The 72,089-nt window shown below is 36.0% G+C and overlaps 7 protein-coding genes and 2 pseudogenes across 12 annotated transcripts; 5 read left to right on the top strand and 4 right to left on the bottom strand.

Annotated features, from left to right (window-relative positions):
- Positions 1 to 865: 865 nt before the first annotated feature.
- Positions 866 to 2,310, top strand: LOC116110443 (RING-H2 finger protein ATL3-like). Its single transcript, XM_031396654.1, has one exon. It carries the CDS (start codon positions 1,116 to 1,118, stop codon positions 2,046 to 2,048), a length of 933 nt encoding a protein of 310 aa, XP_031252514.1. The 5' UTR covers positions 866 to 1,115; the 3' UTR covers positions 2,049 to 2,310.
- Positions 2,311 to 2,586: 276 nt separating this feature from the next.
- LOC116110444 lies at positions 2,587 to 4,874 on the bottom strand. 5 transcript variants are annotated; one of them, XM_031396656.1, is made up of 4 exons: positions 4,629 to 4,874; positions 4,419 to 4,503; positions 3,956 to 4,074; positions 2,587 to 3,729 (listed from the first exon to the last, which is right to left on the bottom strand). In XM_031396656.1, the coding sequence occupies exons 3-4, from the start codon at positions 4,037 to 4,039 to the stop codon at positions 3,331 to 3,333; spliced, it is 483 nt and encodes a 160-aa protein (XP_031252516.1). In that variant the 5' UTR covers positions 4,040 to 4,074; positions 4,419 to 4,503; positions 4,629 to 4,874; the 3' UTR covers positions 2,587 to 3,330. The 5 variants fall into 5 exon arrangements, with proteins under 5 accessions (XP_031252516.1, XP_031252519.1, XP_031252517.1 ...); XM_031396659.1 differs by lacking the exon at positions 4,419 to 4,503; XM_031396657.1 differs by lacking the exon at positions 4,629 to 4,874 and having other exon boundaries at positions 3,956 to 4,065; positions 4,419 to 4,614.
- Positions 4,875 to 5,605: 731 nt separating this feature from the next.
- On the bottom strand, positions 5,606 to 10,484 carry LOC116110459 (ubiquitin-conjugating enzyme E2 34-like). Of its 2 annotated transcripts, none has more exons than XM_031396673.1 (10): positions 10,329 to 10,484; positions 8,972 to 9,107; positions 8,690 to 8,744; positions 8,070 to 8,108; positions 7,897 to 7,960; positions 7,710 to 7,771; positions 7,548 to 7,587; positions 7,278 to 7,305; positions 6,704 to 6,795; positions 5,606 to 6,228 (listed from the first exon to the last, which is right to left on the bottom strand). In XM_031396673.1, exons 2-10 carry the CDS (start codon positions 9,026 to 9,028, stop codon positions 5,952 to 5,954), a joined length of 714 nt encoding a protein of 237 aa, XP_031252533.1. In that variant the 5' UTR covers positions 9,029 to 9,107; positions 10,329 to 10,484; the 3' UTR covers positions 5,606 to 5,951. The 2 variants fall into 2 exon arrangements, with proteins under 2 accessions (XP_031252533.1, XP_031252534.1); XM_031396674.1 differs by having other exon boundaries at positions 5,952 to 6,228; positions 8,972 to 9,099; positions 10,329 to 10,471.
- A 2,385-nt stretch (positions 10,485 to 12,869) lies between these two features.
- On the bottom strand, positions 12,870 to 17,964 carry LOC116110451 (annotated as a pseudogene).
- A 4,399-nt stretch (positions 17,965 to 22,363) lies between these two features.
- Positions 22,364 to 25,716, top strand: LOC116110447 (pectinesterase-like). The gene is made up of 2 exons (XM_031396661.1): positions 22,364 to 23,470; positions 24,883 to 25,716. Exons 1-2 carry the CDS (start codon positions 22,423 to 22,425, stop codon positions 25,572 to 25,574), a joined length of 1,740 nt encoding a protein of 579 aa, XP_031252521.1. The 5' UTR covers positions 22,364 to 22,422; the 3' UTR covers positions 25,575 to 25,716.
- Positions 25,717 to 31,868: 6,152 nt separating this feature from the next.
- Positions 31,869 to 33,985, bottom strand: LOC116110452 (annotated as a pseudogene).
- A 3,092-nt stretch (positions 33,986 to 37,077) lies between these two features.
- Positions 37,078 to 37,896, top strand: LOC116110448 (pectinesterase-like). The gene is given in 1 exon segment (XM_031396662.1): positions 37,078 to 37,896. A coding segment is annotated over 1 exon segment (705 nt). The 5' UTR covers positions 37,078 to 37,114; the 3' UTR covers positions 37,820 to 37,896.
- Positions 37,897 to 39,750: 1,854 nt separating this feature from the next.
- On the top strand, positions 39,751 to 41,649 carry LOC116110453 (pectinesterase 3-like). Its single transcript, XM_031396666.1, is given in 4 exon segments — positions 39,751 to 39,760; positions 39,970 to 40,417; positions 40,420 to 40,466; positions 40,884 to 41,649. Coding segments are annotated over 4 exon segments (1,188 nt in total). The 3' UTR covers positions 41,567 to 41,649.
- A 729-nt stretch (positions 41,650 to 42,378) lies between these two features.
- LOC116110454 lies at positions 42,379 to 45,582 on the top strand. The gene is made up of 3 exons (XM_031396667.1): positions 42,379 to 42,475; positions 42,819 to 43,384; positions 45,253 to 45,582. The coding sequence occupies exons 1-3, from the start codon at positions 42,379 to 42,381 to the stop codon at positions 45,580 to 45,582; spliced, it is 993 nt and encodes a 330-aa protein (XP_031252527.1).
- The last annotated feature ends 26,507 nt before the right edge of the window (positions 45,583 to 72,089 follow it).

Here is a 72,089-nt window from a genome sequence, read left to right on the forward strand (position 1 = left end):
GGCTTACGTTTCAGAATTTGCAATGAAATAACGAGAGTTTTTCTTCTGTAATTAATTGTTGAGGCTGCATCACCTAAAATATGAAGGAATTCACATGAATCTTCATAACTAATACATTTCTCTGCTTCATGTTTTCTGGTCAACAAGGCACAACTGGGTCAACCTCTTTTAAGTCATTATCAAACGCGGCTTGAACCACATGCCTAAATTGGTTCGGTGGGTCGCCCCTATAGATTCTTTTGAAATGGTCTTCTCCAGTCATATAATCAATATATGGTTTGCTTCTTTTGTGTAGGATTTAGTAGGAATTCTAATTTCAGGATAAGGCAATTGCTAGTGAAGGGGTTTGCAATTTGTTAATCGGTATGTAACCCAAATGATTTGGACGAATTAAAAATAATACGGATAGATATACAATCTCATATTCGAGTTTCCGTGCAATTGTATTTAAATTTAAGATAAAGGAAAAAAGCTGCCACTAGTATTATATTATGCATCTTGCTTTTTAAATCATCGTTTAATTACTATATAAAACCTTAAAAGTAATGATACGAGTAGATTACACCTAAGGTTAAAAAAAATAAAAAAATAAAAAAATGAAGTTGGTCAATGATTAACCTAATACTTTTATGATGGCTATGTTTGTATTAATTAATTATTAGTTTTAAAATATAAAAATGAATTAATTAAGTAATAAAAACAAAAATAAAATTTAACTCTAAAGTCTTCCAATTCAATCCCTGCCCTTACGCCAAGAGTCATAGACATGGTAGAAGTCAAGAGAAGCAGCACAACACAAACACAAACACAAACACAATAGAAAAAGAAGAAACGTAACGAAATCACACAGATTTGGAATTGGATTTGGACCCAAATATCGTCATCTTCTTCTCTTCTTCCTTCCAAGAAAGTCCAAGTCTTTGATCTTTCATTTATTCTCTTCGAATGCTTGAGTTGAACCATTCTTCTTCAATGCTTGAATGATAACTCTTTCTAAAACCTCCATTTCCCACCTGCTTTTCTCTTCTTAAAACTCACCAAAAACTCAACTTTTCTTTCAGAATATACACTACAAACACAATCCTCAATTGGGTTTGCTTTGGTTGGAAAGAAAGATGGACGGCTCTAGCTCTAGCGATCGTGATACCTTCAACAGCTCACCTTCAGTGGAAATAACAGGCGAAATAATGGTGGTGGCAATTATAGTTCTTTTTGTGGTAGTAGTGTTTGTTCTTTTTCTTCATCTCTACGCCAAATGGTTCTGGTGGCGCATTGAACAACCACCTGCTCCGCCTTATTCACATCGCCAGCGTCGTCGTTTTGTCTTTGCTCCTGGCCAAGACCCTGCTTTCACTCTCCGAACTGGCCTTGACGCTGCCGTGCTCCATTCCATTCCTATGGTTACTTTCACTCCACAAGACTTTAAAGATGGACTTGAATGTGCTGTTTGTTTGTCTGAGCTTGTTGAAGGAGAGAAAGCTAGGCTGCTTCCTAAATGTAACCATGGCTTTCATGTTGAGTGTATTGATATGTGGTTCCAATCTCATTCTACTTGCCCGCTTTGTAGGAATCCTGTTGATCTTCAATGCTACAATTCCAGGGAAATGGCAGAGGTAATTGATAGTCAGTTTCCACAAGAAAATTCGGTTTCTGGGTCCTCAACAGAATCTCCAAATTTTCCTACTAATGTATTGTTTTGGGGAAATGAAACTCAAGTTAGTACTGGTGGTGCTTCTTTAGAAGAGGGTACTTCTTCTTCTTCTTCTTCTACTTCTTCTGAATCTTCATCATCTTCATCTTCATCTTCCTCTTCAACGTTGAATACAAGCAGGCGAGGTGAAATGTTAGTAATTGATATTCCTGTGACTATGAGTGAACATTTATCATCGTCTCCAATAAGATCTCCCGAGGAGGAGTTAAAGTCGCCCATGACAACAAGATTGAGGTCATTGAAGAGGCTTTTGAGTAGGGAGAAGAGGGTAAGTCCCAGTTGTAGTGGTGGTACTTCTAGTAGTTCTTGTGACATTGAACAGGTTAGGAAAGGATAGAATTTCAAAAGCAACTTGCTATTGAAGCATGCCTGAAGATATGATTGTATCTCGGCATAAATTTCTCAATTAAGAAAAGTGAAGAGTTTGCTGTCTATCCTTTGAAAATCAGAAAATGAGAGAGGAAGCAATTCATCTTCTTCAGAAGAATCATTTTGTAAAATTCTTTGTTTAAGTGTAAAGCCATTAAACCATGTGCTAAAAAAATTTAGCTCCTCATCAAGCTATGTAATTTACTTGTTCTGCATTTTATTCTTTGCAATGAATTCTTTTGTTGATTCCAAAACTTGTACAGTAAACAAGCTTGAAATGAAATGATAGTGTAACCTTTTCATGTAAAAATCGATAAGGTTTAAACCAATCCCTCCCCTGTTGTTGAGGAGCCTTTGAGGTTTCCATATGCATCACATTTCCAGATTTCCAAATTCTAGAGTCCAATTTCTTTGCAGGCTATCTGGATTCAATTAAAGAAAGGTGAAGAGGTCAGCAGCAGATTAATAGTCTATGGTTTACATAATCAATTATTTGGTATCTAGTGCACTATGTATAGACATATACCATCTATAACTATGGTGTTTGGACAGGCATGAACTCATCTCTTGAGTTATATTTCCATGAAACTTCATAACCTGAGGTTAAAATCTTGTAGACTTGAAGATAGTAAAAGTAATTGGTATACGGCTTTGTGAAAGCAAGTCTTAACTTCCTTCACAATACTTTGGTTTCTCTTTATGCAAATCAAGCTGCAAGGGCAAACATAAGGAGTCTTCATTATGTAAGTTAATGCTTCCTAAAACTGAAGCAAGAAACATTCCTTCTGATTTTATTCTTCATTCTTTTTCCTGTCTACCTTTTCTCCTGTTTCTTTTTTGACTAGCTATTGTGAGATACGGCTTTGACAGTCCAGGCTAAATATATTAGCAGGTTAAGAAGCAGTTTCCATGACTGGTTTTCTCAAGTTAATAAGAATAAACAAAAAGAAATTTCTCCATGACATGGGGATTAAACATCTGAGATCATTCAAAAATTGTGGAACAATTCTTGGAAAATTGAAAAAGAAAAATGCACTAGAGAAGCAAGGAATTAAGAACTACTTGCAATAGTTTAAGAAACTTTAAACAAAGACAACTTCAGTTTCAAGTCTTTTCCTATCAGATAATCCAACTGTATAACATTATCCAGTTTTAGGTATCAGTTGCTTTCTCCAACAACCAACATAAACTATGCTGACAAAATGCAGAAACTCCACCGTTGCAAGGTTTTGTCTTAGAGAAAAGATAAACTAAGTAACCAAATAAACAGGTCCATAGGACTTAACATGATGAGAGTCATTAAGCTGATCAAGACACATATAAGGTATCTCATTCTCCACTCTCTTGATGGGTTTGAAGAAGCTAGTGATTGGCCCTGATGTTGGACGCCTCATGTCATCTCCCCTACCACTGCCATATATTGGACCAGAAACATGACCCTTTCTCGGCTTTGAAATGTGAGAAGTATTTGCAGGTTCAGTGCAGGGTTTGCTCTTTTTCTCCACTTTTAACCATCGAAACAGAGAATTCTTCCATGATTTTTTGATCTTTTTCTCTTCTCCTATTTTTCCCTTCCTAGTTTCTTCAAAACATGTTGATGAGGCCTTAAATTTCATTTCTCTTGCATGTTGTTTTGCTTCTTCCAGGAACTGATGAAAGATACAACAAAAAGAAATTAAATTTCTAACCTGGTAGAAGAAATAGAAGAAACTCCAAATAAGTGAAATTTCTCTATGACTACAAATAGAGAACAACGTATGTCACAGATATACAATTTAACAATACTGAAATTATCCAAGTCTAAACGGCAAATCATAAAATTTAGTTTTACAGATCAATCTGCAACATCAAAAACTAAAAGAACAGATTGTTTACCTGTGAGAAATCAATCTGTGGATCAAACTCGTGGACACCATAATCACTTGTCTCATAGTCCAAGTGTATTGGAGAGTTCTTCATCGCTGCCTAAAAACTAGAAAACCTGACTACAAAAACTAAAACAAAGATGAAACAGTAAATAAAGAATCAGAAATAGAAAAACAACCAAGTTATAAGACCATCTTTAATGAGCTTGATAATGGCAATGCTCCAAGTTAAAAGAACAAGTAGCTGCTTAGAGAATTGGTGATATAAAAATACTAGAAGATGATCATGTGAAATTCGCAATTGTCTACCTTGAGTTTCTTCTTTAGTAAACAGAAAATACCGTGAAATGAAAATTATAATACTAACCATGCCAAAGATTCCATCAACTAGACCAAAAAAGGTAAAGGCCAACTACCAAACTGAAACCCGTTCAAAATTGTAAACTAAAGATTATAGTATCGAAAATAGATACCTTTTGGTAGCTGATATGGAGTGTAAGCTTTACTTAAGGTGTTCTTCAGCAAAGATAGTGGGGTTAAGAGGTAGGTGTATTCAAGCTGTTTTAATAGTTCAGTTGTTAGCTCATACAAGAAGCGATACTCAAAATCAGCAGAAATCTAGACAGCTAACAAAACTTTGAGAAAAGAATAAAGATAAATGGAATATAATCATGATGTCCTACCTCTCAATTATAAGTCTTGCTCATTAAGGCAGAAGAAACAATAAAGAATGAACAAAGGATATTGTGTTTGTTAGTAGCTATCATACTTTGTGTAGTATATAGAAAACCAGTACTCAACCTAACAAAGAGGACTCTGAAACCAGTTATGCTTAGGTATAGATATGAGTTTAAACAGACACAAAGGTCATATAATAGAGGAGAGAAAGACGGTATACTGGGGAAGGAATGTAAATGATGAAAGGTAGAGAAAACCTTTTAACTAAATGGATTAAACAATGACAATAAGAAGACAATGTATCATCATTAATATAATAATTGTGCCAACAAAAGGAATTAGAAAATGAAGCTTTATGAAGTTACGGGGATTAGGAATTGAATCCTTGCTCCATTTCAGGCGCATGTTTGGGACAATTGAGGCTTACTTTATTGAGTTTGGGAGAAAATTGCCAGCACAACTTGGTATGCATCTGTTTAAACTTGCGGGAGAAAAGGGAGGGAAAGATAGAGAAAGGAAAACTTGTTCTCGGGTAATCTTGTTTTGTACATTTAGTCGTTTTGATACATGTCATTGACTTAGTACCATAAAGGCAGAAGGCAATATCATTCTTTTTGCAGGAAATCATGTCAGGTTTTAAAGTCTAGAGACAATGGAACATGGTGACCCATATGATAATGTTTTCGAGGAAAGTGGAGAATTAACAAATCTTTCACTTATCAAGAATTGATTGAATCCTTTGTCCTGACATATTTCTGGGTAAGAGGAAAGCTAAAGTACATACTAGTCAGACGCCCCATCTCCTAAGATAAACTTGCACAAAATGACGTCAGATTGAGATTATGGCAATGTCATACACAGCATGACATGTTTCTTTACTGCTTCATCTGACATAGGACTCCATTAAGATTTACATTAGCTTCCGCGAAAAACACATCAAAATGAATCTAATAGTAATGCTCCCAGAGGAACAGATTACAACTTAACAAACTACATTGTTTGCATTCTAAATTCTGTGTCAAAAGAGAGAGTGTGAGAGAGATCACAAGTGCCAATCCACACACCAACGGAAAATTTGACCAAAAATATAGAATAACATCAGCAAACATGTTATGTTGGAACATTGATTTAACTACCAACATCAACATTAAAGGAGAAGCAACAGACCAGGGATCCAACTGGGCCTCTCCTTGGTGAAAATCGCTATACAGAAGTTATGCTTAAGTACATCACAAAACTAAGAAGCACAAAGGATTTTTTTTTTAGACTAGCAAAAGCCTGTATGTCCACTACCCACTATAGACTTATCAATTTTTGATCTAGATATATCAAAGTTGAAGTAGAGGCAATGCCATTACAACGCCAAAGATGGAAACCAGCAGCAACATCATCCAGGTTGGGAATGGCTGCTTATTGTTTCTTGTGGTGTCCTTCAGGGTATCTACAGTTTTCACGTCCTCCAAATTACCAACTTTTTCAACCTTGGGTTTGGAATTTTCTTCTTGTGGCACATCTGGCGACACCTGGTCCAAAACCTGCTGCTCTGCAAGCCGCTGCTGGTTATACTTCTCCACGTACTCTGGAAACATTTTCCTGAATGCCGCACTGTCAAGAAAGAAAACATTAGATTGAATTGCAATTAAAAAGTAGACTCCCATAAAAAATTCAGAAAGAATAATTTCATGCAGCATTTCACTTATCATAATCAAAAACTTATTTAAATGAACAAATTGGCAGGATTATTAAGCAAGCAACAACCAAGCTAAGGTTACAGGAAAATGCTACTCTATTCACTCTGTTATGAATCAAGTCAGATCCAGAGACAACTAGTTTAAACGCTAAATATAGATAGAACCCATATTTAGGCAGCAGTACGTAAAGAAATACAAGGGATATATTTTATCAGTGACCAGCCCTTACATGAAGAAATTTAAAATCAAAGTACGTTTACTCATCTCACTCCTAAGACACGTGCCTTAATCCCCAATCATAGGTGCATAGAATGTAGAAAAACAACTGAGGCAGTTCTATATCGTCTGAACCAGGAAGGCAAACAAAGTCCTTGGAACAATACACTTACTTCTTACAATTGAAAGCAAGAGATGCTTTGGCTAGACGCCGCTTCTCAGCAGGGGTCGAATTCACGCTGCCAGTGGTAGGACTAGTATCCATCTGCATAAGAAAAAGATAAAGCAACCCTACATTAAGAAACTTCACGAAATCCAGAAAAACGTCAGATATGCTTCTACAAAAAAAGTTCTTATAAAAGAGATTTCAGTTAAATTTGATTGAGATGCGCCAGCTTAGGCTTCAATTTGACAAAGGGAGGACTAAGAGATTTCCATTTTCAGTGCAAACAGAATCAAGTCCTAGTTAGCAGCCCAAATAAAGTTATTAATCTGTACAAGTGAAAGAACATAGTGTAGTTCAAAGCATTTCCTAGAAACAACCCTGTAAAATCATTCATTTTAAAGGTTCAAGCATGCCATCATGGTGTAAAAATGAGGCAGAAATAGCCTTCCAGTGACTGAAACTCACTACCAGAACAGACTATGCTTACCCCAGAACATTAATAATTAATTGAAACCTCAAGATGGAGGACAAAGGCAAGTAAGACATATAGCAACTAAGAGTCAAGTTACCAAAGAGCTTACCATGAACGAGAGAAGCCCCGTAAGTATGCTGCATTTGGAGAATATGAAGAGCGTCAGTCAAACAGGCGAAAAATGATATGATCTACGCAACTTAATATAAGAAATTTTATATGAGCACAAATAATAACAGTATCAGAAAAGAACATCACAAAAAGATCACATACAACTATTCTGTTTATTAGAACTTCCATACAGGCAACAGAGAAAGCAGGATCAAGATAATGGAAAAATATCACAACAATAAGTTACAGAACAACTCAAATTGCTTACCTTGATACAGACCACATAGGGTTCCAACTCTCTGGATGAACTGCAAAAGGTCAAAATCAGGCAAACGCAAAATTAACGTATTACAGATTCAGTTAACACTAATCCTCTATGGATAATTCAGTTAACACTAATCCTCGATGGATAATTCTCCAATATACTTACAGTCACTCATAGATAAGCAGATTTTCTTTTGTGTCATGAACCTTCCACTGGGAGTGATCATGCTACAGGGGAAGAAAAATGTTGTTTAATATTTAAACGAAATATTACCTAAGGGAGAAAGAAAATAAAAGACTCTAACAAGAATCAAAATATTTTTCCAAAAGTCAAGTAGCAAAAAAGAACATACGTGATTCCAGGAGGTTTATATGGATATTCCGGGGGAAATTTGATCTTTCCATAGTAGTATCCACCTTATTGCCAGAGGCAGAAGAATTTCCAATGTCAAAATTAGAATAATGGTCTCAGAGACTAGAAAGGGCAGCATATCATCATAAAAAGACAATTTTTGAAAAAACCAACCTGCAAAAGGTGTCCCTTCACTTCCCTCCAAGACATAATCTGGAATATCAAAATCTCAGTAATTTTACAAGTGTTGAAGACTTCCAACTCAACAAAGAAAATGAAGCAAAAGAGACCACAGAAGGAAACAGTTGCATGAAGAGAAATGGAAAATCACATAAAATCGTAACCAAATATATATATATATATATATATATGACAACCTCCATCCACTCTAAAAGCTAAACAAAACATAGAATCATCAGTGGCCATACAAATGATATCGAAATATTAAGCCATGAAACCTCACAACAGAACAATGAATTCAAAAGTAACAAAAATCCAGTAATAAACCAGCCTAATTATTAGCACTGAGTTAACCTATATATGAACTTTTTAACTTGATACCTAATCCTTCAGAGCCAATTCTTGATGATCAACTAGCAAGAATATACCTAAATTCACATTCTTTCCAGTTTTAGTGTCAGCTTATAGATGTACATAACATAAAATCAGTAGCTTGAGAAAGACAAAAAGACAAGGATTATAGCACCACTCAGAAGGGTTGAAGAAAATGATTCCACTAGATAAATTCAACACCTATCTGAACAACAAAATGGAGGAATTAAGAATAAACTTACGCCACTCAAGAATGTCATTTGGGGATGGACGTGCAACAACATGGGAGACTGGTTCCTACAAGTTAACAAGAGAAGATTTAAAAACAGGACAATTTTCTAGCATAGCAAATAAAGCAATGAATGTCTTAGGCCATTAGAAATGTTATCTTAAAAGAATACAGTCGAAAATGTAAAACAAAAGCAAAAATAAAAGTATACAAAACTAAACATCCACTACAAAGGATGCATATATTATTAATTCTCAATAAATATACAGAATTTCAGAAAGGTGGGGGCTCATACTTTACAGAGTGCTCTATATTCTTTCTGAAGACGCTTAACACATGCTTTCTCTGCCATCTCACAACTTCAAACTTATAGTAAAATAAAGTCAAGACCTTAGCTTCTCTTTTGTTTTGAGAACCTCCAATCTGTTGGCCTATATAAAAAGAGTGAAACAAGAAATAAATTGATTAGGCAGTTGCTAGACCATATAAACACCCAAAATAAATTCATCAAAAACTCTCCATTACATGGAAAGCCACTATTTATCAAACAAACAGGATTGGAGTGGAAAAAGACCATAAACTCTGATCCAGGTAAAGAATGTGCAACACAACTTCCACATAATAAGAACAAGATACCAAACCAATCCAAAGAAAAATAAAGATGAATAATCAAATATGCCATGGAAAAAAGTTGTGTAAGTCCACACAAGTGTTGTATTCAACACCGGCAAGGAGGGCAGGGCTACAAATGCATATCAATGAGTGTTTGCACACTTATGATATTGAACACATATACTAAACTATAAGTGTGGGTTTGTTTGCTTGTGGAAGAACTTTCTAAGGTGGAAGAACTAGTGATTACATGTAGGTGGAACTTATATAGCAAAATATTATTATAGCAACCGCAGCATGTTACACATACTTTTAGCATATGAAATTGCGTTCTCCCATAATTTTCTACGAAATTGCAACAAGGGTTTCATGTTCTCAAGTCTTTGGCACAGCATATTTCCCCAATTCAAATTTCCAACAGGAGCAATGTCCTGCAAGTCATAGTAAAAAAATCTCCTCCTTTCTTTAAGTAGCCAATTCCTACAACACTCAACCTTCCAATCCAGATCCTCATAAATCTACAATGCTACTCAACCGCACAACAAGGGTTCTAATAACTAAGTGATAATTCAGGAAAAAGCAAAAACACTAAGAACAGGTTCCTCTTTAGTTACATTACTCCATACCCAATCCTCAACAAATCCTAAATTTTTACCTTTTTTTCTTCTTCTTTCAATCTTCTATTTTCTACCCACAAATCCATAATAAACATAATCCAAAACCCATTTTGCACAAACAAAAACTCATCTTTGTATATATTTCTCTGTAAAAAATTAATCCCACAAAGAGGAGAAACCAACCCATCTGAGCAAAAAACCATTAGCACGAAGCATCCCTTTTTCAAATCACAACCCATTAGCATCAAGATCAAACATGGAAATCAATAAAAAAAATCAAACAAACCCATGATCCACAGCAACAAAAAACAAAAACAATTAAAAAAAGCAAACAGAGATCCATCTCAAACAACAATCGAGAACCCATCTGAAGCCAACAAAAGGGTGACAATCTAACAAAATAAAAGGGTGCCAGAAGCATACCAGGAGATTGTAGAAAAAGGGTTTAATGGGGCTTCAAATTTAGGGATGACATAACAGAGATGCTTTAGAGAAGCTCCGTAGACGGCTTTCGACGAAGACTCCTTAATGGAGAGTCAATTAATTAAAAAAAGCTTCAGTTTATTTCGTTTTATTTTCCGTATGAAAAGACCGTGCTAGCCCTGCATTTCTTCTTCCGTTCTTATGCCTTGCGTGGAGGATAGAATCATAGAACCGCCCTAGGTAAGGGTAAATTGGGGAAAGTGTTATTTTATTACTCTGAAAATCACTTTAAAAAAAAGCACTTTTTGTAGTCCAATTTATTATGATTTTATGAGGATTTTATCATGTTTAATGTGCTGGGACGTAAATGGATACCTACCTATTTAATAACTTTGGTTTTTCTTTCAACCATAAAATTCATATAATGATTTACTCTATTTTTCGTTGAAATATGAAATTGATGAAATTTGGGTTTCAAACTTGTTCATTTTCTTTGCTAAAGTTCATAACATTTAGTCTCACGTTCCCATCTTCATTAATTATCGGGGGAGACTAATACAATAATTCACCATTACGACCTTTTATTTAGATTGTGCGTTTATTCATATTATTTTCAATTCGTTTTAATCATTTGGACTATCTACATATGGTTAGTACTAAACCTTTATTAACGTTATTGATAGAAAAGTAATAGATCCAAATGGTTGGATCAAATTCTTTAACTTGTTACTTGTAAACACAGCTGCCTAAGACAATTTTATCATAAAGGGAACCAAATTAGAATGCGAAGATAGCAAGCAGTTTTGAGTGGTAAGTTCAATATGGTAGAGGGTGTTTCTACTTTCTAGAACATTTTACTTATTTTAATGCTTAAAACTTATATGACAAATAATTTGTCAAGTGTGGAGATAGCAATGGGTCTGATATTTTCAGGTACCCGACCCGGCCCGTCTTGAAAAAGTCGGGCTTTACCCGATGTTCGCGGGCTTAGGCTTGGGCTTGAGCCTGATTTTAAGGCCCGACCTCAAGTATGGGCTGGGCCTGAGTATGTCTTCAGGTTCGACCCGACAATTTTAGTATTAATTATACTAAATTACTCTTATACTATATATTTAATTACAATATTATCCTACATATATATACTCATTTTTCCCAAACCCTACATGGATGGATGGATGCACTTTGTGAAAAGTTATTAATATATTTGGTAAGTATTAAAAAATAAATTAATATTTAAAAATTGTTTCTAGAATTAAAAACATAAAAAGATTAATATTTATTAATATTTAAAAATTCACATTATAAAAATAGGTGAACTTGGGTCAGGCCTAAGATTACAAAAAAACCCGTCGGACCAAACTTGGGCTTTACCTATCATATCCTTGACAGGCTCGGGCCAAATCTAGACCTTTGTTATGAGGTTAGGCTTGGGTCTGGGCCAAGGGGTACTCGATCCCGGCACGGTCCATTGGCATCACTAGTAAAGTTTCAGCTGAAGCTTATGATGACAATTGACAAACAAGAGACTAAAATACAAAAAGCTGCTCAGTCTTCAAATGACAAACAAGGTCTCTGATTCTGCGGTCATCATATTCATATACATGTTCAAAACTTAGCTTCTTTTAATACATTTAAAAAGGGCAGGAGGCCTGCATGCATTTACACCAGAGAGAAAGTGAAATTAGGCACAAGGATAAGGATCACCAGCTGTTGGGTTAGCTACAGGTTTTGGACTTGTGGATCCAACACTGACCTCGGAACCCCTGATTTTTCACATTATCTTATTAACCTTTTTAAGTTCCCCAAAAAGTATTATCACGTGCCTCATCACATGACATTTCTTAAATATTTCCCCATTTACCAAAAATCTTATGGTCAGAGTTGGAACATGTAACAGTCAAACCTTAAGCACATGATCCCACTGGCTTTAGATCCCAATTAGATTTTTCAAGGTTATAAGTAACTTATCAAAACTGTTTCATACACATCTCCATGTTTCATCACTACACTAACCAGCAACTTTCCAACTTACACTTTCAGTTTTCAGTCTCAAGACTCAGTCAGCACAAAATACAACACACACCTTACCACAATGAAGCCTTACTCAATAGCAATGGCTTTTGTTCTTCTACTGCTTTCACTAATTCTATCTACTTGGCTTAGCAGAGCTCAAGCAGAGGGTCGTCCTATAGCAAAAGTGTCAACCATGGCTACATCTTCTCAAGCTCTCAAGGATCTGCAGGCAGAAAAGAAACATCCTTTCAAGAAGGTAGACTCCAGCTTTAGAAGAATTCCACCAAGCACATCAAATCCAACTCAGAACAAGTAATAAACTTCTCACACCAAAAGTTTCATGCCTCAGCAGCTTTTCCATTATTGACTTAGAGAGTGTGTTATTATGCCACGTCCAAACCCTCCATTAGATGGTGAAGGAAGTAGAAAACAGCAGTAACAAGATCTTTACAACATTCAATGTTCTTTATTTATTTGTTGTTACAGTAGTCCATTGAATAGTATTTCAGTTACCACAGGGGTCACATGTATTGCACTATGTAATGTATTTGACAGTTTTTGCTTCCACAACATGTTTAGTTTTGCTGTTAAATGTAAATTGTACAATTTTAGATGTTTGGAGAAAGAAAATTTCCAATTTTGTTAGAAAGGATTCTTACATACCAACCAAAACAAAATTTCAATCCGAGAAAAACTCTTTTCAACTAAAAAGAAAAGAGCATACACAACCATTTTTCTTTTGCCGCTCAATGAATCTCTCCAACTAAGTTACATTTATAACTCTATGCGATAGTCCTATGAGAATAGAGGCAAACCTTCAAGCTTTTAACTTCTTTGAGGACTTCAATGGCCTATCCTTTCTGCGTCGTTTCTTTACTGATCTGTCTTCAGAAAGAAATGGTTTTTCTGCACTTTCTGCTCCTTTACCAGATGCACCAGTATGCTCTGAAGCAACTAAATTCTTTTTCTTCTTCTTGTTTTTGCCTCTTGAGATGTCATCAGCCATGGCATGTTTGGCATGTTTCCCAGTTTGCTGCTCTTCTTTCTCTGGGTGCCGCTTCATGCCTGCCTTGGCCAAAGATGGCACAGCAGAATCGAGGGAATGATCAATCTCTTTCCTCATGTTTTTTATATCTAGGGAGTGAGACGTGTGCTTGGAAGGATCAGCAACGAAAGCTCCCTTTTTGAATGATTTAGTTTCACTTGAGCCAAATGTTGCATAAAATTCTTTATAAGTTGATTGCTTAGAGCTTTGTTTCAACTTCCACTGATCAGGCCGTGCAGCAAATCTGTTGTAATAAGAAAAGAGAACAAGCAAACATCAAAAACAACAATGGACCATAAGAAATTAAGCCCAAACAAACAGCACTTAATATTTCCATGTATTAACTATAGTTTAAGGTGTGTGGGGACTTACATATGGGTATAGACTAGGCATTGTTCATCATAATTATTATGAAGTCAAGAGATAGACCAAGTTATTCAAAAACAAACATGTAATAGGTCAGTGTGATAACCAGTATACAAGGTATAATATCTCACCCGTCAATGTCAAGTTTCCTAAGAGATAAGGGCTTGTTTTGTCTTGGATAACTCAGTTCGAACCGCTAATAACTCAGAGCTATGGACTCTCTTAATGACAAACTACCAGCTGTAAAGCACCTTTCCACGGTAAATGAACCAGATGAATGCGTTGAAAGCTCTCCAAAGTGTCCCGTAGCCTAAACAATGACAAATTGGAATTAAATTAGAATTGCTTCTAAATAGGAGTTCTACATTGAAGTCCACTAGAAAGAGGTGGTCTGGAGATAACAACAAGAAGAGTATAGCATTTCACATCAGAGCACGAAATATTTTCATCAACAATTGTGCTTCTAAGAATTCCATAATAAAAAAAGCATAGGTAAGAACTTCTTAAAGAAACAGAATAACCAAATAAAGTAGCATTACATACTTCAGAATTAATCTGTGCTTTGTTTCCAGAAGCATTTGAACCTAAAAAGGTTCAATAACTCGTGCTCCCCCTGCATCTTTTGCTGCTTCAAAGACATGATCAGCTTCCATGGATGTGATACTAGTGATGTAGGCTGTAAAATTCCTGCGAAACAGAAACACAAAACATGGCATTTTAAAACAAGAAATCATGTAGCAAACTGAGACTAGTTCAAGCTTTGATAATAAGCTCCAGAAGATACATGTCCAATGCTCATCTTTAAAGCAAGTCTCAGAGTCCTAAGCATCTGTTCTTTTACCATCATGCGAATTGCCAGCATATTTTGTACAAATGAGGCACACTTCACCATACTGTGTATGTGACACATGCATTTTTTTTCAAAATTTTCCACACATAATGTAAATCTACCTCTTATTGCACCATTATTATGTAAATGCCTTAATCTGTAGGCAACATATAACTGATTTTGTTACCTCTCCTTTGAGGTGTCATGTAAACAACATATCTATTAAGTAAAAAGTTCCTTTACACATATTAACCTCAGATGGACAAACTAATATTTATAGCAACAATTAAAAAACCAACGTAAATTCAATCAAGGAAAAGGAAAGGGGGGGGGGGGGGAGAAGAACTGAATAGGAACGGCTGCATACACTTCGAAATTAAAAACTGCTTGCAGAATCAGAGAACCAATGGCATGGATCTAAAACCATTTGGCCAATTCCAATTTGACTTGTCTTCACAGCTAAGGTAACTTCAAGAAACAGTATACGCGGAACGATGGATCTTGGGGGCTATTCGTCGAACCTACAGCAGCAGCAAACCCTGACAACACTGCCAAACAGGGAAAAAAAACATAATCATGGTTAAAATTAAGATTTGAATTTACACATCAAGAGAAGGTTCATGGGTTACTAATTTCCATTAATCTCTTAAATTGCACATCCTAGAAGACATTAAATATAGTAACTATAAGTTTATGCCAGGTTGATTAACATCAGAAGTTCAAATATACAGGCATACAAACCTAGAAAAGATGAAATGAATGGAACAATATTAAACCTTTGCTCATGAGTATGGAGTCTTTGACATGCGGCAATAAGAGCAGCAATAACCCCTGACCTCCCATTTCAAGAAGTTCCCTAAATTTTGCACAAGTTCCTCCAGATCAACTCCATCTAGTAGTCAAAAGGAGGGAAAAAAGAAAAAAAATTGTAGAAACTCAATCCACAAAGGTTGACCACATATAAAATGTAAAGGTAGCTGAGAAATAGGAAAATAAGTAGTACAAGAATTGTTGTAATTAGTTTAAGAAAATAAAAGAACTACTACTATGAAGACAAGTATAGCCACGATGTTATGGAAAACATACTTGATCTTGATCTCTTGCATGGGAAATCAATGCTTGAACAACAAAGTTTGCACACTGATGTGATGAAAGATGGAACAACGAATTTCTGAAAACTTTTGTGAACATTTCATATATATGGTTTCGGGAGCACTTCCAAAATACTGCAAATTTTTTGGAATTTTAGCAAACAAAAAATAAGAAACTGGTACATGTTCACAAACAGATGAAGAAATTATGATGGTAAGCATTCAGTTGCTGTTATATCTATATGATAAGTCTCATAACCATTTATGCCATCAATATAAAAAACAAGGAAGAGGATTCAAAATTTTATCAGTTAAATGAAGATGTTCTTTGAAAAGATGGACTTTCTCAAAGCGGTGGTGTACGTTTCGAGCTAATAGAGTTTATCACATAACAGACATGATCAATAGAAGCATATTCAAGGGAATTAACTGTAGCATCAGGACAAACAACACATCTCAATGAAAATTGAAGCAGTCTAATTTGGTTGTGATTACAGCTATAAAAAGCATACTGTCATATGACTTTCTTCTCTTTGCTGATGGATTACTTATTTCATCGATTCAAATCATATGTGGGGACAATACACACACATACAGACAAATGATACATGAAATTAATAAAAGGCAAAAACAAACATAACAATACCAGGACAGGTTGCTTACCTCCATTAAATGGCTATATGCAGTTTTTCATCAAGTCTACAATGGTACTACAAACAGACATATCTATGAAGTTCTTCTGCTATATTCTCTTTCTTGCAGCCAAGAAGTACAGGAATTATCTTAAGCAACTCCTCATCATGCCCAATATAGCTTCAAAGCTGTTTGCCAAGAGAAAAAAAAAATGTCACTGGCATTATAAATTCAGAAGTACTATAATTCCCAAATTAAAATATTATTAGAAGAAATGACGGGTATGGAATAAAGAAATGACAAGATACGGAATGAGAATTTACAAACAGAAAACAAAATTGTAGCACAGACCTTATCGTATAAAGAACAAGTTATTGTGTAAAGAACATTAAAGAAGAGCATTTAACATGTATTGTATAAAGAACAATAAAGAACAGAATTTATTAACCAAAAAAACTAAACCAGGAGAAGTTTATTTTCAAACTGAATCATTGTTCCCATCCTTGATAAACTATCACAAACTTTATCTATAAAGAATATTAAGAGAGAATTTAACATGTTAAAACAATAAAAGAAACAAAATATTGCTTAAACATATTTCCATTTCAGAAAATTAGTTGGATACCGAACAGAAAATTTAAGGACTCAGAAACAGGTCCCAGAATCATATACTCAATTCGAAGTTCTAGATTCTCATATATCTTCACATCTAGATAAAACATCTCAAGGCTCATTTGATCATGCTAGTCAAGTATGGTAAAAATGGACATTTGATTCAAAATTACAACAGCTTACTTATTCATTATATGTTTTAACAATGAAAATAATCAAACCAGAGTAAATGTCAACATGCCTGCAAAACCAAACTGCTGTACTGATCAGTTTGCCGTGTTTATGTCTTTCTTGGAACATTTTAATACCCTGATATAAGGAGCTTCAATAAATCTGGAAATAATGGGTGGGGATGTGGGAAATCATTTCCAGATGATTGAAAGGCATTCAAATTTAACCGCTCTGCAAGAACAGCTGACGGCTTTGCCCGATGAATCTGAGGAATTAATGGTACTCCTTTACAAAGACAAAAAAGACTCCGAAGGACATGAGATCCATAGCAATTACACATCACATCGACAGCATTGCTAACAATCACCTAGCAAGATGAAAAGAAGAAATAAACAAAAATGATAAGCAGAAATCTATTCCTAAAGTGCATATGTCAATTGACAGTAAAGACTGCAGCAAAACTAAAATTCATAACCTTATCTTGACATGAAAAACATCAGATACCTTGCATATCATAGTTTGAGTCTCTTCGACAACAGAATAGTTCTGTTATCTTGAATATGCACAGCTAAAGACTTGAGAGCTGTCTCATACATGAGATCCAGATCTATCCATAGCAATAGCAGGAAGACCTTTGCACAGCCTCGGAGGAAACCACAAAGGTGGTCCACATCACAGCCTTCAAGGAGTGTCTGCAAAGTGACTTATGATGTAATCAGTTGCAAGTTCAAACTCTTTCTCTAGTTTCCTCAAGGGCATACGACTAAAACTGATGCTCCTCCAAATCAGCCTCATTACTTTCAAAAAGATTTGCAATCTCGAAAAGTATTTTGCTAAATCAGGGTCAACCTGCCTACAAAGATAATCAATTTGCATACGTGATTACATCGGCCACCATCCAAATTGATTATTAACAATGGTTAAAAACACATGACATGAGTACATTATATCAATCTCAAAACCCAAATGATGTAGAGCAAAAACTACGAAAATCATCATTAATTTAAGTAAACAAGTAGCAATACCTAAAAACCGATGTTTGTGGCTGCGAAGTATGATGTTCCAAGATTTGTGGGACTTTGCTGTTCCATCATAGCCATGCCCAGATACATTTTTCTTAGAAGTACAGCATCAAAACCGAAACTTCCTTTCTGGCCTTCCTGTTCAAGTTCTTTTTCTTCCAACCATGTTTATATGATTTATCATCCTCACCCATCAAGCTGTCCTCCACTGAATTATGGATTCTAGGTCTCTTTGATGGTAAAGCTTTTGAGCCAACAGAAACCATCCACACCCTGACACAAAAAACTTCCTTAGTAATAACCCCTACAGATAATTTAACCAGGTTAGTCATAAGTAAGAGTATGACGCAAAGTATAACACTAAACAATGTGAGCAGAGTTTCGCTTATCTCCTTTTTTATTTGGACAGAAACAATCAACAAGTTTTGCTTTTAGAAATTATGATGAAATCAAAACTCAAAACCATGGCAGAGTATAACTTTACAAACTACTATAACAGATACGAAAACTCCAATATAACAATACCTCTAGTGGGAATCATTAAATAGTTAATGCTACAATTTAACTCAAGTTACAACAAGCTACCTCAACACCAACTCGAATAAGATTATATTAAAACAAATAATTATTGCTCACCAAGACCAAATTTTCAATTAACAAAAAGCTCAAAGTAAATAATTTTCGGCTTTTCTCATTGATTTTAATCCTCTTCCCCCCCGTCTACTTGATAAGGTCTTTCTAATAGAACGAAGATAGGTTATGCAACTTAACACTTTGAAAGCCACTACCTCGCTATAAAATTTGTTAAAGAAAACAGAAAATTAACACAAACCCAAATGAAACTATAGTAATCTAAGTTTCTTCATTCACCTTTAAATTGGAAGCATAAAAAGCAGCCAATCTTGTAGCTGTTTCAGTTCACAAAACCTAAGCGCGCAAAGGGATGAGTCAGAAGACCGAGTTAGAAGGAAATCTTTCTGAGTCTGCTAGCAAGCAGCGAGCGAGAACGCTTTCTGAAATAGAAAGACGACTAAAGTGTATATGTTTACTTCTTTTCGCCAGCTTTCATTCGAGATTGGATGATGGAAAACTAAGCTTCGCCTTATTTCTTTTTTCTTTCGAGTAAGCAAGTGCAGTGAGAAAACAAGAGCAAACTGGAGCGTGGCTGAACTCTGTTGCTAGGTAAGGCTTCATAGTGGGCTGGATTCAGGCCCATTTTTATACAACAAGCCCAATTAATAGGAAGGCCCATTTGAGAGAATTAAACCCAATAAGAACATGTAATTACCTCTCAAGCCCAATACTTGCATTTCTTTGTCATTATTATATAAATTATAATTAAATATTAAATGCTTGTTTCTTTTGAGGAAGTTCATCATTATTTGCTTTTAACAACTTTGACGAAATTAAATTATTAAATAAAGGGAAACACAAAACGTGGTGGAAACATTATTAAGCCCTTTTCTTCTCTCTTTTTATTATGTATCTTTTTTTTATATATATAATTATAGATGGGGTCTGTGTATCACCCAAGGGGTAAAGAGGTCAACTTGGATGTCGGTAGTCAGAAGGCATGGTGGTGTTAGGAACTTAGGATTCTCACATTGAAAGGGAGAGAGATGGACATGTGGTTTATAAATGGGTTGGACACCCTCCTTTGACAAATCGGTTTTCTAAGGTAAGATTTACCCAACCACCTAGGCATGGTTTATAAATGGGTTAGACACCCTCTCTTCACAAAACAGGTTTTTCAAGAAAAGTTCTACTCAACCACCTAAGCCTTTGACATAAAGTTTATACTCATTCCTATCAATTGATATCAAAACACGTGACAACCAATTGACCTTAGGTTTAGGCTACCACCTCAACGAAATCTTGTGCCCACATGACAACGTCTACGTGGAAAGCTAACCGATTGACCTTGGGCCCGGGCTACTACCCCAATGAAAGGCTCATTGCCCATTTTTAAAAGTTAGTTTAAGGAAGGGACAATGAGTATTCTACTCAAACCTTGAAAGACTTAGTGCTTATTCCTAAAAACTAGTTTAAGGGAGGAAGGATATTATTAGTAGTAGTAGTAGTAGTAGTAGTAGCAGTATGCAATATATGAAAGCGAAGCAAAAAATAATGGGTAGGTATGTGAATATGTGAATAATTGCAATTAATATCATAAGGTTTTAATTTAAGTAATATGTTATTATTATAGGACAAAAGAATACAATAAGAGAGAAGATAAAAGAGTAATGGAACGTTATATATATAGGAATCATATGAGTAGGTCAATAAAGATAAAAGCTTAATAAATAAGAGTATATGCATTGTTTGGAATAATCAACAACCGAGATTGGCGGCATAGAAAACAAATTAAGTTATTGAATTAAGATTTAAGAATACAGACACCGACCAATAATTGATGTTTATTTGGGTTTGATTATTGACTCAAGAACACAATTTTCGCAGGCAGATCAGTTGAGTAATTAGCGTCTGAAATCAACAAGATCTTACACGTTTGTCGTTTCGGTGGTGGCTACCTGTCTACCTGAATATTATAGAATGTGTAAACTTCCAATACGACAACGCAAGAGAAGACAAACATATTAACAATCCCATAGTTTTCAAGTTAATTACTGTGAGCAGTTTTATTTTTTCATACCATACATCATGCATGCTAGCTCTACTTCCATGCAAATTCCACTACTGTTTTAGTACACTGACGCTGTTCAGTGTTACTGACTATGAAAAACCTCTCGATGGAAGCTACACCGTCGGAGAGCTCTACAACACCGCGCTAGTATCAGAGTAAACTAAAATGATTTGTCCAACGCAGAATTGTAAGAGGTTTGATTTCTACACTGCTCGAAACCTGTAATATGACACAGTTAATACTCCTTTTATCAGTAAACTTCTCTCTTGGAGATGACTTTATGTATTTGTGTAATCATATATAATATTTCATGTTATGTGTACAATGTATTTAGAGCTGAGTATAATACATGTTGGTAAGCAGAAGAAAGCTGGAATATATGAAAGGAGGGAGGCTTAACTTGGTATCGATTCTGAAAGCTTGTTTGTCGGCAATGATGATTGTATATGTTACCCCAATTAGTTTACTTATCTAATCTACTTTAAGAAACTTTACTATATATAACTAGCTACTTGCTCCTTTTTCTCTATCTTGTTGTATAATTTATATATATGCTGGGGGCGCATGCCAGATTTAAACACGTTGATTAAAATAATTAATTGAGGATAGGAAAGGAGGTGATGATAGCTGGACATCATGTCTCTAGCCAGCCATATATTGAGTACCACTCCCACACTTGACCCCAGTGAGCCACTTTTTGTTTTGTTTTTTATCACCCATATGCATTTCAAAATTGTGCAGCAATGGAACCTGTGGTGGCTAATTGCTTCTGAAGCTGGAGGTGGAGGGCCATATAGGCGGCTTAAAGCTTTAATTATCAGACCAAGCCTCTACTTTATTTGAAACATATAAAGTAGAGGGTGATTACCTTGCCCAACTCATATGGATTATATCATTTTAGGTTGCATCAGCATCTCAAGCTTTGGTATCCAATGCTTCATGAAAAGAAAAAGATTGGTCTAAAGAAGCCACATTAATTGTTGCATTTCTGCGAAGCCATGATATATTACTTAAAATATCGAAAAGCTATCAAGAAAATACTCCAATATTCATTCATTGGTTGATTGCCATAAATAATACAATCAAAGACCTCAATTAAAGAACCCTCATCAGAGATAAAATCCCACTTGAAATGAATGGAATAATAATGTTTTATAAATGAGGGAAGAAGAAAACTATTTGGCTACCTCTAGCTCTCCACCAGTAGGTGGCAAAGGCATGGCAGCTTCTTTCAATCTTGTCAGAGGACTATACTATAGAAGAATATTTGATAGAGATGATAACCATAATTAAGATAAAAAAGACAAAAACATTCCAACCCTGTTTCGGTAAAGAAAAAGAACCACAAATTGTAACGTGGGGACAGCGGGGGCAAGGGCCTACATGAAAAGAACAATTTTACTTTTATTAAAATATATAAAGAGAAAAAGATGCATCTTATTAAAAAGGTTTTGCTAGTTGTAATGTCCCTTAATTATTAGAGGTATATTTATACAATAAGAACAAATACTATACTGTATATGCAATAAAAAAATAATTGCCCCTCAATTGAGTCAAATTGAGCCACCTTTTAATTCCCTCTCACTCCCTATTTATACATGCATGTTAGTTCATCAAATTGTCCCATCCATTACTACACTCTCCTTCTCTCACTTTCTCCCAAGAAAAATGACTCAAATCAAAGAGTTTTTCACCAAATTTTCAAATTCTAGCAAACACATTTCCTCCTCAAACAAAAACAAGAAATTCTTTTGGGCTCTTTTTGCAACTTTGTTAGTTGTTGCTGCTGTAATCGGCATTGTTGTTGGAGTGAATTCACATGAATCCTCCGACTCTCAGCCTCATCATGGGATCCTCAAAACCTCATGTAGCAGCACCAGGTTTCCTGATTTATGCTTCTCAGCGCTTGCCAATGTCCCTGAAGCCGCCCAGAAAGTGACCAGCCAAAAGGATGTCATTGAATTGTCTCTAAACCTCACCACCACCACCGTTGAGCACAACTATTTCACCGTCGAGAAGCTTCTCGCCACCAGGAAGAAGCTCACCAAGCGTGAAAAGACTGCTCTCCATGACTGTCTCGAGACCATAGACGAGACTCTTGATGAATTGCGCAAAGCTAAGGAGGATCTCCAAGAATACCCTAATAAGAAATCTCTAACGCAACACGCTGATGACCTCAAAACCTTGTTGAGTGCCGCCATGACCAACCAGGAAACATGCCTTGACGGGTTCTCTTACGAAGATGCTGATAAAAAAGTGAGGAAGGCACTGTTGAAGGGCGAGGTTCATGTTGAGAAAATGTGCAGTAACGTGCTTGCCATGATCAAGAACATGACAGACACTGATATTGCAAATGAGCAAAAGACGAGCAACAGGAAGCTGAAGGAGGAGGTCGTGGATGAAAGTGGTTGGCCGTCATGGTTGTCGGCTGGGGACAGGAAGCTGTTGCAGTCATCAACGGTGACACCAAACGTGGTTGTGGCAGCCGACGGAAGCGGAAACTATAAGACTGTGTCGGCTGCTGTGGCGGCTGCACCGGAGGGAGGCAGTAAGAGGTACATTATCAAAATTAAAGCAGGTGTTTACAGAGAAAATGTGGAGGTGCCGAAGAAGAAGAAAAACATAATGTTCATCGGAGATGGAAGAAAAAATACGATCATTACCGCTAGTAGAAATGTGGTTGATGGAAGCACAACATTCAACTCTGCTACAGTTGGTAAGTCTCCTAATAATTCAAACTATTTACTAGCTAATTGCCATCATCTAATTAATGTGGTAGATTTATTCAGCAAGAGTTTAATACGTGTAGCTAAATGTCAACTTAATATCATTAAAAACCAGTTTGAAATTAAGATCAACCACATACCAACCAATGGACACAGTTGGTGGTGTTAAAGATTATGTTTGAAAGTATATTATAGAAAAGATGAATTCAACCAAACAACTGTGTGATGTCAAAAACATATCAACTGATATCTATATATTTTAGGACTTTCATGGCACATTCTGGATATATGATGGTCCTGAGATTAATTTAACGGTGCTTTACAATTCCAGAACGGTGATATAGATAGCCAGTAGACACCCTTATCCATTGATGACTAAGTCTCCAACAGTCAATTTAAGAGGTGGTATGGGCATTAAATCCATTTGGTGCAAGTTGTTACCCATAAAATCTGGGTTTCAGGGTCCACCAAATTGAGAAAATTTAGAGATGAATTTGGGGAATGAATAACACATCAACTCAAGCACATGGTTGGTCTTGTTCTCTTTTCCAAAAGTCAATTATTTGAAAATTTGAAACGAAACTTCCCATTCATTCCAATCTTTTCTATTTCTCTTTCTTCTTGTCGTCTCTTTCACAATCTGACACATTCTGAACAAAACCAATACGCTCGATAACCCTTGTTCATCTCTGCATAAGTATCTAGCTTTATCTTAAATATTCTGATTGCTATGTCTTTATGTCTCTGTGCTACCTGCTAGCTTCTGCATCTGTGTCTAAATAAAGTTGATATGGTGAAAAAGAGTAAATGGTTTACAGCTACCTCAGAATATATGCATTAGATTGCTTTATCTTAATGCTGTCTTCTTTTATTTTAAACTTTTTTGACTTTAATCTGCCATCTTTCCCGCGTAACCTTTTCACATGGCTAAAACTTGACTGTTGAACTTGAAATTGACCGGCACTCTATTTGTCTCTTTGTTCACATGTCTGTTGTCTTTAGCTTTTGTTCTTTTCTGTGTACATAATAGTTGATTTTTCTCCTCTTTAATTCACATTTATTCACTTAACTATACATCATAATCAGATAGTAACATATGAGAGACTAAAACAAAAGTACTCCACCCTTTAGTTCCTTGGTGGGATGGGACTAATATTAATGACTTATTCCTAATGGAAAACTCCACAGAGCTATTAATTTCCATTTTCATTCAAGTTTATTCTCCCATGAACTTGCGTCAAAATCTTTTGAAGAAACTGTACTATGTTTTGGTTGAGTGTTGTCCATTCATGTTGGATGCTTTAGCAACTTTACCTGCAATATAGTTTGCTTTTTTTAACAAACATAATTGATCACATTGATCCTCAATAATTAACTGGATGTGTTTCAATGGCTTCTACAGCTGCTGTTGGAGAAGGGTTCCTAGCCCGAGACATAACCTTCCAAAACACAGCCGGTCCTTCGAAGCACCAAGCAGTTGCTCTCCGTGTGGGGGCTGATCTCTCTGCATTTTACCAATGCGATATGTTGGCATATCAAGACACACTCTATGTTCACTCAAATCGTCAATTCTATATCAACTGTTTAGTAGCTGGCACTGTCGACTTCATCTTCGGCAATGCGGCCGCCGTGTTCCAAGACTGTGACATACATGCCCGAAAACCCAATTCAGGCCAAAAGAATATGGTCACAGCCCAGGGAAGAACCGACCCTAACCAAAACACAGGCATTGTCATTCAAAAAAGTAGAATTGGAGCCACTTCTGATTTGCTGCCTGTTCAGAGTAGTTTCCCAACTTATCTTGGAAGACCATGGAAGGAGTATTCAAGAACAGTGATTATGCAATCAGCTATCAGTGATGTGATTCAGCCTGCTGGTTGGCATGAGTGGAGTGGTAACTTTGCGCTAAGCACATTGTATTATGGAGAGTATCAGAACAGTGGTGCTGGTGCAGGGACTGCAAAGAGAGTTACATGGAAGGGATTCAAGGTGATCACAAGTTCAACAGAGGCACAACAGTTCACTCCTGGTAGCTTCATTGCTGGTGGTAGTTGGTTGCGGGCAACTGGATTTCCATTCTCTCTTGCTCTGTAAATTTATTAAAATTGAGCATGTGTTGCTAGCTTTCCAGTGGATCCATCTTTTTTCCTTAGGATTTGGGTGATTGTGTTGTGCGGTCATGGTTGTAATTGTTGCTCATTAGTTAAGGGTATTGCAATTGCGCCCCCTTCTAAGTATAAAAGAAGAATTTAACATAGTCTCGTATTTTATTAAATGGATTGATTAAACTTCGTCAGTGTAAGCTAGCTATTCCATAGAAAAAGAAATATTTGGGCTGAAGCAGGCATACTCATTTTAGCCCAATTTAAAGTAAGCCCTGAGATTGGCAGTCAACCACTGTCTGTGTGCTTCTCCAAATGGGCATATTATTATATAATGCAATTTGCTAGCTGAATTGTAAGTTGTGTTTGCTCCTTTCTTGGTTGGGTAGGGGCACTAGATTACCTTCACAAAGGGGCAAGGTTCAAAGCTACTCAATTGCTAAATCATGTTAAATAAGTATACTGCAGAGCAGACAGTTAACTTGTTTAGTTTAGAAGAGTATGGTGTCAATCGTAATGGAATACAATGTATAGTTTGATACCGTGTAGAACTTAAATCATGCCACGATTGTACTACAGAATCACGTCCGTGTACAGCGCAAAACCTACTGTTATTTCAAAATTGCATTGCAACAAGCTAAAAAATCTATCCTGACAGAAGTTTTCTCTGGAAGATCTGCATTATTCCAATACCGAGTCGAAAAAACACATTTTTCTAGTAGTATAATATTATCATTAGATAAATTTATGCAAACTTTCTTAAACACGAAACTTGGGAATATTTTTTTTTTCTTTCTGGGTGATCAAGGTGCCAGGGTCAGCTTACGCACATCTCAACTAATCTCAGAGATCCTAAAGTTAACGATCGGGTAAACCTCTAATGACTACCTTTATTAACAACTAAGATAAATCAAACTCAAAACCTCTTAGATAATATCTCAAAAGTTTCTATTCAACCACTCGACCATCCAAGGTTGGTTAACTTGGGAGCATCTTATTGGCTAAATAACATGTATAACATTATATGTTTGAGACATGTTATTGTTGATTATCAATGAAAACACCCATCATGTTTCTTCACAAGCTTGCTATATACTATTCATGAATGGAAACATCTTGAGAACCATCGATCCCATAAATGATAATAAGAAAGAAAATAATATATACTATGTACTGGTACGACAATTCTGATCCAAATTGTTATATTGTTGGCGCAATCATCGGCTAAGAAGTTGGTATTGAACCTAGCTTTCACATCATCACATGCTATGAGTCATCCCAAATGGAAAATAATCAAATACTTGATCTCTTCTCATAGCAAAATCGATGCTAGATCAGATTCAGACCGCGTCTTCTCATCACCATCATAATCTTTCAACAATCATGATATGAAATTTGACCAAGGCATTGGCTGAACTCGCTTGCTCTTCACACTTGTTGTGGGTGGCTAGGATTATTATGAATATTATACCAATGTATAAGACCAATTCTCACAGAAAATGTTTTAAAATATCATTAATCTTCAAGTTAACACACACTAGGTGGGATTAATTAAACAAATTAAACATGAAAAAGACTCTTAGTAAGTAGACATTTTACTTGTTCCATCGCAAAGTTTTGACCAAAACAAAAGACAGGCGGCTTCATTTTCACAAAACTATGGTGCCCAACTGCCCATAGAATAAAATATAATATGAATATGAAGGCTATGAAGCTGACATTTGGTGCTCAAGTTCAGGATTTCTGAAAAAGCTTCATGACCCACTTAAATTTCTTGAACAACACAGCTGTTTACATCGCAAATACTAGATTTCTCCACTAAATGAGCCATATATTTATTACGTTCCACCTTCCTTTGCCGCGCTGAAGCAGGGAAATTTACAGTGGGAACATTTATCCAAGGCAATGAATGGTTGCCTGAGACCAGTGTTTCATTTGAAGAAGCCTTATGATTTTAAGAAGTTGGTTAGAGAGGTAGATAATCCAAGGCCAAGAGTCCGATATTGGTATAATATTGAGATACACTTTGTGTGTGTATGTACTTGTGATTTTGTATTTGTTCTCTTATTTGTAACATTCTTTGGATTAGAAGTGAATGTATAAGCAAATTTCATGGTGAGATAAGAATGAAGCAAAATGAATCTGTTTGTGGATTCTGTAATCTGTATATGAATGATTTGGCCAAGTTGCATTAACTGTGATGGCATCAAAAAGTCATCTTCTTTATCAAAGAAGCCAGTTAACATAAAATAAATGCCCACTTCTGTAGGAATTAAGTTAGTTAATCTTAGCCAAAACTGCCGACCTCTTTTTACACAGCAAATCCAATTTCAGATTCATATTTTTAAGTTCAAAACTCGTAAATGACAGTACACCCAGTATAAAGAAAAATATTTTGTGACCAAATACATACACTTTCAAACCACTTTGTTACACCATTAGGTAGAGATATTCACATACTTTGATAGTATGATTGTTGAGAGTGTAGAGCACAACGAAATCAAATATTTTAAGAGTTCTTTTGTTTGAATATGTGATTTTCATCTTGGATAAAGAATGAAAGAGGAGAGAGGGAAGTTAAAAAGGGAAGAAAAAACTCTTGATTTAATGCGGTAAGTTAAAGTTGGGGATGTAAAAACATAGGGACAGGGGAAGCGAAAATCGAAACCCGTGGGCGCGAAATTTATACGAAGTCAAAGACTTGGACAAAACACCAAGGAAGTCGGTTCAAAGGAAACTGTCAGACAACTCGTACTTGTCATTCCTTCTCAACTTCTCTTTATATATAAAAACGATGCGGAGATTCGTACTCTTTGCTAGTCTCAGAAACCATCTAAGCCGTCGCTTTCACTCTCAGAGAAAAAATCAAAATCAAAACCGTCTTCTTTCTTCTCGTTTCCTAACCTCCTCTTCTCCTCCCTCAATGGCTTCTTCCAATTCACCTCCTGCTGTCACCATTGACACCATCAACCCAAAGGTTGTAATTTTATTGTTTTCACCTCCTATATCGTTGATTGCTAGTGTTTCTCTTTCTGTTTACTTTTGATTACTTTTGATTTGTGTTATGGGTTTGTCTTTCAAGCTGTTACTTTTGATTGCCTAGCCTTTCGAACTCTTCCTGGTAATCGCGAAGGGATCCGATCTGTCGAACTTTGGATAGGGCTTCATCAAAATCTTCACCCTCTGTGGGTCCAAAACGAGCCCACAGTTCCTCCTCAAATGATTCCCATGTAACCAAGCGACCTTCCTCCTGGTAAGCTCGACGCAACCATTGCCACCATTGGTTGACTTCTCCTTCAAGGTGGAAAGATGCTAAAGATACCTTTTGGTTGTCTATTGTGCTTTGAAATTCAAAGAATTGAGCTACTCGGTTGAACCATTCAGTCGGGTCATCTCCAGAGTATCTCGGAAATTCTAACTTTGCCATTTTGGAAGAGAAAACCTTTATGCAGCCATGGTTCCCCTCACGGTACGAACGGGAGGATCCTTCTCGCCAATTGTTGTTGTTGTTGCTGGAGGGTTCTTTAGTTGAAAGCACAATCTTGGACAGCTTGTTGATGGTTTCCTCCAAACGATGCAGCTTATCAGTTACGCTTAACTCCAATCGTTGCATTCCATCTTGAACTCTACTGAGTCCAGCCTCCAAAGCCTCGATCCTCTCTTTGTCGGACGCTATTGTAACCTGGCCCTGATACCACTGATAGGTCCCAGTTAAGGATTTGTTAGGGCCAAAAATTGTTCGCGGCCCAAATAAGATAACACTTCCGATAAAGAGGGAAACTTAGGCCTAGTCTCGATGCGGCTCGAGCCAGAATTCCCCAGATGAGGCCCATGTGCCACAAAGTACAGTCGGCCCAAACCATCTGGACCCAGGCCTCCCAATCCCAGTGCATCTCCTAGGCCCATGGACAAGTCCAGAGCCCACGGTCGCCTACGAATCACACTCCTACTCAAACACTAACAAAGTAATCCACTACCATCCTAACTCCTCTAAGGTCCGTGTCAGAGTCATACTTGAATTCCCTCTCATGCCAAGATAAGGGGGGCCAAATGATATATCCCTGAAGGAAACAGATTGCTATGAGAAATACCAATCCCACCAGGATTGGGAGACCAGACAGTCACTATTTAAACAGATGTCAGCCCTCTCACAAGACAGATTACACTACACCTACAGACCCCGGAGTTCCAGCTTAAGAACTTCACATCACAGTCGTAGTCATAATCCCCGACTAGACTTTTGATAACCTCTCTACTCCCTATCCTTCACTAAATCAGCCTCTTTCAGCCTTGTTGACTTGAGCGTCGGAGTGCCTACAGCAAACGCCACCCCGTTATTTTCCATCGCTTCACGTTTGTTTCTCTTACGTGTGCAGGTACAATAGATCGCTAGTGGCCTCAATCTCACGGGATCAATCACTCCTTCCGTACAGGTAGATTTTTACATCTACAGGATTCGTGTACTACAACAATTAATTACAAGTATTCTCTTCGGGTGAGAACAGACCACACAAAGAAATTGGGTTAAAATATCTGATATTCTTTAGTGATGTCCATGAGCAATAAATACAAATAAATCTAAGGGTCTGCTTGGGAGTTTTATGGTGGCGGTTATGAGGTGGTTTTGAGAGTAAACTACCGTAGCGGTTTTTAAAACACCCAACCTGTGCTTGGGAGTTTATTTTCTAGCAGTTCTGACAGTTTTTTAAAATGATAAATTTGCATATATGCCCATAAAAATACATGAACTTCAACCAGTATTTGAGATTTTTTTTTTTTTTTAATTACCAATACTTAGTATCAAAGTTCCTTCCAAGTTTAATTTATTTGTATTTTCTTTCATTGTATATTATTTAATTCATCAAACAATCATTCGAAATCTGTCATTTTAAGAGAATAAATATGCTGCCACAATGTTGGACTTCGCAAATTATCAATATAACAGCCGCAACAACATTTCTAAAAAACAGTTTTTTGTTCTTTTCTTCAATCAATGAAGTAAAGCCATAAAAAACAATCTTTATTTAACAAACTGACAAGGATTCAATCAATCACTTAAATGCAAATAGAAAGAATCAAATAGAGAAAAACCACCTAATTTTGTAAAGCAACTGGTGAAGAAATGCAATTAAATTGTATACACCCTGCAGAGGAGTTTACCAAATTAAAAAAACAAAAAGTTGAAGGGGAAAATGAAGAAGAAAGAAAGAAAAACCTTCATATCTCTAATGAAGGATTAGAAAGCCTAAGATAAAATATTCAAAAATATTGTAACAGTCATCTAAAAGTTAAAGATTGAATGGGGTTTGAAGAAATTTTTAAACCAGCAAAGGGATTATTGTATATGAATAATAGTGGAAAGGGGTTTTTTTGGGATAAAATTTTTAAACCAGCTAAAACATCCAAAATAAAACATCCCGATTTTAGGTGTTTTATAAACCCCTAAAAAATACACTGTACTGGTTTTGGAGGGTTTTTAAACCAGTCAAAATCAGTTCATAAAAAATCTGGCAAGTAATGGTTTTTAAACACCTCAAAACCAGTATAATTAAAAACCCCCCAAAACCAGTGAAAAAAAAACTCCCAAGCAGACCCTAACAAACTTTCAACATATGTCGCCGAAGCTAAAGGTCCTTAAGAGCATCTCCAATGGTGTTCTTTATTTTGAAGAACATCTTTCATATAAATAAAGAGCATCTTCATTAATTTTTAAATATAAAGAACACAATTTTTATTCAAATCCAATAGACTCTTTAAATTTAATGAAGATGCTCTTTATTTTTAAGAAAGAGACTTAATGTGAGAGATAATTAATAAATAAATACATGAACTTGTAGTTTATTAATTAAAATTAGGATAGAAGTGAAATTTGACTCTCTAAATGTGGAGAGCTAAACTCACTCTCTAATTTATATTTTAAGAATAAAGAGCATGTTAGATTCTTATTTTTATAGATAGACTCTTTATAATAAAGAGTTTGGATGATATAAAGAGTCATTTAAAAATCCCCTAATACCATAATAAAATAAATTTAAATAACATAAGGGAAAGCGAAAATCAATGAAACAGCTTATATTTCTTCTACCTTCCTGCACGTGGTTGTTAATGCCTCCTAAATTCCTTGGCCAGAAGAGAATAGAAGCTTGACTATGCATACGTGTCTTCATGCATAATATTTTGAATCTCTTTTGATGGGACGTTGCGAATGTCGTCCCATCCAAAGTCTTATCACACATTTCTCATTAAAAAAGGAAATCTTAAATTAATCAAAGAAACACATAAATATTTAATGTCTATTGTTCAAAAGCGCTGCGGATGGAGAAGTAACAGGAGATGATGTAAACTGTGAGGAATTTGTGTTGTGATTAGAGACTGAAGATTGGTTAAGGTTTTGACCTCCTTCAGAATAAATGGCCCCATACGAAATCGAAGTACAGATATGGGCGTATTTCCTGAAGGTGCTAAATACGTTGGCACAGGCATATTTGGTGGAAGAACCGGCAATGGAGCTTCAGAATTAAGCACATGAGTGGCCTGCCTTATTGAAGGCCTGAGATTTTCATCTGGGTGAGCACACCACAGCCCAACTATCATCAACACTTTCATCTGTTGCAGTAGTTTTAGAAGTGAATCAGAACCTAGACGTCGAAGTTCTTCAAAAGGCGAAGGTATGTCAAGGGTTTGGGTGACGTGGTATACCTGAACTGGGTCTTTTGCCATAGGGTTTATTGGTTTCCTCCCGCAAGCTAATTCCAAAGCAACAACTCCGAAACTGAATACATCTGATTCTTTGCTAGCCTTGCCTGCTATAATACATTCAGGAGCCATGTAGCCCATTGTTCCCGCCAAAACTGTGGTTTGTGACCCTTTCGAGTGTTCCACAAGCCTAGCTAATCCGAAATCTCCAATCTTAGCCTTGAAATTTGAGTCCAACATAACGTTGCTTGATTTAATATCTCGGTGGACAACGCATTGTTCCCATTCTTCATGCAAATATAGCAATCCTGAGGCCAAGTCCTTAGCGATTTTGTACCTCGTCTCCCATTTCAATAAGCTGTTTTCTTTGAAAAGATGGGAGTCTTAGCTGCCATTAGGCATGAATTCATAAACAAGGAGGAGTTCCTTATTCTCATGGCACCAACCCAGAAGTTGCACCAAATTTCTATGCCTCAATCTACTAATAATTTTCACTTCTGAAGCATACTCTTTAACCCCTTGTTTAGACCCTTTTGAAACCCTCTTAACTGCAATATAAGAATTTGATTCCCTCAAAAATCCTTTATAAACCCCGCCAAAGCCTCCTTCACCTAACTTGTGTTCATCGTTGAAATTATTTGTTGCGCCGGCCAATTCCTTGTACGAAAACCTCTTGGGTCCGGTTCCCATTTCAATTTCATCATCCATATACTCGCTGACCCCATGTTTATCTACATCATCGTCGCCGTGTCTCTTCCTACGTATGACAGCAAGCCAAACCAAAAGCAACCCTCCAACCAAAAAAGCTCCACCAGTACTCAATCCCACTGCGAGTCCTGCTCTACTTTTTCTTCTTCTGCTAGGAGGCGAGTTATTACTTGGTGGTGAGTTATCACTTGGGGGTGGTCGATTTGCAGCTTCTAAGCTTGAATTAAATTCCCAAGAGTGAACGCTAAAAATTGCAGATTGGTTTCCTGTTGCTGCTGAGAAGCCAAAAGTGACCAACCCAGGTAAATAAAGCCTCAAATCTATTTCATAATCGAGGTACTGCATCACTGTGGCATTATTTACAAAGCCAGTGAAGGCAACGCTCAGATTTTGTGTACTAGAATTGTAACTGATCCATGCTTCATTTCTCTGTCCACCCTTGACGTTACTCGACCACGAAACATTGGTGCTTGATCTCATAGAGTTGATATCAATGCCTACATGATCACTTGGCGGATCCCAATCACTATTGCAGAAGATGTCGAATTCCACTGCAACAAACGGATTGGATGTGGAATTTAGAGGCTCGTCATCTTTTGTAAGACCGAGAGAGCCTCCTTTCGTAACTTCAGTAATTGTCGAATTTTCAGGGGCAAGGAAGAACGCCAATCCGTCTCCGTATGGAGTTCTGTTTTGAGAATCAATAACAAAAGAGAAATGGGTGGTGAAATCTGTGAGTTTTCCCGTCGTGTTGTCCCAAAGCGGCAGGGCTTTACTATAAGTGGCACGACCAGCCATTTCCGTTTTTGAGGCTAGTTGAATGGTACCGTTTTTGTCAGGATAAGCTCTCTCATACTTCATGTTATCGCCATAAAAGGGATCGAACTTAGAATAGTTGAGGGATAAAGAACTTGTGAATGGGATCACGAGAGAGAACAGTATAGTGATGATGATGAAATGGAGAAGAAGAGGCTGGTTAGCACTGCAGCTGACTGCCATTTTTTTGAGGAAGGAGAAGGGTTTCGAAGATTCAAAGACGTTCCTTAAAATAACAAGATAGGTGAGGAATAAGAAGTCTTCAACTGGTGTGGCACTCATTGGTTTCAGTATTTCAAGGCAGCTTCGTTTTACTCAGTCAACTTGACCAGATTCTTTCAACGGTTGTGATGGACTGAACGGTGAACCCAATGTTAATATTATTTAATAAAAGAAACTTCTACCGTTTCATAATTGGACTTTTGTGGAGGCTGCAATAGTACTTGTATCAGACAAATTTATTTATCTATTAATTAAGGAGGACTCAACTGGGAGTAGTATAGGCAAATTAAACTGTGTGTAAAGACAGATTTCTGATAATTTTACAAATCTTGAAAGAAGGTTGAATTTAATAATTCCGAGGAAATTAGTTAAGGTTTTGTTATTACATATTTGAGACTTTTATATTCAATTGATTGTGGTTAAAAATTTCTAGAGAAATGTCATCTGATGACAAATAAACATGAGGCTTAAAACTAATTAAAACAATGATTTCTTTTGTTGAGCTTACTTGAGTTCTTAATTTTTTTTTTTTTTTTTTTTTCTCTTTGTACTCCAATGGCCGGCCCACGCATTATTTATAAGAGTCATTGCAGTATATATCTATTTCAGAGCAAGAATATTAAGAAAAAAGAGAGAATTTTTTTTACTAGTGGCTGTGCCAAAATGGAAGCGCCATGCCTCTATGCTGAGTAACGAGTGGACGGCCAAAAGAGACAGCAAAATTTGTTGTTGCGATGGTGCAAGCTTTAATAGTCAATAAAATGTTAAAAATAATTATAATAAGTTGACTTGAAAGCTCCATGAAGCAAAGGTTAATTATTATTGGCCTTGAGACATGCGAGTGCTACAATTAATATCTGGACATATAGGCTGCAATATAGTTTGCTTTTTTTAAGAAGAGTAAACGACATGATCCCACCTGAGGTTTGACGAAGTCCTAAAGTAATTCCCGGTCCATTTATTCCACATTTTCACCTTTAAACTGACATAATTAGTTAGAGTAGAAAAAAAACCCAAAAATCAAACCGGAGTGAAAATCTAATTTTTTTTTTTTCATTTTGGTTTGATTATTAAAAAAACCAAAAATCCAGTTTGGTTTTTGACAAAATAAAATCTGGTTACCCGGAACCGATTTGCTGAACCGAAAATTATTTATTTGTTTTTACTTTTTTCGTTTTTTACTCTATTTTTGTCACTCTTGTGTCTAACACTAACACAACACAAGTACACAGCACTACAATAGATCTATACTCAATCTCAGTCTCTGATTCTCAGATTTTTCACCGTCGCATGCCGCACGCTGCAGCTACATTCTTTGTCTCTCATTCTCTGTCGGACTCTCACGCCGCAACCGCATTCTCGGTCTCTCATTCTCTATCGGACTCACCTCACGCCGCACACCACAACCTCATTCTCTGTCGGACTCACCTCACGGCTCACTCACCTCAGACCTCAGTAAGTCTCACATTCTCTCTCAGATCTGTGTTTCCGGTAGGTTTTAGATCTGAGATTTCAGATAATTGTTGTCACTTGTTTATTCATGTTTATTTGCAGCCAAATTGAAGAAATTTATGGATTACTTTTAATGTGTGATCCCAACTCATCCGACAGATTAAAGATATACAAGTTCTCTCTTTTAATTTATGAAATCATATTACTTAAAATAAGTCAATTGAAAATTATTTTGTTTAATCTTTTTGTCTAATAAAGAAATGTTGTACGCTCATTATCTTCCTTCTTTCTCTTCCCAAAAGTTGCTCAATTTGTTTTGTCTGCTTTGGGCGGTTGGAAGTCTTATCGCCAAGAATGATTCCCAATAATTAATAAGCTTTCTTGTCCATATCAAATTTCTTTCGTAATTGGTGATTGCTAATCTCTTGAAAAAAATAAGCTTTTTTGTCCATATCAAATTTGGAAGTGGTTAAGATACTGTCGATGACAGCAGAAACAATCCTCAAAAAATAAAAGTTGAATTTGGACAAATTGGAGTGAAGATAAAAGCAACTTTATGGAAATTTCCTTGTTTGTTTTGATAGTGGATTCTTTTATGGTAAAAATTATAATTTTAATTCAAATTATCCAATTACAATAAATATAATTTTAATTTAAGTAAAAAAAAAATTGGAAAAAAAATGGTCAAAGTAGAGTGTGATTGAATTGGGCCGAAAAATACAGCCAATAATTCATAATTAGGCCAAAAAATACAGTTTAGTATATAACTGGTTAACTGAATCGAATTTTCGGTTCGGTTCATAACCGGTTTTTAACCAATAACAGATAAGTTTCGGTTTAATTATTTTTTTAACTGAAAACCAGTTCCGTTTAAGAAACCGGTCCGGTTAACCTGTTTTTTCCACACCTAGTCGTTAGCCACTGTTGGATTCAGAAGAGAGCAATTACCAAACTACCCTCCCACCCTCCCGTCTTCGTCTTCTTCTTCATCTCCCCCTTCTTCTCTTCTGCCGCTTCTCTCTCCCTCCCACAGCCACAACCACGCTCCTCTCTCCCTCCCGAAACCCCAAAGTCACCACCACCACCACCTACCACCATTCCACCCATCTACGGCCATTGCAATCCCTCACCACCACCCGATTTCGGTCCCATTTGGCTCGATCTCGGCTCTGTTGGCCGTCCTCATCATCACCACAAGCACCACCACCCTTCCACCTCCAAAATCTCCATTTTCCCCAGCAGTGGTAGAGGGGAAGCAGTTGGTGGAGAGAAGAGAAGAAGAAAAAGAGAAGAAAAAGAGGAGAAGAAGAAGAAGAAGAAGAGGAAGAATCTGGTGGAGAGAAGAAAAAGAGGAAGAATCTGGAAGAGAGGAGAAGAAGAAAAAGAAAAGGAAAAGAGGAGAAGAAGAAGGAAAGGGAGGGCAGTCAATGGTGGTGAGTTGAGAGAAATGAATTTTGACACTTTTAAAATAAAAGAAACAGTATTAGATTAAAGGACTAAGGGTGGGTAACTGGAATAAATCAAACCAAGGGTATGAACCTTGGATTTCGGTAAACCTTTGGTGGGAACATGTCGTTTGCTCTTTTAAGAAACATAATTGATCACATTGATCCTTAATAATTAACTGGATGTGTTTCAATGGCTGCTGTAGCTGTTGTTGGAGAAGGATTCCTAGCCCGAGACATAACCTTCCAAAACACAGCCGGTCCTTCGAAGCACCAAGCATTTGCTCTCCGTGTGGGGGCTGATCTCTCTGCATTTTACCAATGCGATATGTTGGCATATCAAGACACATTCTATGTTCACTAAAATCATCAATTCTATATCAACTGTTGAGTAGCTGGCACTGTCGACTTCATCTTCGGCAATGCGGCCGCCGTGTTCCAAGACTGTGACATACATGCCCGAAAACCCAATTCAGGCCAAAAGAATATGGTCACAGCCCAGGGAAGAACCGACCCTAACCAAAACACAGGCATTGTCATTCAAAAAAGTAGAATTGGAGCCACTTCTGATTTGCTGCCTGTTCAGAGTAGTTTCCCAACTTATCTTGGAAGACCATGGAAGGAGTATTCAAGAACAGTGATTATGCAATCAGCTATCAGTGATGTGATTCAGCCTGCTGGTTGGCATGAGTGGAGTGGTAACTTTGCGCTAAGCACATTGTATTATGGAGAGTATCAGAACAGTGGTGCTGGTGCAGGGACTGCAAAGAGAGTTACATGGAAGGGATTCAAGGTGATCACAAGTTCAACAGAGGCACAGCAGCTCACTCCTGGTATCTTCATTGCTGGTGGTAGTTGGTTGCGGGCAACTGGATTTCCATTCTCTCTTGCTCTGTAAATTTATTAAAATTGAGCATGTGTTGCTAGCTTTCCAGTGGATCCATCTTTTTTCCTTAGGATTTGGGTGATTGTGTTGTGCGGTTTGTAATTGTTGGTCATTAGTTAAGGGTATTGCAATTGCGCCCCCTTCTAAGTATAAAAGAAGAATTTAACATAGTCTCGTATTTTATTAAATGGATTGATTAAACTTCGTCAGTGTGAGCTAGCTATTCCATAGAAAAAGAAGTATTTGGGCTGAAGCAGGCATACTTTTAGCCAATTTAGAGAAAGCCCTGAGATTGGCAGTCAACCACTGTCTGTGTGTTCTCCAATGGGCATATTATTATATAATGCAATTTGCTAGTTGAATTGTAAGTTGTGTTTGCTCCTTTCTTGGTTGGGTAGGGGCACTAGATTACCTTCACAAAGGGGCAAGGTTCAAAGCTACTCATTGCTAAATCATGTTAAATAGTATACTGCAGAGCAGACAGTTGACTTGTTTAGTTTAGAAGAGTATGGTATCAATCGTGGAATACAATGTATAGTTTGATACGCGTAGAGCTTAAATCATGCCATGATTACTACAGAATCACGTCCGTGTAGAGCGCTGTTATTTCAAAATGCATTGCAACAAGCTAAAAAATCTACCCTGACAGAAGTTTTCTCTAGAAGATGTGCATTATTCCAATACCGAGTTGAAAAAAACCATTTTTCTAGTAGTATAATATTAACATTAGATAAATTTATGCAACACTTCTTAAACATGAAACTTGGGAACATCTTTTTTTTTTTTCTGGGTGATCAGGGTGTCAGGCCCTGAAGTTAACGGTTGGATAAACCTCTAATGGCTACTCCTATTAAGTAGTAACAACTAAAGTAAACCCAACTTAAAACTCTTGGATAATACCTCAAGAATTTTTATTAAACCACTCGACCACCCAAAGTTGTTAACTTGGAAACATCTTATTGGCTAAATAACATGTATAACATTACATGGTTTGAGACATGTTATTGTTATTATCAATGAAAACACCCATCATGTTTCTTCACAAGCTTGCTATATACTATTCATGAATGGAAACATCTTAGAACCATGGATGGGATAAATGATAATAAGAAAGAAAATAAATATACTATGTACTGTACGAGAATTCTGATCCAAACTGTTTATTATTGGCGCAATCATCGGCTACGAAGTTGGTATTGACTAGCTTTCCCATCATCACATGCTATGAGTCATCCCAAATGGAAATATCAAATACTTGATCTCTTCTCATAGCAATGGAGGCTAGATCAGATTCAGACCTCGTCTTCTCCATCACCATCATAATCTTTCAACAATCATGATATGAAATTTGACCAAGGCATTGGCTGAATTCGCTTGCTCTTCACACTTGTTGTGGTGGCTAGGATTATTATGATATGCACCAATGATATAGACCAATCTCACAGAATATGTTTTAAAATATCATTAATCATGAAAAAGACCCTTAGTAAGTAGACATTTTACTGTTCCATTGCAAAGTTTTGACCAAAAACAAAAGACAGGCGGCTTCATTTTCACAAAACTATGGTGCCAACTGCCCATAGTAATAAATATGAATTATGAAGGCTATGAAGCTGACATTTGGTGCTCAAGTTCAGGATTTCTGAAAAAGCTTCATGACCTACTTAAATTTCTAGAACACAACAGCTGTGTACTAAATTTCTCCACTAAATTAGCCATATATTTATTACGTTCTACCTTCCTTTGCCGTGTGACACTATCTATATTAATATTTTATTATATGTTACAGTTAGAAACTCACTATCCTAATCCCAAATGTCCTTCATTAATCAGCATACTAATTCAGTTATACTAATCAGTTGAAATTATGGAATCTCTGCCGCGTGAATTTCTAAAATAATATAAATGATTTTGTCGAGTATGTTCATCTTCAGATGAAAGCAATGGGTGAAAGTATTTGTATCCAGCCACATCATATAGAACTAATAAACTATAAAAGTATGTTAGTTAATTATCGTTGTTATTAACAAATTATAAGAAGCATCCAAGAAGGAGATTCTATCTTTGCCTCCTTATATATAAAGACATTCTACTTAGGCTACATCTTCTTCTCATATCTCAAACAAAGCTTCGTTAAACTAAACTGTGATGGATACTATAAGTCCTTCTAAGGGGCTATGGCAAAGTTGATCCTGCTGAAGAACAAGCATTCCGGAAAAAGACACGAAAGCGTTTGATCATTTTAATAGTCTCCGCCATTGTTCTTGTTGCTGTCATCATTGGAGCTGTGGTAGGAGTTGTGGTGCACAAGGGCAAAAGTTCTTCTGATGATTCGGTTCCGGCATCCGGAATGACTCCATCGGCCTCTCTCAAGGCGGTTTGCAGTGTGACTCGATACCCCAGTTCTTGCTTCTCGAGTATCGCCAGTCAAGCTGGCGCCTTCAACACTACTGATCCAGAAATGTTCTTCAAGCTTTCTTTACGTGTCGCCATTAATGAGATGTCGAAGCTGTCGGGAATTCCATCTAGGCTCAAGGAGAAAACCGATGATGCTCAAGTTAAAGGTGCTTTGACTGTTTGTGAAACAGTGTTTGATGATGCAGTAGATCGAAGGAGGAAGTAGCCTTTAGTGATGCTTTTGTCTCGCACATCATGGCCGGTAATCCAAATGTTCAAATGAAGCAATCGTTTAAAATGCTTTTTCTAGAGCATGTTTCTAATAACTTAGTTTAGCCTTTACAAGAAGCTAGTACAGTTTGAGTATTAATTACTAAGAAGATTCTGAAGGCAACTCAGATGACATTTTTTACTTCTTGATCTGTGGGTTGTGGTTTTTCTGATGGCCGCAACATTCGCATTAGAACATGAATTCCCCACATTTTGTCTCTGTTTTCCCATCTTTTCAGAATATGCATTAATCTCGAGGGAGTTGTGTTTGAATATCTTTATTTTATGCATATACTGCTAACAATAAAAAGTCACAGGTTAACTTTTGTTACTTTTAATAAATGCTTTTATGACACATTAGAAGTGAATAAATGATGTACTAACTACAACTTATGTCTATGATCATCAGCTGTTGCTGGTAAGGGTTTCATGGCAAAAGACATGACTTTCATCAACACAGCAGGAGCAGCGAAACACCAAGCAGTGGCCTTCCGGTCCGGCTCTGACCAGTCAGTATTTTACCGGTGTAAATTTGATGCATTTCAGGACACTTTATATGCCCACTCCAATTGCCAATTCTACAAGCATTGTGACATTACAGGCACCATTGACTTTATCTTTGGCAGTGCTGCTGTTGTTTTCCAAAACTGCAACATCCAGCCTAGGCAACCTCTGGCTAACCAATTCAACACCATCACAGCCCAAGGCTAAAAGGACCCAAACCAGAACACTGGCATTTCTATTCAGAAGTGTACATTTTCACCTCTAGACACTACTCTAACAGCCCCAACATACCTTGGTAGGCCTTGGAAAGAATACTCTACTACAGTCATTATGCAGTCTGAGATTGGGTCATTCTTGCAGCCAGTGGGTTGGAAAGAATGGGTCAGCAATGTTGAGCCACCTAAGACCATATTCTACGCTGAGTACCTAAACACTGGACCGGGCGCAACCGTCGACCAACGGGTTAAATGGGCTGGTTATAAGCCCACTCTCACAAATGCTGAAGCAGGGAAATTTACAGTGGGAACATTTATCCAAGGCAATGAATGGTTGCCTGAGACCAGTGTTTCATTTGAAGAAGCCTTATGATTTTAAGAAGTTGGTTAGAGAGGTAGATAATCCAAGGCCAAGAGTCCGATATTGGTATAATATTGAGATACACTTTGTGTGTGTATGTGCTTGTGCTTTTGTATTTGTTCTCTTATTTGTAACATTCTTTAGATTAGAAGTGAATGTATAAGGCTATTCAGTTCCTCATGTAAATGCTTTAAGTGATCAGTTTAATGCATCAGCCAATATTGGGCAATATGGAGTTCCTATGCAAAAACTATAGACCACCTAGTATTCCTTTTTTGGGTAGAGGCAACGGAAGGGGAAATCCTAAAGGAAAACCCATTTGTCAAGTTTGTAATAAAATGGGCCATACTGCTGTGCAGTGTTATCACTGGTATAATTCCACCTACAATGGAACCCCTCCACATTTTGGGAGAAATCAAGTTGGTATCGGTTCTTCACCATCAAACCAACAAATTCATTCTCTTGCCTATGGTCCTAACTTGCCTTACCATGGAAATCAAAACCATAAAAACAGTGGTGGTTATCAACAACAGTAGTTTGTCTCACACTTTACCCAACAACAACCTACACCAACCATTAATCGCACACCTTCAACCTTTAACTTACCTAGCCAACAAACACATATCTCATACAACTTACCTGATCAACACACATCCAGTCAGCAAACACATTCCTCAATTCCCAATCAGCAAAAACATTCTTCAGTTCCCAGTCAAGCTTATTTTGCTGTTCCCCATTCCCTGCCAAATAACCTGTCTTCTAACCTGTCTCCCACTTTTCCCACTCATATCACATCAACTACCATCCAAGATCCAGCCTGGTATATGGATTCTGGAGCAACAGATCATGTTACTTCAGACTTGAACCAATTAAGTGCAAGTAGGAGCTATGATGGAATAGAACAGCTTCAGGTTGGCAGTGGTGAGTTTCTTAACATATCTCATGTTGGTTTTCCCTCTTACCTAGTACATTGCAATCTAAATCCTTATATTTGAAAAATGTGTTATGTGTTCCTCGCATTACAAAAAATTTACTTAGCATTTCCAAATTTACCAAGGATAATAATGTTGTGTGGTTAAGGACAAGGTTACCAATCAAGTGCTGCCGCAGGGAGATCTTAAAGCTGGGTTATATCAATTGAATTTTCCATCTGCCCTATCCTTACTGTCTCCACCAGTTAATACCTTCTTAGTCTGCCCCAAGTCTCCTACTTAAGTCACATCTGTCATATCTAATAAGTCCACTAATGCAAAGAGTACATTAGATAGTTTAGGTTCTGTTGAGGTTTCTTCCAAAAACAGCACAAATAGTTTAGATTCTGTTGAAGTTTCCAACTATGTACGGTCAAAACTTAGTTCTAGTCAGTCTCCTTCTATTACATGTATTGAGAATAAAGATGAATCTCATGTAACTGATTTTACATCTAATAATTGTACTTCTTTGCTGAATAATAAGAATACAGTTCAATGCCATTCTATTCCCTTAAATTCTACTACTTTGTGTACTGATTCTGATTCTTTACATTCTTTACATGTTGCTCAACTACATGCTAATAATTTGAATGATACAGCTTCTAATAATTCTACAACAGATGCACTGCATTCTCATTCACTTGCTGATACTTTACATTCTCTTGACAATACTGATATTTCATCTACTGGTCAATTGCATGCTACTTCTTTATATCATTCTGATTTGATACATGATACATTACATTCTCAATTGCATGACTTTAGTGCACCATGTTCAACAGCCCTAGTATCTGCATCTAGTAAAAATAGTAACACTGCTTTAATTTGGCACAGAAGAGTTGGTCACCCTCATGCTGAGGTGTTTCACAAAATCATAGAACAACTTCCCAAATCAACCTCAACCTTTAAGAACTCTAGCATATCATCTACATTGCCTTTTTTTGATGCTTGTCATCTAGGTAAAATGCATAGGAATAATTTTTCCCCTCTCTCACTCAAGAGCTACTTCTCCCTTAGAGCTTGTGCATAGTGATGTTTAGGGACCAGCCCCTATAATGTCTTTTGAAGGATTCCAATATTATGTTGCATTTATAGATGATTTTAGTAGGTTTACCTGGCTCTTCCCTTTAAGGACTAAAGGTGAAGTTAGATCTACCCTTATTAGATTTTATCACTTAGTTGAGAGACAACTCAACACCAAACTTAAGTGTCTACACTCTGATCAAAGAGGAGAATATAAAGGACTTATTTCTTATCTAACCAATTGTGGAATTCAGTTTAGACACTCTTGTGCCTATGTGCATCAACAAAATGGTAGGAGTGAGAGAAAGCATAGACATGTAGTGGAAACTGGACTAACTTTGCTTGCACATGCTTCAATGCCTTTGCAATTTTGGTGGAATGCATTTGATACAGCAGTATTTTTAATTAACAGAATGCCTTCTTCTGTTCTGAATTTTATTTCTCCCTATCAAATTTTATTTCATAATTCTCCTCTTTATTCCACTTTGAAAGTTTTTGGTTGCACTTGCTATCCTTATTTAAGAGATTATCATCAGCATAAGTTCAATTTTCATTCAGAAAAATGTGTTTTCTTAGGATATAGCTTGGTTCATAAAGGGTACAAATGTTTAAGTCCTATATTTTTGAATAAAATAGTATATTTGATTGAATAATAATATATTTAATTATTTACTTCAATTATCAAGTTCTAAGTATATCTTTAGTAAATTAGCAATTAATTAATTATATATAATAAATTGATAAACATTAATAAATTTTATTACTAGTTAAATATCATACTTAATCAATTGTAATATTACACTATATAATTAATTATAATTTTATAACATTACTTAATTGATTTATAGTATAATTAATAATAGCATTACATTAACTGATTACTACTTAATTAATTGACTTATAAGTTATAACATTTAGTATCTTACTTAATTAAATAATTAGAAATTTAATTAATTATAGCATTACATTATAGATTTATAGTATAATTACTTAATCAATTATAACATTTAATTATAAACATTAGTACAAACTTAATTAAATGATTAAAAATTTAATTAATTATAATATTACGTTAAAGATTTATAATATGATTACTTAATTCACTATAACATTACATTATAGTATGATTACATAATTAATTATAACATTACGTAATTAAATAATTACTTAATTGATTATGAAATTATATTATAAATATTAGTAATTACTGATTTATTACATAAACATTAGCACAATACTTAATTAAATTATTAGAAATTTAATTAATTATAACATTACATTATAAATTATAGTACAATTACGTAATTAATTGTAACATTACATTATAATTAAACAATTACTTAATTAATTATAATATTATATTATAAACAAATTAATTATAATATTATATTAAAGATTTATAGTATGATTACTTAATTTATTGTAACATTTCACTATTTCATTATAGTATGATTAGTTGATTACATAATTAATTATAACATTACATAATTAGATGATTATTTTATTGATTACGACATTATATTATAAATATTAATTATAACATTATATTATAAACAAATGATTACTTANCTGTTATGCCTTTTAAAATGATTTTTTTTGTAAACAATACTCTTTGTGTATAAAAGACATATGACTCATAATGAAAAGAAAGTTTTTGGGCCCAATTTTCTATTGTTATTATGCATGCATTGTATTAGCTTACAGCAGTTGTTACAGGTTTTTAGAATTAAGTACAATCCATATGGCTCTCTAAAAAAGTACAAAGCTAGGCTGGTTGCAAAGGGATTTCAGCAAACTCCAAGTCTTGACTGTTTCGAGACCTTCAACCTAGTGATTGAACCATCCACCATTCGAATAATCCTTACCTTGCCCATAACCAATGGATTGGACATTCAACAAATTGACATAAATAATGCTTTTCTGAATGGTACTCTTAATGAGACTGTGTTTATGAAGCAACCAGAAGGTTTTGAGCATCTTGAGTTTCCTGGATACGTATGTAAATTGGAAAAAGCTTTATATGGGCTCAAATAGGCACCCAAGGCCTAGTTTGAAAAATTAAAGCAAGCTTTGATTGACAAAGGGTCCAAGAATTCAATGGCAGATTCCAGCTTGTTTATTTTTCAAGACGGTGCTCAAATGACTTATCTTCTCATCTATGTAGATGATATTTTGATTACTGGAGGTAATAAGGCATTTATTCACACATTGGTCCCAAAACTTGTTACTCAATTCTCCCTTAAAGTTTTAGGACCAGTTCACTATTTCCTTGGAATAGAGGCCTCTTGAACTGCTCAAGGTATACATCTCAAACAAACAAAATATATTCTTGATTTACTTGTTAAAATAAGAATGGCAGATGCACACCCTTGTCCAACACTTCTAGCTGTTGGTACTAAGTTGTTCTTTGGAGACAGTGAGTGTTTTCAAGATCCTACCTTGTATAGAAGCACAGTTGGTGCATTACAATACCTTACAATCACTAGGCTTGATATAAGTTTTGTTGTTAACAAACTCAGCCAATATTTGCAAGCTCCCACAAAATTCAATGGTAAGCCTACAAAAGAGTCCTTAGTATCTCAAAGGAACTCAAAATCATGGCATTCAGTTTCGACTAGTAGCATCAATGTGCATTGAATGTTATACTGATGTAGATTGGGGAAGTAACCTTGATGATAGGAGATCAACTAGTGGAGTTTGCATTTTCTTGGGTCCAAATTTGATTCAATGGAGCTCTAGGAAGCAACAGGTTGTTGCTTTGTCATCAACCAAGACTGACTATATGGCTTTAGTTAATACAGCAATTGAAATTGCCTGGTTAAAGAGTATTTACTCAGAATCAGGCTTACACTTTCCTCAAGCACCTGTCATATGGTGTGACAATCTTAGTATAGGAGCTTTGGCTTCTAATCCTATGTTCCATGCCAAGATTAAGCACATTGAGATTGATGCTCCTTATCTAAGAGATCAAGTCTTAGCTAAGCAGCTCCTTGTCCAATATGTACCTACCAAACCGCAAATTGTAGATATCTTAACCAACGCCCTTTCCATTGCTCAGTTTCTGGAATTGAAGGAAAAACTCAATGTTGTTAACCTGCCCTGTAACAGTTAAATGGTGTTCTGGTGTGATGCTATCTATATGCTGTTATACTATGGTCAAAGGTGTTTTGATATGGTGCTCACTGCATGCTGTTATACTATGGTAATTGTGATTCTACTTGTAAATGTTTGTAACTTGATCATCTCATTAGTTATGGTTAAAAGCATGACTTCTATGCACAATGTGTACAAATGCTAAAGATCATTCTTTTCTTTCATATTGCTTCGACTGACATACTGCAGAAGATTTTTTTTTTTTTTTTTTTTGGCATAACTAATTGGTATCTCTGAGAAGTTGGTATTAGCTAAAATTGAATTGGTTGTCTCTTCAAAGCTATATTTCAGTTCTGGTTCAGCAGCTCTATCTATTCTAGTTCAGTAGTAATATCCTTGTGAATTTGTCTAATTTGTGGTTTCTAGGTTTCTTTGGTTGCCTTCTTTTTATTTGTAGTAGAATTTATCTGTTCTCAGAAAAGATAAATGAGAATATAGGATTAAGTGACAATATGGCCTAAGTAATTTTTGGAGATCAATAGTTCAACTTGGAATGGTCAGCTTCAGTTTGTGAATTCCAACTGAGAAGATTTGTTTAAGTGGAGTAAATGATTTAGTCTTCAAATACAAGACTCAAACTGAGGAGGAATGTCTTTTGAAAATTCCAACTGTAAGGAGTATGTTCAGATAAGAATTCCAAACTGCAGGAGTAAGTGCAGTTTGAGTGGCCACGTGGATCAAAGTGTTAGAATTCAGAAGATAAGGGTCTACCTAAAATTTAGTAAAGCGATGTCATTTTGAAACTGCTTAACTTTGCATGACTTAAGCTTCTGTATTCATTTTCTCTTCACTCTGTTTTTCCTATTGAATTTACTTAAGTAGCTGTAGCTTAAGTTGTAATTATTCAATCTTTCACTCAATCAAATACAATAATTGAAGTTTATTTTTGTCTTTCAATTTCTTACAAAACCCTCTCGATGCACAAACCTCACAATCAGGAGACAACAATATGTTGTCTTGCACTAATAGTCTAATATTATATCTTAGATTATAATACTTCTTTCTTAATTGCTCCATTAACTTTTATATATATAAATCCTACTCAATTTCATTTTTCCCTATTGAAAAATCATTAAGAAGTGACATAATTATGATTGATTATTTAAGAGCAATAATTATTTAGATGAATTCTATGGAAAAGATAAAGAATAGTTAGAAAATTTAGAATTTCTGTAGTTTTTATAGAATTCAATTCGTGAGTTAATTTGTTTCCTTGTATTTATATAATTTTATTTCTTTGTATTTAGATATGGAAAAATATTTTAAAAGAAAGTCAATTGTTGAGATAGCTCAACTTTCTTTTGGTTTCAATGATAATGAAAATCAACCTTCTTTAAAGACAAATTGCTTCGAAGTTGACTTGGAAAATCTTCCTTTTGATCTTGGATTTTGACCAAGAATTACATTTTATCATCCTAATGTTTGAGACCAAGCCAGAATGCATTATTTACAATATGGTCCTTGTCAACCTCGCAACCATAAGTTTCCCAAATCAAAATCTGGTGATCATGTACGGAGTTTCCAAAGTTTTTGGTTTGACAAATATCCTTACTGGTTGGAATATCATGTTGAGAATGATGCTCCATATTGTTTATGTTGTTATCTTTTCAAACCAGATAAAGGTGAGCAAAGTGGCAGTGATTCTTTTGTTCTTGATGGGTTTCACAATTGGAAGAGACTTGAAAAATTTTAATATCATATTGGAGGTCCTAATAGCTATCATAACCAAGCTTTGAAAAATTGTCAAGCTTTGATGAACCAAAGCAGCATGTGAGTACAATTATTAATAAGAAATTTGACCAGCAGCGAGAAGATTATTGTATTTGGTTGAAAGGATCAATTTCTGCTAGTTGGCTTCTTCTTCGGTAAGAATTGCCTTTTCGTGGCTATGATGAGTTTGATAATTCAATGAATTGGGGAAATTTTCTTAAACTTCTACACTATACAGCCGAGCAAAATGAAGAATATAGATTAGTAGCATTGGAGAATGCTCGTGGACACGATAAATTGATTGCTCCTAGTATCCAAAAAGACGTAATCAATGCATTTGCAGTTGAAACCATCAACAAATTAATCAATGATATTGGAGATTTTTTTTTTCTATATTAGTCTATGAAGCTCGTGATGGATCCAACAAAAAGCATATGGCAATTATCTTACGTTATGTAAATAAAAGAGGATGTGTTGTTGAGCATCTACTGAGCATTATGCATGTCACAGATATGACTGCTTTATCACTAAAGATGGGAATCGAAACATTGTTCTCTAAGTACAATTTGAGCATATCAAGATTACGTGGACAAGGTTATGATGGTGCGAGTCATATGCGAGGCCAGTTTAATGGGTTAAAAGCACTTATATTGAAAGATAATGAATATGCCTTCTATGTTCATTATTTTGCTCACCAACTTCAACTAGCACTTTTAGCTGTGGCAAAAAAGGATACAAATATTGAGAAACTATTTTTGAAAGTTTCTTATATGATAAATATTGTTGGATGGTCACCTAGATGTCAGGATCTTCTTATTGAGAAACAAGCTTTGAAGGTGAAAAAAGCTATTGAAAGTGGTGAGCTTTCAATAGGGCAAGGCCTTAATCAAGATACTAGTCTTAAGCGGCTAGGGTAAATGGGACTTTATTGAGCCTAATTAATTTGTTTTCATTTGTTATTGAAGTTCTTGAGGATCTTACTAAAAATTATGATAATAGAGTTGAAGCAGGTGATTTGGAGGATTATATGACTTCATCTGATTTTGCTTTTAACCTGCACATGATGAAAAAACATTTTGGGAATCGCATTTGAACTTTCACAGGCATTGCAAAGAAAGGATCAAGATATTAAAAATGCTCTATCTTTGATTCACTTGTCCAAAAAAAGATTATTGTTGATAAGAAATAGTGGATGGGATAATCTACTTGATGAAGTTTCTCACTTTTGCATTGCTTATAATATAAATGTGCCAAATATGGAAGAGAAATTTGTTGCACGAGGGAGATCGAGGCGTAATGTTTAAGAGATGACAAATTTATTTCATTATCGTGTTGAGTTGTTCTATGCCATAATAGATTTGCAACTATCAGAGCTTAACAGTTATTTTAATGAAGGTAACACATAATTACTTATTTGCATGGCTTCCCTAAATCTAAGTGATTGCTTTCAAGCATTTGATAAGAAAAAAATGGTTCGTTTAGCTCAATTTTATCTGGTTGAATTTCTTCTATTGATCTTATGGCACTTGAACTTCAACTTGATAATTACATTTATGATATGTGCTCAGATAGTGATTTTTCAGAACTAAACAATATTACTAGTCTTGCTTAGAAAATAGTTGAAAAGAAGAAGCATCTTATTTACTCATTAGTATATTTGCTCATCACATTGGCTTTAACTTTACTAGTTGCAACTGCAAGTGTAGAAAGGGCATTTTCTGCTATGAAAATTGTGAAGACTCATTTACACAATCAAATGAGAGATTAATTCTTGAATGATAGCCCAATTCCATAGGTTGAGAAAGATATATTTGATAGTATTGATAAGGAGATGGTCATGCAACGGTTCCTCAATATGAAGCTCCGCCGAAGACAATAGTATAAATGTAGTTTTTTTTTTCTTTTTGTGACAATTTTGACTAGGAAAAACAGAATATGAATGTTATGTACAATTAGTTTTAATTTTGGCTCCCCCAATAGAAATTTCTAGATCCGCTGCTGATCGACTCATAAGGTATTCTCTTTTTAGGTTTTATTTTTCTTATTTTTGAATACATTTTTTTAACCTATATTAAAATATCAATTATGTGTAATTAATGTCACTGGTTTGTATATGTGCCTTGCCTACATACTAGATATGTCTTTATTGCAGTGTTGATGGACTGCTTTTATGAGTGGAACATTGATAGAAAGTCTTGATGTTGATTGATAATTGCTCCACTAATGATGCAGTTGTTGAAGATTTGTTGAAGATTCTTCCACGTGCCTCGCTTATGCTATCTGGTACATTGTTTCATATGCATTGTTGTACATATATTCTGAATTTAATTGTTCAAGATGGCTTATCGATGATTGGACAAGCAATTGCAAGAATTCGTGAGAGTGTTGTTTATTAGACAACATCGCTCAAAAGAGTGCAAAGATTTGATGAAGCGGCACATCAAGAAGGCATTGAAATACAAAGAAGATGGCTCTAGACTGAAAGACTCGATGAAATTCAACTTATTTGATGTTTCTGATTGCTTTCATTTACAAAGAAGCATTTATTCGCTTAAAGCTTCGTGAGCCACAATAGATGTCTGCCAATAGAGGAAGAATGGGAGATGGCAGAACAAGTTAGTTCAAAATTAGAAGTATTTTATGATGCAACATTATTGTTCTCCGGAACACAATATCCAACGTCCAATGTTTATTTCCCAAAAAATTGTCAAATTAAACTTCTATTGTGTAGCTGGGTCAGATGTAGGAATGATTTGATAAGGAATATGGCAACACAAATGGATGGCAAATTTTCCAAGTACTGGGATGTGATTCACGGTGTCATAAGAATAGAAATTGTTTTAGATCCTAGATACAAAATGAAATTGTTAGATTATTTGTATCCTCGGATCTACGGAGATGATGTCAAAATGAAATTATTGGGGATTTGGGAAATTTGTTCAGATAAATTTTGTGAATACCAATCTAACAAGGCTATAGGCAAACTCAACCTTCTAAAACTGCCTCTTCTTCTCAGATTGATACTCAAAGTGGTGACAAGGAGTTATTTACTATAAGTTATTTGTCAACTTATGAATCTAGAGTGGTAACTCTCAATCCTGGTATGAACACCTTACCTTGTCCTAGCACAATTGTTTTGTTTAATTTCTCGTATGACCACCTCGTGTTAAAAGTGACCACCTTCTCTTATGTTGGTTATCTGCTATATCGGGTGAGCACCTCTGAGTCAGAGTGATCATAATGTATCCGGCAGACTCTTTTGGGTAACACGTGTTATGCTTTTAAAATGCATGAGTTGTTTTATTCGCTTATGCGATATTTGTGTGGTCCATAACACTTGTCAAATTCATATTCAATGTGTTGGAAAGTTTTATTCTCTTTGATAAGTGGCATTTTGATATTGGAATAAAGTTTTATAAAGGTGAATTCAATAAATTTATTCCTTGCCACCTGTTCTTGCATTGGCCAGCTATTTACTTATATAAACTCTTCTCCAATGCAATTTTTCTTAAGCCTAATATCTCTCTGAAAAGTACACTGAAAATTCTCTGAATTTTTACTTTGTCTTTGTCAGGTTTCTATGCTTAGGTAAAGCTTTAAAATACCTTCCTTCAAAGTACCTTGAATGCGTCCTTGCTTTCTATGTGTAGTTTGGAGTTGATGTGTGAAGCATGTTGAGCTTCTTCCACCGAAGTGCATCTTCATTTTTGTACCTTGACGGAAGCTCAAGGTTGACCGAGTTCGTTGGGTGTTATTGTAACCAAAGGGTAGAGATTGAAGCATTGCAAAACATGGGTGTTTTGGCAATTGAGGCTTAATCTCTGACTTTGTAATTGAACTATAAAGTAAATCTAGTGGATTAGCTTCATTCTGGACTTGGTCCCATGGATGTAGACGTTTTGTCGAACCATTTAAAAATCTTGTGTGTTTTTACTTTGGTTTATTTTTATTGCTTTATGTTTTTGTTTAAAGAACTCTTAAAATCAACATAGCAACCATTTCCGCTTACGTTTTAATTCCCTTTGTAATATTAAAACTTTCACTTACTAACTTTAATATGTTTATGTTAGGAAATGATCCATTGAGGCAGCGGAAAACAAAAATTAATAACAACACGGATCGTTCCATAGAACCAAGATTAGGGCACAAATTTACAGTTGATGTCAAAACAAGAATCTGCAGAAAACTAATATCGAGTTTAAGAAACCATACTCATGTTTGGAGGCTCCTCCAACTTTGTCTCTGAACGTATTTTGCTACCGACCTAAGTGTAGGATTGAACCGATGTAGTCCACATGAAAATAATCGTAAGGAACTAAAGAGGGATTTGCTAGATCCTCTTTAGTCTTAAGAACAAAGAAGAAATGAAATGTATTTGATTTTCAATCAAAAACCAAGTCTGGCGTGGACAGTGTTTTTGGGTGCTGTAGCTTTTCCTTTTTCAATGAAATGAAATAATGAATGACTTAATCTTTCTCTCAATTAAACTTTTACTTATATAGTATAAGTTTAATTGCCCTATTCCCTTATGGAATAGGCTTGGACTCCAACCCCAAACACCCCTTGTTACCAAACACTCCTATTTAGATATTTTAATATTGTTTATTATTATCTCAATTAAAAAATCAATTAATATAATAGTTAACATATATTAACATTTAAGAATAATGATAATTTATTTAAATATATGCGAACACATATTTAAACGTAATCTCACTTATTTAATTTTTTCTAACAAATTAAATAAAGGCTACGACCTCAGCAAATTTAATTGCACTGTGAAATTACCAAAATACCACTTCGCCTAAAAAGACGAAAACACCATTCTTTCTTTCTGGCTCTTAGATTATCTTCTATGTGTGTGACCTATAGGCTCCTCATCATACCGTTAGTGTATAGTATCGCGATTAACACCAATTAACCATCTCACTTATACACAGACCAAGATTAGCCCCTAGCAAGACATCATGGCCACCCGATAGATTCGGATTCAGCAAATTAGCTACTTGTCAACGATATGGTTACCGTATAATTCGATCCTTTCATCATACGTTATCTCGACGAGACGAAGGCATAGAAATAGTGTCAACCTTCGGTTACTCTCGATATTATGTATTCAGTTTCTAGACCAATGACCTGTATTATAAACTGGATAGAGCAACAACTCAATCCCACTGTGGCCACAGTTTTATTGTCATTGCCATGTACTAAATTGTGCCATGACATAACTTCTCCCATACCAGAGAGTGATGAATCGTCTTTTTATCCACTATAGCCTTGATACACTCCTTGATGCAACCAATCACCACCGTATTGATAGCTCTGAATAGAACTGCGTTAGGCTAGTGTCAAACTACACCAATCAATGCACAAGGCACTTCAGTGATCTCAAGTCTAAGGATCACATGCACCACCATTCATTAGAGGATTTGTTCCATATACACTGGGGTTACCATCCATATGAAATCCTCTGGTGGGTTAGTCCAGTGAACTTGTTGCGGTGTATTCGCCTATAGCAAGCACCCATGTGTTGCACTAGGTTGTCACCAAATAACCTTGACAAGTGAGATCAGTCACTGCCTTTCGAAAGGGTCGTTCAACACTATGATAGCCTTACCATATTATCTATGCCCTTACTTCAGAATAATACTGGGGCTACAAATGTTTCTAAAATGGCCACCATATGTGCTCATAGGGTTCTCACTATCAAGATTTGAAACACTTGATACCCTCATCATGGTTCTACCATTCTAAGGACATATATCAATACATATTGCAATAATAATGATTTACACGATATAGAATAAAATGCCTTTTATTGATTAATAAACATTATTACAAAGAGTCAATTCTACAATAATTGATTGGCTCTAGGGCATCTACTCTAATAGTTTATAGACTAAGCATCAAGTGTTTTCAAGGAAAGTCAGAACCAGAAAGTTACCTTGAGAAAAACTATTGCCTAGGACTCCTAACTTTTACATATTAGCTTGGTGAAAGGCAAATGGGCCAAAATATCTAACCCTACAGAATATTGCTCGAGATATCCTTGCTATTCCTGTCTCTATAGTTGTTTCGAAGTCTGCATTTAGCACTAGTAGGAATGTAGTAAGCCCACATCGCAATAGATTTAATTCTCATACATTAGAGGCATTGATGTGTTCTCATAATTGGTTATGGGCGGATCTAACAGGTAACTAGATCAAATTTTTATTTCCTCAACAATAATAATTAAAACATATTAAGATGTCTTTATTGTATATCTTTGATTCTTATGTTAGTGTTAGAATAGGTACTCCTGAGCCAATCATATTGTTTTATGTTGACTCTATGGATCATGAATATTCAATATATAAAAGGCATCGATTATATTATGTAAAGCATAGTTCATATTTATGTATTAATATATGCCCTTAGAGTGATTGAACCATGATGAGGGAATCAAGTAGTGATAAGTCTTGATTGTGAGATCCCTATGATCACTTATGGTGGCCATTCTAAAAACATCCATAGTCAGAGCATTATCCTAACATAGGGCATAGATAATATGGTAAGACTATCATAGTGTTGAACAACCCCACTGGAAGGTAGTGACTGATTTCACATTTCAAGGTTGTTTGGTGGCAACTTGGTGTGGCACATGGGTGCTTGTGATTCATGTGTTCATTAGACTAGCCCATTAGAGGATTCCATATAGATGGTAGCACTAGTGTCCATGGAATACATCCTCTAACGGATAATGGTGCATGTGGTCCTTAGACTTGAGATCACCAGAGCGCCGTGTCTACCTATTGGTACATTTTGACACTTACCAAACGTAATCCTGAGAGGGTTATCTATATGGGCGTGATTGACTACATCGAGAAGTATATCACGACTATGGTGGATCGATAAAGGATTCATCACTCCTGTATACAAGAGATATTATCTTGATGAGATTACAGTGAAGGACAACGACCTCAGAATTTTGGCCATAATGGAATCGAGTTGAAGCTCGATTAGTCGATTGGTTTGATAACTGAATCTGAACAGGTCAAGGTGGTTTATATTTGAAGCTGACACTACTTCTATGCTTTAAACCTTGATTAGATAGGAGATGATGAAAGGATTTGTTTGCATACTACTGACAAGTAGCAAATTACGCTGGATCCGAATATGTCAGGTGGCCCTAATGCCTTACTCGGGGCCAATCTTGGTTTGTGTGTAATGAGCAATTGATGGGGGTGTCGACTACGGTATTACGTACTACCAGCATGATGAGGAGCCTTCGGGCCATACACATAAAAGGCAAACTAAATAAGACAATATGTGAGAGGCATTTTCGTCATTTATTGATGAAGGGGTATTTTGGTAAATCTCACAAAGTGATAAGAGCTTAAAAATACACAATCAATTAGTGGTTTATGGGGACTATTTGGGAAAAATTAGGCTTAAATTGGTAAATTTGCTTAATATTTTCATAAATGTCTTTTACGGGATCACAGGTGTGTTTATGTGTTTTCAGGGCATCTATGCTAAATGTTATGCTCAGATGAAGAATCCTGTCAGCAATGGAATGACTGATGAGTTGAAACAAACAGATTGAAAATCAGAGTTGAATTGAAAAAGTCATAGAGTTTTGAATTTAAAGAGGAGATTCTAGATTACACTCTAGTTTGAACATGCTTTGGTGTTTCAACAATAACTCGAGTTGTAGACCTCAGATTAAGACAATTATTGGATTTTTAGAAAGATGATTCAAAAGGATACATTTCATAGTTTACCACTTTTCTAGATTCCATTGTTATCATGCTAAAAAATCACTAACTCAAGAGTGTTGAGGAATGATGCAAGGTTTGAACTGAAGAAGAGTAATTGGACACCATGCGGCAGCACAGAAGATTCTAGAATCAACAATGCCATAGCATAGTACCAGGGCACAGTCACGACAACTGAGTTTTTAATTTCCGTGTTTCACTAGGAAATTCGGGTTTTAGGAGTCCTAAACTTAGTAGAATGAGGGGAAACGAAACCCTAACCCTTGTGGGATATAAATAAAAGTCTTTTGGCATTGTTTTAGGGATTTTTTGGGGAGATCGAAAGAAAAACTATTAGAAGAAAAGAAAAGAGCATCAAAATTTCTGGACCTTTTGGAGCAAAATCACAAAGAAATTTTTCCTTGTTCCTCCTTAAACACGTGATTTTTGTTTTAATAAAATGGATGTTTCTTTTATATTTGCTATGAACTAATTTTATTTTATGAACTAAAATTATTTTCTAGGGCTAAGATGCAGTCCAATCTCTTGATTACGTGTTGATATATTTATGGTGATTTTTATTAACATTTCTTCCTAACTTTTATTATTATGCGTAATGCTTTCGATTCTTAAGGATCCAAAATTGAATGAATTAATGGACTAGGTTGAGATCGAGAGATGATACTTAGTTAGTCTATGGTAGTAAAACTGTAACACCTCCTCTCTACTACTATTCTTATAATATATACTATGTAAATTATAGATATACATAGCATATGAAAGATAGTGGGCTCAAATTTTTCTTTACTCATAAAATATAATTCTTTACAAATACAAAATACTATGTATTAAAAACTTTCTACTTAATACAAAACATCATAGCTGGTGGACAGTGGTGCCAATACTCTCTGTTCCTTGACATCCATTAGACTGCTGCTCCTATTTCTTACAAAACAGGGAAGAACAATGGGATGAGCACAACAATGTTCAGTAAGTAAATCCTCTACTACCTGTCCCCGCAACTCACTTTTTGGTTCTTTCCTCACTCTATTGTTCTTCTATTTCTAATTCTCACTGTTTTTCTCTTTCTTTCTAATACTTTTATTCTCCTTTAACTCTGTTCTACTCTTTTTATTCTTTCTTTCTCCCTGTTCTTATTCTCTTTTCTCCTTCTCTTATTCTTACTCACCATGAAGAAAAATCACGGTTCTCTCTTATTCTCATCATACTCACCATGAAGGAAAATCATGGTTCTCTCTCTTATTCTCGTCATACTCACCATGAACAAAAATCATGGTGCATGCCTGTATGAGCTGTACATGCAATTAATATAAAAGAACTGCATGTTTCTTTCTTCTACTCTCTATTCTTACTAGCTCAAACTCTCTCATTCTTTCTCATACTCTCTCTTTCTATCTCATTCTTTCTCAAGCTTTCTCAAGCTTTCTCATTCTTTAATTCTCTCTATTATCTCATTCTCATTTCTCATAATTCATTTCTATTAACTCACCCTTTGAATGTCATGGCCCCATCTTACTGGAGGCACGACCTGGACTTCTCCCACTCTACGTGACTTCTACTGATTCTCTTTCTGTCTCTCTTTCTCATAACTCTTTTCTGTTAACTTTTTGTTGTAGGTCACGGCCTCATCTTACCGGAGGCATGGCTGGGTACTCATCCCACTCTTCGTAACCCTACTCATTGTCTCTCTTTATTCTTTCTCATGTTTGCTCATTCTTCCTCACTTGCATGTCACAACCTCATCTTACCAGAGGCACGGCTGGGTGGAGATTACAAAGCACCAACCCACTCTTCGTGACTTCTACTCATTCTCTGTCGATCGGACTCGGTCATCCATGGATTCAGAACCCTTGGCCACGTGAGTGTATTCTCTCTCTCTCTAAATGTCACGGCCCCATCTTGCTGGAGGCATGGCTGGAACCTCATGTTCCACTCTTCGTGACGGTCACGGCCCCATCTTACCGGAGGCACGGCTGGGGATCACAAAGCACCCACTCTTGTGACTTTACTCATCACTCACGGGTTCCCCATCGCACAACCTACTCTATTCTCTTCTTTTGCTCTTAGAGTAGTTTATTCACAAAGATCTCTACTCTTGCTCAAACTAATACTCATCTCTTTCTCACGCTAGTATTCATAGTATAGCTTAACTCTTAGAGTAGTCTATTCACAAAGTTCTCTACTCTTTCTCAAGCTGCTTCTCAAATGCACAACTAATGTATCTGGATGGTTTATGCTCATTAATGCACTTATGAAATGCCAATATGCAATGTAGCAAGAATTAAGGTTCACTATTCGTACTCATACTTCTCTTAGGCATTTCATCAAACAACTCATGTGCATGCAAAAACTATTCTCTAACTACAACTCTACTTCTCTTTTAACCATCCAAAATGGTAGGAAACTCCTTTCTATGGACATGGTTTCTATCATAGAAGAATACTCCCAAAATATCTACTCAATCTCCTCAAACTTCATCTCAAACTCATCACACATCAACACTTCCCATAAAGGAAATATCCAACAAACATAACATAAATACTCATCTCAACTCAATTTCTCAACAACCAACATATATCTCTACTCAATTTCTCAACAAGCATCATTTATACATGCATAAAGAAATCTCTACTCAAGGATTTCTTAAACTTTAGCTTGAGTTGGATTTACTTACCTCATACTTGAGTAGTCTTCACTAAAACTCTCTACTCTTGTTAGACCTTAGCTTTCCCTTATTTCCTAAGCATAAACATAGTAAGAACTTAACCCTTACATAAATAAAACTCATAACTAGAGTAGGGATTCTTACCTCTTCTTGCTTAGGATCAATTCTTTGTCAAATTCCAACTCAAAATTCTCAAAAATCCATTGGAAGATTTGTAATAGCCACTTTATACTCAAATACTCATATAATATACATAATAGAATACATATAAAATAGTATAAAGAGTTGGGCCCAAATTTTTCTTTTTATTAAACATATACAGTCTTTACACAAAAATTGTAACATGTACAAAAGATATCAAAAACATGGTGGACAGTGTAACCACTTCCCTCACGTGCCGACGTCCATCCGACCGCGTCCTCACCTAGATCCTGCAAAACGTAGGAAATAACGGGGTGAGCACTAAAACAATGCTCAGTAAGTAAATCCTCTACTCGTCTAACCTCGTAACTCTCTCTCTAATTCTTTCCTTACAAAATTCTCATTTACTCTCTCTTTTGTGCTTCTCTCTGTTTCTCTTTCTTAGAACTCTTTTCTAATAACTCTCTCTAGCAAGTCACGGCCCCATCTTACCGGAGGCATGGCCGGGACTCGCTCCCACTCTTTGTGACTTCTACTCGTTCTCAGCCGATCAAACTCGGTTATGCATGGATTCGGAACCCTTGGCCATGTGAGTGTATAATCTCTCTCTCGGGTACTCTCGGGTATAGCCCTCATTCTCATGCACTCTCACGGGCTACACTACTTCTTTCTCTCATACTCATGCCGCTCTCTTAATGCGGCGTACATGCGGGAATACTCTACCCATTACTCACTGGTTCCCCATCGCTCAACCTACGGTATTCTCTTTTTCTCTTAATAAAGCTCACACTCAAAGTTCTCTACTCTTTTTCTACTCTTTCTCAACTCTTTCTCTAATGCATAATTAATGCATATGGATGATTCATGCTCCTTAATACGCTCATGAAATGCACAAATACAATGTTGCTCCAAAATGGTCATTCTGCATAGGTCACACTAAAAAAGGCATAACTTGCATTATACACATCGGATTGATACAATCCGTAAAATGCCCAAAACTCACTTAGAAGGTTACGGCTGTGACAGGGCAGTTTCTCACTTAGGCATTTCATCAAACAACTCATGTGCATACCAAAGCTCTACTTATTTATAACTCTACTCTTCTCTTTAATCATCCAAAATGGGAGGAAAACTCCCTCATACAGTCATAATTCCTGCCAAGGAAAACACTCCCAAAAATATTCATACACAACTCCTCCAACTTCAACTCAATTTCACTCTCTCATCACACATCAAAAACACTTATCATAATTTAAGCATATCCAACAACTATGACTAAGCACACATCTCATCTCAATTTTTCAGTAAGTATAACATATATATACATAATTAAAATAAATCTCTACTCATTTACTTTTCTTGAATCTCAACTTGGTTGGATTTACTCACCTTTAATGGAGAGATCTCACTAATACTTTTACTTTTCCTTAGGACCTTGTCCCTTCTCTACAACTTAGGATGCTTTAGATGAAATCTCTACTAAAACTACCCAAAAGCTCCTTAAAACTCTTTAGAAATCTTGGAAGATTGAGAGAAATTAGAGAATGGATATGGCGGTGGAAATGGGTGAAATGAAGGGTTCTCTACACTTAACCCTTTTTAGGTCATATTATAACCATCATTTCCCATTTTGCCCTTACTCTTCCTTGGAAATTCCATATATATCCTTTGATTCTTTGCAAATACACCCTTATCTCCAACACGTTCTCTACTAAATTTTCTTACATTTTACTCCCCACTTTTCCTACTAATTAGGGGTAGAAAGGTCATTTTTACCCCTATGAAGAATTCTCTAGAATCCTCAAGAAACTTTTCTGTCGCCCCAACGAAAACTTACAGAATCGACACCACCATTACAAAGCTAACGTCGCCGCGACGAAGACTGTTCTTCCAAAATTCCTCAAGTCTCAACCAATTTCAAGGCAAACACTCAACCAACTCAACATACCATTTCAATTAAAGACTAGCCAACCAACCATGACAACATACAAACTCTGAAGCTGAATCAATGAACTTTTAAGTAATACATCAAATCTTAAGTACGTACCTCAAGGTGGGGTGTTACAATTCTCCCCCCTTAAAAGAATTTCTTCCTCGAAATTCACACGAATAACTCCGGGTACTGATTCTGCATGTCTTGTCCTGTCTCCCATGTGGCCTCTTCTACTTTGTGATTCTTCCAAAGAACTTTCACTAGTGGAATACTCTTATTCCGGAGCTTTTTAATTTTTCGATCTAGAATCTGTACTGGACGCTCCTCATACACAAGATTCTCTGCGAAATCAACATCTTCTATACTTAAGATATAGGAGGGATCACTTACATACTTCCGCAGCATCGAGACATGGAAAATGTCATGTACCTTGTCCATACTAGGTGGTAGTGCTAATTTGTAGGCAAGCTTTCCAATTCGTTGCAATACCTCAAATGGACCAATATATCTCGGTGCTAACTTCCACTACAAGAAAACTAACATTTGGCGTCAAGCAAAATTAGATGCAGAAAGTAACATTTAGACGCTAATCCATTTTTCGCGTCTAAATTTCGTAGTCGCTAGTTAGTTGCAGTATCGCTGTCGTAGATTCCTAACGCGTCTAAATTGTTATCTAGACGCAGAAATTTTTTTTTTAGCGACTAGCAAATTAGTCGCTAATTGCTTGTCAAAATAGTTCCCTAGCTAGATAGTAATAGTTCAAGGGTAATTTGGTAAAATTGCATAGCGGCTAATCAATTAGTTGTAAAATATACCTTTTAGTGTCTAATAATTTGTCGCGAATGCCACAAAAATTAGACGCCAAAGGTGTAAGGGTAATTTCGTCAAAGGTATTCGCAACTATTTGATTAGTCGACAAATGTATATTTTGGTGACCAAAATTTAGTGGTCAATTGTTATACTTTTAGACACTGAATGTAGAATCCAAACGGTTTTCACGTCTATTTTATTAGTAGGGTTTATATTTGAAGCTGACACACTTCTATGCTTTAAACCTTGATTAGATAGGAGATGATGAAAGGATTTGTTTGCATACTACTGACAAGTAGCATTTACGCTGGATCCGAATATGTCAGGTGGCCCTAATGCCTTACTCGGGCCAATCTTGGTTTGTGTGTATAGCAATTGATGGGGGTGTCGACTACGGTATTACGTACTACCAGCATGATGAGAGCCTTCGGGCCATACACATAAAGGCAAACTAAATAGAACAATATGTGAGAGGCATTTTCGTCATTTATTGATGAAGGGGTATTTTGGTAAATCTCACAAAGTGATAAGAGCTTAAAAATACACAATCAATTATGTTTTATGGGGACTATTTGGGAAAAATTAGGCTTAATTGGTAAATTTGCTTAATTTTTCAAAATGTCTTTTACGGGATCACATGTGTTTTGTTTTTTCAGGCATCTATGCTAAATGTTATGCTCAGATGAAGAATCCTGTCAGCAATGATGACTGATAGTTGAAACAAACAATTGAAAATCAGAGTTGAATTGAAAAATCATAGAGTTTTGAATTTAAAGAGGAGATTCTAGATTACACTCTAGTTTGAACATGCTTTGGTGTTTCAACAATAACTCGAGTTGTAGACCTCAGATTAAGACAATTATTGGATTTTTAGAAGATGATTCAAAAGGATACATTTCATAGTTTACCACTTTCTAGATTCCATTGTTATCATGCTAAAAAATCACTAACTCAAGAGTGTTGAGGAATGATGCAAGGTTTGAACTGAAGAAGAGTAATTGGACACCATGCGGCAGCACAAAATTCTAGAATCAACAATGCCATAGCATAGTACCAGGGCACAGTCACGCACACTGAGTTTTAATTTCCGTGTTTCACTAGAATTCGGGTTTTAGGGTCCTAAACTTAGTAGAATGAGGGGAAACGAAACCCTAACCCTTGTGGGATTAAATAAAAGTCTTTGGCATTGTTTTAGGATTTTTTGGGGAGATCGAAAGAAAAACTATTAGAAGAAAAGAAAGAGCACCAAATTCTGGACCTTTTGGAGCAAAATCACAAAGAAATTTTTCCTTGTTCCTCCTTAAACACGTGATTTTTGTTTAATAAAATGGATGTTCTTTTATATTTGCTATGAACTATTTATTTTATGAACTAAAATTATTTTCTAGGGCTAAGATGCAGTCCAATCTCTTGATTACGTGTTGATATATTATGGTGATTTTTATTAACATTTCTTCCTAACTTTTATTATTATGCGTAATGCTTTCGATTCTTAAGGATCCAAAATTGAATGATTATGGACTAGGTTGAGATCGAGAGATGATACTTAGTTAGTCTATGGTAGTAAAACTGTAACACCTCCTCTCTACTACTATTCTTATAATTATACTATGTAAATTATAGATTACATAGCATATGGAAGATAGTGGGCTCAAATTTTCTTTACTCATAAAATATAATTCTTTACAAATACAAAATACTATGTATTAAAAACTTTCTACTTAATACAACACTCATAGCTGGTGGACAGTGGTGCCAATACTCTCTGTTCCTTGACATCCATTAGACTGCTGCTCCTATTTCTTACAAAACAGGGAAGAACAATGGGATGAGCACAACAATGTTCGTAAGTAAATCCTCTACTACCTGTCCCCGCAACTCACTTTTTGGTTCTTTCCTCACTCTATGTTCTTCTATTTCTAATTTCACTGTTTTTCTCTTTCTTTCTATACTTTTATTCTCCTTTAACTCTGTTCTACTCTTTTTATTCTTTCTTTCTCCTGTTCTTATTCTCTTTTCTCCTTCTCTTATTCTACCTCACCATGAGAAAAATCACGGTTCTCTCTTATTCTCATCATACTCACCATGAAGGAAAATCATGGTTCTCTCTCTTATTCTCGTCATACTCACCATGAACAAAAATCATGGTGCATGCCTGTATGACTGTACATGCAATTATATAAAAGAACTGCATGTTTCTTTCTTCTACTCTCTATTCTACTAGCTCAAACTCTCTCATTCTTTCTCAACTCTCTCTTTCTATCTCATTCTTTCTCAAGCTTTCCAAGCTTTCTCATTCTTTAATTCTCTCTATTATCTCATCTCATTTCTCATAATTCATTTCTATTAACTCACCCTTTGAATGTCATGCCCCATCTTACTGGAGGCACGACCTGGACTTCTCCCACTCTACGTGACTTCTACTGATTCTCTTTCTGTCTCTCTTTCTCATAACTCTTTTCTGTTAACTTTTTGTTGTAGGTCACGGCCTCATCTTACCGGAGGCATGGCTGGTACTCATCCCACTCTTCGTAACCCTACTCATTGTCTCTCTTTATTCTTTCTCATGTTTGCTCATTTCCTCACTTCATGTCACGACCTCATCTTACCGGAGCACGGCTGGGTGGAGATTACAAAGCACCAACCCACTCTTCGTGACTTCTACTCATTCTCTGTCGATCGGACTCGGTCATCCGGATTCAAACCCTTGGCCACGTGAGTGTATCTCTCTCTCTCCTAAATGTCACGGCCCCATCTTGCTGGAGGCATGGCTGGAACCTCATGTTCCACTCTTCGTGCGGTCACGGCCCCATCTTACCGAGGCACGGTGGGGATCACAAGCACCCACTCTTGGGACTTTACTCATCACTCACGGGTTCCCCATCGCACAACCTACTCTTATCTCTTCTTTTGCTCTTAGAGTAGTTATTCACAAAGATCTCTACTCTTGCTCAAACTAATACTCATCTCTTTCTCACGCTAGTATTCTAGTATAGCTTAACTCTTAGAGTAGTCTATTCACAAATTTCTCTACTCTTTCTCAAGCTGCTTCTCAAATGCACACTAATGTATCTGGATGTTTATGCTCATTAATGCACTTATGAAATGCCATATGCAATGTAGCAAGAATTAAGGTTCACTATTCGTACTCATACTTCTCTTAGGCATTTCATCAAACACCTCATGTGCATGCAAAAACTATTCTCTAATACAACTTACTTCTCTTTTTAACCATCCAAAATGGTAGGAAACTCCTTTCTATACATGGTTTTCTATCATAGAAGAATACTCCCAAAATATCTACTCAATCTCCTCAAACTTCATCTCAAACTCACCACATCAACACTTCCCATAAAGGAATATCCAACAACATACATAAATACTCATCTCAACTCAATTTCTCAACAACCAACATATATCTCTACTCAATTTCTCAACAAGCATCATTTATACATGCATAAAGAAATCTCTACTCAAGGATTTCTTAAACTTAGCTTGAGTTGGATTTACTACCTCATACTTGAGTAGTCTTCACTAAAACTCTCTACTCTTGTTAGCCCTTAGCTTTCCCTTATTTCCTAAGCATAAACTAGTAAGAACTTAACCCTTACATAAATAAAACTCATACCTAAGTAGGGATTCTTACCTCTCTTGCTTAGGATCATTCTTTGTCAATTCCAACTCAAAATTCTCAAAAACCATTGGAAGATTTGTAATAGCCACTTTAACTCAAATACTCATAATATACTATAGAATACATATAAAATAGTATAAAGAGTTGGGCCCAAATTTTTCTTTTTATTAAACTATACAGTCTTACACAAAAATTGTAACATGTACAAAAGATATCAAAAACATGGTGGACAGTGTAACCACTTCCCTCACGTGCCGACGTCCATCCGACCCGCGTCCTCACCTAGATCCTGCAAAACGTAGGAAATAACGGGTGGCACTAAAACAATCTCAGTAAGTAAATCCTCTACTCGTCTAACCTCGTAACTCTCTCTCTAATTCTTTCCTTACAAAATTCTCATTTACTCTCTCTTTGTGCTTCCTCTGTTTCTCTTTCTTAGAACTCTGGACTCCAACCCCAAACACCCCTTGTTACCAAACACTCCTATTTAGATATTTTAATATTGTTTATTATTATCTCAATTAAAAAATCAATTAATATAATAGTTAACATATATTAACATTTAAGAATAATGATAATTTATTTAAATATATGCGAACACATATTTAAACGTAATCTCACTTATTTAATTTTTTCTAACAAATTAAATAAAGGCTACGACCTCAGCAAATTTAATTGCACTGTGAAATTACCAAAATACCACTTCGCCTAAAAAGACGAAAACACCATTCTTTCTTTCTGGCTCTTAGATTATCTTCTATGTGTGTGACCTATAGGCTCCTCATCATACCGTTAGTGTATAGTATCGCGATTAACACCAATTAACCATCTCACTTATACACAGACCAAGATTAGCCCCTAGCAAGACATCATGGCCACCCGATAGATTCGGATTCAGCAAATTAGCTACTTGTCAACGATATGGTTACCGTATAATTCGATCCTTTCATCATACGTTATCTCGACGAGACGAAGGCATAGAAATAGTGTCAACCTTCGGTTACTCTCGATATTATGTATTCAGTTTCTAGACCAATGACCTGTATTATAAACTGGATAGAGCAACAACTCAATCCCACTGTGGCCACAGTTTTATTGTCATTGCCATGTACTAAATTGTGCCATGACATAACTTCTCCCATACCAGAGAGTGATGAATCGTCTTTTTATCCACTATAGCCTTGATACACTCCTTGATGCAACCAATCACCACCGTATTGATAGCTCTGAATAGAACTGCGTTAGGCTAGTGTCAAACTACACCAATCAATGCACAAGGCACTTCAGTGATCTCAAGTCTAAGGATCACATGCACCACCATTCATTAGAGGATTTGTTCCATATACACTGGGGTTACCATCCATATGAAATCCTCTGGTGGGTTAGTCCAGTGAACTTGTTGCGGTGTATTCGCCTATAGCAAGCACCCATGTGTTGCACTAGGTTGTCACCAAATAACCTTGACAAGTGAGATCAGTCACTGCCTTTCGAAAGGGTCGTTCAACACTATGATAGCCTTACCATATTATCTATGCCCTTACTTCAGAATAATACTGGGGCTACAAATGTTTCTAAAATGGCCACCATATGTGCTCATAGGGTTCTCACTATCAAGATTTGAAACACTTGATACCCTCATCATGGTTCTACCATTCTAAGGACATATATCAATACATATTGCAATAATAATGATTTACACGATATAGAATAAAATGCCTTTTATTGATTAATAAACATTATTACAAAGAGTCAATTCTACAATAATTGATTGGCTCTAGGGCATCTACTCTAATAGTTTATAGACTAAGCATCAAGTGTTTTCAAGGAAAGTCAGAACCAGAAAGTTACCTTGAGAAAAACTATTGCCTAGGACTCCTAACTTTTACATATTAGCTTGGTGAAAGGCAAATGGGCCAAAATATCTAACCCTACAGAATATTGCTCGAGATATCCTTGCTATTCCTGTCTCTATAGTTGTTTCGAAGTCTGCATTTAGCACTAGTAGGAATGTAGTAAGCCCACATCGCAATAGATTTAATTCTCATACATTAGAGGCATTGATGTGTTCTCATAATTGGTTATGGGCGGATCTAACAGGTAACTAGATCAAATTTTTATTTCCTCAACAATAATAATTAAAACATATTAAGATGTCTTTATTGTATATCTTTGATTCTTATGTTAGTGTTAGAATAGGTACTCCTGAGCCAATCATATTGTTTTATGTTGACTCTATGGATCATGAATATTCAATATATAAAAGGCATCGATTATATTATGTAAAGCATAGTTCATATTTATGTATTAATATATGCCCTTAGAGTGATTGAACCATGATGAGGGAATCAAGTAGTGATAAGTCTTGATTGTGAGATCCCTATGATCACTTATGGTGGCCATTCTAAAAACATCCATAGTCAGAGCATTATCCTAACATAGGGCATAGATAATATGGTAAGACTATCATAGTGTTGAACAACCCCACTGGAAGGTAGTGACTGATTTCACATTTCAAGGTTGTTTGGTGGCAACTTGGTGTGGCACATGGGTGCTTGTGATTCATGTGTTCATTAGACTAGCCCATTAGAGGATTCCATATAGATGGTAGCACTAGTGTCCATGGAATACATCCTCTAACGGATAATGGTGCATGTGGTCCTTAGACTTGAGATCACCAGAGCGCCGTGTCTACCTATTGGTACATTTTGACACTTACCAAACGTAATCCTGAGAGGGTTATCTATATGGGCGTGATTGACTACATCGAGAAGTATATCACGACTATGGTGGATCGATAAAGGATTCATCACTCCTGTATACAAGAGATATTATCTTGATGAGATTACAGTGAAGGACAACGACCTCAGAATTTTGGCCATAATGGAATCGAGTTGAAGCTCGATTAGTCGATTGGTTTGATAACTGAATCTGAACAGGTCAAGGTGGTTTATATTTGAAGCTGACACTACTTCTATGCTTTAAACCTTGATTAGATAGGAGATGATGAAAGGATTTGTTTGCATACTACTGACAAGTAGCAAATTACGCTGGATCCGAATATGTCAGGTGGCCCTAATGCCTTACTCGGGGCCAATCTTGGTTTGTGTGTAATGAGCAATTGATGGGGGTGTCGACTACGGTATTACGTACTACCAGCATGATGAGGAGCCTTCGGGCCATACACATAAAAGGCAAACTAAATAAGACAATATGTGAGAGGCATTTTCGTCATTTATTGATGAAGGGGTATTTTGGTAAATCTCACAAAGTGATAAGAGCTTAAAAATACACAATCAATTAGTGGTTTATGGGGACTATTTGGGAAAAATTAGGCTTAAATTGGTAAATTTGCTTAATATTTTCATAAATGTCTTTTACGGGATCACAGGTGTGTTTATGTGTTTTCAGGGCATCTATGCTAAATGTTATGCTCAGATGAAGAATCCTGTCAGCAATGGAATGACTGATGAGTTGAAACAAACAGATTGAAAATCAGAGTTGAATTGAAAAAGTCATAGAGTTTTGAATTTAAAGAGGAGATTCTAGATTACACTCTAGTTTGAACATGCTTTGGTGTTTCAACAATAACTCGAGTTGTAGACCTCAGATTAAGACAATTATTGGATTTTTAGAAAGATGATTCAAAAGGATACATTTCATAGTTTACCACTTTTCTAGATTCCATTGTTATCATGCTAAAAAATCACTAACTCAAGAGTGTTGAGGAATGATGCAAGGTTTGAACTGAAGAAGAGTAATTGGACACCATGCGGCAGCACAGAAGATTCTAGAATCAACAATGCCATAGCATAGTACCAGGGCACAGTCACGACAACTGAGTTTTTAATTTCCGTGTTTCACTAGGAAATTCGGGTTTTAGGAGTCCTAAACTTAGTAGAATGAGGGGAAACGAAACCCTAACCCTTGTGGGATATAAATAAAAGTCTTTTGGCATTGTTTTAGGGATTTTTTGGGGAGATCGAAAGAAAAACTATTAGAAGAAAAGAAAAGAGCATCAAAATTTCTGGACCTTTTGGAGCAAAATCACAAAGAAATTTTTCCTTGTTCCTCCTTAAACACGTGATTTTTGTTTTAATAAAATGGATGTTTCTTTTATATTTGCTATGAACTAATTTTATTTTATGAACTAAAATTATTTTCTAGGGCTAAGATGCAGTCCAATCTCTTGATTACGTGTTGATATATTTATGGTGATTTTTATTAACATTTCTTCCTAACTTTTATTATTATGCGTAATGCTTTCGATTCTTAAGGATCCAAAATTGAATGAATTAATGGACTAGGTTGAGATCGAGAGATGATACTTAGTTAGTCTATGGTAGTAAAACTGTAACACCTCCTCTCTACTACTATTCTTATAATATATACTATGTAAATTATAGATATACATAGCATATGGAAGATAGTGGGCTCAAATTTTTCTTTACTCATAAAATATAATTCTTTACAAATACAAAATACTATGTATTAAAAACTTTCTACTTAATACAAAACATCATAGCTGGTGGACAGTGGTGCCAATACTCTCTGTTCCTTGACATCCATTAGACTGCTGCTCCTATTTCTTACAAAACAGGGAAGAACAATGGGATGAGCACAACAATGTTCAGTAAGTAAATCCTCTACTACCTGTCCCCGCAACTCACTTTTTGGTTCTTTCCTCACTCTATTGTTCTTCTATTTCTAATTCTCACTGTTTTTCTCTTTCTTTCTAATACTTTTATTCTCCTTTAACTCTGTTCTACTCTTTTTATTCTTTCTTTCTCCCTGTTCTTATTCTCTTTTCTCCTTCTCTTATTCTTACTCACCATGAAGAAAAATCACGGTTCTCTCTTATTCTCATCATACTCACCATGAAGGAAAATCATGGTTCTCTCTCTTATTCTCGTCATACTCACCATGAACAAAAATCATGGTGCATGCCTGTATGAGCTGTACATGCAATTAATATAAAAGAACTGCATGTTTCTTTCTTCTACTCTCTATTCTTACTAGCTCAAACTCTCTCATTCTTTCTCATACTCTCTCTTTCTATCTCATTCTTTCTCAAGCTTTCTCAAGCTTTCTCATTCTTTAATTCTCTCTATTATCTCATTCTCATTTCTCATAATTCATTTCTACTAACTCGCTCTTTGAATGTCGCGGCCCCATCTTATCGGAGGCACGACCGGGACTTCTCCCACTCTATGTGACTTCTACTGATTCTCTTTCTGTCTCTCTTTCTCATAACTCTTTTTTGTTAACTTTCTGTTGTAGGTCACGGCCTCATCTTACCGGAGGCACGGCTGGTTACTCATCCCACTCTTCGTAACCTTACTCATTGTCTCTCTTTATTCTTTCTCATGTTTGCTCATTCTTCCTTATTTGCATGTCACGACCTCATCTTATCGGAGGCACGGCTGGGTGGAGATTACAAAGCACCAACCCACTCTTCGTGACTTCTACTCATTCTCTGTCGATCGGACTCGGCATGCATGGATTCGGAACCCTTGGCCACATGAGTGTATTCTCTCTCTCTCTCTCTCTCTCTCTTCATGACGGTCACGGCCTTATCTTACCGGAGGCACGGCTGGGGATCACAAAGCACCCACTCTCGTGACTTTACTCATCACTCACGGGTTCCCCATCGCACAACCTACTCTATTCTCTTCTTTTGCTCTTAGAGTAGTTTATTCACAAAGATCTCTACTCTCGCTCAAACTAATACTCATCTCTTTCTCACGCTAGTATTCATAGTATAGCTTAACTCTTAGAGTAGTCTATTCACAAAGTTCTCTACTCTTTCTCAAGCTGCTTCTCAAATGCACAACTAATGTATCTGGATGGTTTATGCTCATTAATGCACTTATGAAATGCCAATATGCAATGTAGCAAGAATTAAGGTTCACTATTCGTACTCATACTTCTCTTAGGCATTTCATCAAACAACTCATGTGCATGCAAAAACTATTCTCTAACTACAACTCTACTTCTCTTTTAACCATCCAAAATGGTAGGAAACTCCTTTCTATGGACATGGTTTCTATCATAGAAGAATACTCCCAAAATATCTACTCAATCTCCTCAAACTTCATCTCAAACTCATCACACATCAACACTTCCCATAAAGGAAATATCCAACAAACATAACATAAATACTCATCTCAACTCAATTTCTCAACAACCAACATATATCTCTACTCAATTTCTCAACAAGCATCATTTATACATGCATAAAGAAATCTCTACTCAAGGATTTCTTAAACTTTAGCTTGAGTTGGATTTACTTACCTCATACTTGAGTAGTCTTCACTAAAACTCTCTACTCTTGTTAGACCTTAGCTTTCCCTTATTTCCTAAGCATAAACTTAGTAAGAACTTAACCCTTACATAAATAAAACTCATACCTAGAGTAGGGATTCTTACCTCTTCTTGCTTAGGATCAATTCTTTGTCAAATTCCAACTCAAAATTCTCAAAAATCCATTGGAAGATTTGTAATAGCCACTTTATACTCAAATACTCATATAATATACATAATAGAATACATATAAAATAGTATAAAGAGTTGGGCCCAAATTTTTCTTTTTATTAAACATATACAGTCTTTACACAAAAATTGTAACATGTACAAAAGATATCAAAAACATGGTGGACAGTGTAACCACTTCCCTCACGTGCCGACGTCCATCCGACCGCGTCCTCACCTAGATCCTGCAAAACGTAGGAAATAACGGGG

The sequence above is a fragment of the Pistacia vera genome, unplaced genomic scaffold (assembly GCF_008641045.1).
Source record: "Pistacia vera cultivar Batoury unplaced genomic scaffold, PisVer_v2 Contig602, whole genome shotgun sequence".
Classification (NCBI taxonomy): domain Eukaryota; kingdom Viridiplantae; phylum Streptophyta; class Magnoliopsida; order Sapindales; family Anacardiaceae; genus Pistacia; species Pistacia vera.

Coding starts and splice junctions, on each gene's coding strand:
- LOC116110454 (XM_031396667.1), top strand. CDS start 42,379: ATGGATTCTGGAGCAACAGATCATGTTACTTCAGACTTGAACCAATTA. Junction 42,476..42,818: donor ACAGCTTCAGGTTGGCAGTG/GTGAGTTTCTTA, acceptor AGAGTACATTAG/ATAGTTTAGGTTCTGTTGAG. Junction 43,385..45,252: donor TTGGTCACCCTCATGCTGAG/GTGTTTCACAAA, acceptor ATTAGCTTACAG/CAGTTGTTACAGGTTTTTAG.
- LOC116110447 (XM_031396661.1), top strand. CDS start 22,423: ATGACTCAAATCAAAGAGTTTTTCACCAAATTTTCAAATTCTAGCAAA. Junction 23,471..24,882: donor ATTCAACTCTGCTACAGTTG/GTAAGTCTCCTA, acceptor TGGCTTCTACAG/CTGCTGTTGGAGAAGGGTTC.
- LOC116110444 (XM_031396659.1), bottom strand. CDS start 4,039: ATGAAGAACTCTCCAATACACTTGGACTATGAGACAAGTGATTATGGT. Junction 3,730..3,955: donor CACAGATTGATTTCTCACAG/GTAAACAATCTG, acceptor ATCTTTCATCAG/TTCCTGGAAGAAGCAAAACA.
- LOC116110459 (XM_031396673.1), bottom strand. CDS start 9,028: ATGGCAGAGAAAGCATGTGTTAAGCGTCTTCAGAAAGAATATAGAGCA. Junction 7,306..7,547: donor CCTATGTGGTCTGTATCAAG/GTAAGCAATTTG, acceptor CTCCAAATGCAG/CATACTTACGGGGCTTCTCT. Junction 6,229..6,703: donor CTTGCTTTCAATTGTAAGAA/GTAAGTGTATTG, acceptor CTTTCTTGACAG/TGCGGCATTCAGGAAAATGT.
- LOC116110443 (XM_031396654.1), top strand. CDS start 1,116: ATGGACGGCTCTAGCTCTAGCGATCGTGATACCTTCAACAGCTCACCT.